At 44.6% G+C, this 60,948-nt stretch overlaps 1 protein-coding gene across 1 annotated transcript; it reads left to right on the top strand.

Annotated features, from left to right (window-relative positions):
* Positions 1 to 6,993: 6,993 nt before the first annotated feature.
* CUNH3orf85 (chromosome unknown C3orf85 homolog) lies at positions 6,994 to 24,633 on the top strand. Its single transcript, XM_088442157.1, has 4 exons — positions 6,994 to 7,068; positions 7,557 to 7,690; positions 10,691 to 10,776; positions 24,420 to 24,633. Exons 1-4 carry the CDS (start codon positions 7,014 to 7,016, stop codon positions 24,496 to 24,498), a joined length of 354 nt encoding a protein of 117 aa, XP_088298283.1. The 5' UTR covers positions 6,994 to 7,013; the 3' UTR covers positions 24,499 to 24,633.
* Positions 24,634 to 60,948: the final 36,315 nt, after the last annotated feature.

Raw genomic sequence — 60,948 nt, 5'->3', positions numbered from 1 at the left:
CATCCCCTGATCGCCTGATCCTGTAGTAAGATCAGGGGATGCGAAGTACGACCCCACGGGAGCGCGCTTTGTAGGATATCATGGCCATACCCTGTGCTATATAGCAGCCGAATCGGACCAACCATCGGATCGGCTGTTTATCACACTGTGTATCAGCCGCATAAGATTCACAACTCATCAGAGCCAGGCTTCATGCAAATTGATCATTTACTTAGATAGGGATCGTGGCCCGCCTACATTAGGTTAGTATTCCGCGCTCAACTGCAGGCCTTCCCATTACTAAACCCCTCAATCATAGACTCTGTATTACTTTCCCCCTTCACTGACTGCACCATATCCCCATCCCTCTAATTCCCAATCTATCCCTTAATACTTATTATTATATATCAGTGCCCCCCCCTTCCTCACTGACTGTCAGGGCCGTCCCCAGGTCTACTAGCACCATGTGCAATAATTTTGGGGCACCCCTCTCCTCCACCCAAATCCAGCTATTTTCATAATTGGTGCTTTTATTAACCCAAAAAGATATTCCCTAGTTTTTAATTTAACAAATTATTCCACAGAAACCAAGTAAATAGATATCGAGAAGTCAAGCCATTGTCCGCCACAGAAAAAAAAAAACACATTGTCTTCCACAGAAAAGAAAAATACACAAATAGTCTGCACAGGAAATAAAAACAGACATATACACACACAGGGCCTGATTCAGCATGGAACGCAGATTGGTATGCACCGCACTGTACGTGTGCTGCGATCATTCATGCACATAGGAATCCATTGCAGAGTGCGTGACAGGCCGTAAGCGTTTGGAGGTGGTGACAGGGTAGTGGGCGTACAAATGCAGGCTTGCCTTTCTGTTTTAATGCTTTTGCATAAATTACCCTCAGCAACGTCATACGCATCTAGAGTACTCACTGAATGCGATGAGCCTTGCAATTTCTGAGACAGGTCAGAGCTGCTGTAATTGTGCGTGATGGGCCGATGTTACCGATGTGTACGCAGGACTGTGAGGTGTTACAGATGTGAGAAAGCAGTAGTGGGTGTCTCTATGCTGGCTGAGCTGTGGCTGATGTTACAGATGTATACACAGGACTGCGAGGTATTACAGATGTGAGAAAGCAGTAGTGGGTGTCTCTATGTTGGCTAAGCGGTTACAGACATTAGCATATTTACACAGCAGCACTGCATGCGATTACAGAGCTGCGATCACAATTCGTACTGAATCAGGCCCATTGTCCGCCATAGATAAAAAAACACATACACATTGTCCGCCAAAGGAAAAATTTATTGTCTCCACAGGAAAAAAAACCAAAACATACATTAATTCATTACCCCACAGGAAAAGAAAAAAAAACCTACATACTTATTGCCCCCACAGAAAAAAAAAATACATTAATTCTTTGTCCCCCATCCCTCCCAGAAAACTGAGTGACCCCCCATGCAGGGAAAGTTGCAGGAAAAGCTCCATAGTGACCCATAGGATCAGTGACAGGTCATCCGGTACCTCACTTGCCTTCAGCTCACCAGCACGCAGCAGCAGCCTCAGTAATAAGTCACTTGCTGCATCTGTACTGTGTGCGCGGGCTGGACAGCGTGTGGTAGTGTGACCTATGACGACATGCTGCCGCCTATAGATCACGGGTAGCCCGCGTCTGATCCACACAGAAGAGCCCAGGGCTGCCCAGGCAAGGAATTTGTATAATGGGAGGCTCAGACATGATGCCTGCAATGCGGTCACGAATTCTGGAGGACATGGAGGACTGAGCGTAGCAGTGGTCTACCAGATATGTCCCAGTAGCCGCACTGCGCACCTGTTCGACCGCTGCACAAGAACTACTCTCGAGCTGGCCATGCTGATTGTAGCAAGCAGTGGCACCCATCCCATAATACTTATTGTTACACCCACGGCCATTAGTGATCACTTTATATATCAATGTGTGTGTGTGTCCCTCACTGATTGTAGCACGCAACGGTCACTAATGGCCCCTGGGTGTAAAAATAAGTATTAAAGGATGGTTACTACTGCCTGACACCTCCCCCCATATAAAAGCAGGCCCTCATCTCTATACAATCAGTGGCACCCAGCCAGGGCCGGATTAAGGCTTGCGGAGTCCCCCGCGCAACTAAATTCTGGGGGCCCCTAACAATAAAATTTCCACGGCCCCCGCAGCCACTTTTATGCCCCTTACCTAGGGAGAGAGAAGGAAAAAGGAGGAAGAGAGCGGGGAAAGGGTAAAAGAGAGAGGGGGAGAGAGACAAAGAGAGGAATTAGAGAGAGAGACAAAAGGAGAGAGACAGAGAGCGAGACTGCGAGCAAACACACACACTACCTGCTTGGCTTGCTTGCTTCATCATGTTCCTGACAGGGGCGGTCATGTCACGGCATTAGGCCCTGCCCACTACCCGTACACCCGCGAATCGCGGCATTATCAGTCCCGGCTCCTCTCTCCGTGCATATGACGTCATACGCTCGTGCGTCATGAGGTCACATGCACAACGAAGCACAGGGACTAACTTGCACCCCAGAGCCGGCACCACGCAGGCTGTCAGTGCAGCAGCCAGAGTCTCTTTAGCCAGCCAGCGCGACGCGTCTGTTCACACTTTTCATTTGAGATCTGCCAGAAATGCCCTGCATACAGCCCTGGCCACGAGCCCCCTGTTACCCGCTGGTCCCTAGGTGAGTGCCTGTATTGCCTAGTGGGAAATCCGCCTCTGCTTGGGAGGCACTGGCTAGTATCATAGCCAGATTTACAGATACATATATGAACTCGAGGGTCAGGGCCAGATTAAGGCTTGTGGGGGCCCTAGGGCAACTAAATTGTGGGGGCCTCCACCAAGCTACACTGAGCCTACCCCTACCCCCCAAATTATTTGCCTTCTGTTAAACACACACACATATATATATATATATATATATATATGCAGCAAACTTGCAAACATATTTTATATATAACATACACACTAACACACATATACAGTATACACACACATGAACACATACAAACACACTAACACATATACATTTACATACACAGTATACACATTAACACATACATACACATATATACACACTAGCACACAGTATACACACACTAACACATACTGCATATACAATAACACATATATACACACTAACACATACATACACATAAAAACAGTACATATGCACACTTACATGCAGGAGCTGCTGGTTGCTCATGAGGGCGGTCACCTTACATAATTAGGCCCCTGTGATTCACAGGTAATATGGGGGCAGGGCTTGCTGTATTGGCTCTGCCCCCACTTTGATAGGTGCACAAGAAGTGGGGGCCCCTCTGTGTGTGGGGGCCCTGGGATGACTACGTTAATCCGGCCCTGCCGAGGGTTCATGTGGGCATTATACAAAGATGCAGCAATATATAGGGCTGGAAATTTGGTGTGTTTTGATGTACGGGAAAGGTAGACAGGGGAGGCAGTGCCTCACCTGCCATACACTTTCTTCTCCAGAGTTTTGACTATAACAATGATAGAATAATACAAAGAAGATATTTATAATATTTTGTTTTACATTTTTCTATTTTTATAGTAAATACCATGGACTATACTGAAGTATGACAGGAAAGGCTCTGCCTCACCTGCCTCACCTGACCACACATCACTGTTAAATGGACCAGTTAGCATGACCGTGAAAATGCTTGGCAATGGCTGTTACTGCCTGTGAGCCAAAGAGGGGAAATGGACGTGGCATTTACTGACACTGCTGTGATTACAAGTCTATTTTTGAATTGCCTTATAACCATAAATGGGAATAATTGACTTAACCAGAAATAAAGTGACCAGATGGAAGATCCTTAGGATATACTGTATATACTAGCATGTGTAGTCCTGAGTAATATACATATCTATATGCTCTCTATTTAAGGCTAACATGCTTTGAAATTTTTAATATTTTCCTTTAGAAGTCTTTGATGGACTATTTTATCATGTGTTTCCTGTAACTATTTGTTTTTATTCAAATTATTGCTGAAATGTTTCACCTTGGTATTATGTAATTAATGTAAAATTCTTGTGCAAGCCATTATTTCGTCTAGGTGGCCAGTGTCACATATACCTCATTTGGGAACCACCTGGAGAGAAACACTGTCTATATTTACTTACGTACCATACCATCATGAAAGATCCCCGAGGTGCCCTAGTGAAACAAAGTTATACATACAGTATATATTCAATTTCCCTTTGATATATATGTTAAAATGATAATTACAACCCTGATAAAGCTGGAAGGTGAAATCCAGAGCAAGTGTATTCCTTGTAACATTAGTCTGATATGTTAAGAGAAATGCTAAACTTTAAGTCAAGGGCTGTGTACTAGGTCCTTTTGAACTTATTTTTGCAAGTGCGATTTACCCTTGTCAGTGGTACCAACATTTTCCATATTATCCTGGAATATCTCTGAGAGGCAGTGACCACTGACGTATGTGTAATTTATAAGTGTGATCTGGGGAGAATGGGTGTCTAGGAACTTGTGATCATAAAAAGAAATTGGTAAAGTTCCTAACTACTGTCTTTTAGGCTGCCACTCATACAGTATATCAGAAGAGGCCACTGTTGTGTAAACCTTCAAATCTAGGACAATGAAAGAATAAAATATCCAAGTAGGCTCCTCAATAGTGTCCCATGTAAATAATCTTATAATGTCTGCAATTCATAAATGTTCAACTTGAAATCGAAGATGGTCCTCGTTGTGTCAAGGGGAGAAACAAATATTAAAACAATTGCATATGGATACCCTCTCACACAGGTGTAATAGGACGATGATATGAGAAAAAGAAAGGTGAGTGGCACCCAGCTAAAACATATACAGACATCATGATGGGTAATAAAGGGGGGACAATTCCCATTTGTGAATATGCTTACATTTTGCCTTGAAAAAGATGCGTCCCCCATTTAAACTTGCCGACTATGTGGCAACTGGCCCTGCACTTCCACGGATTGAGATTTTTGGGATCCACAGTTACGCTGACCCGGGCTTCATCTAAACTAACAATCTACTTTCTGCTAGGAAGTGCATCCAGCTGTTTGTTTACTTTGTTTTTATATAAGTCATACCGTTTAGATCTAATAAATGTTTTATATGATACACTATGACATTTTTTTCTTTATTCCATTACATGGTATACTGCACTCATGCCCTCATGTGGGAGTTTCTATGGATAAAACATTATTTCATATCTCAATGGTAATTGTCCCCACCTTGCGCAGTAACTATATGTTTTCTATGGACAAAGCTACTGAGAATAAAGATACCTCTACACGCATTGTAACAAGTAAAGTTGGGGTAAGCATATTTACAAAGGGAAGGTGCCTATTAGATACTCTTTACTCATCTTTCCATTTAGTAACCTGTTGGGTTCTATTCAGCACTACATTATCTATTCAACACCTGGGTGATATATTATCCTGGGAGATTACATTGTATCTTTTTTTGTCTTGTTTGCATAACTATCCGTAAAGGAGTGGATTGAATAAAAAGTCCGGAATAAAGAATACTATGGGGGTCATTCAGACCCGCTCGCGAGCAGCAGTACGCTCGCAAGTGGGTCGATGTTCCCCACTGCGCATGCGCACGATGGAGGGAGCTACGTCGTGCGCATGCGCGAGACCCGGCGAGCGACGGGCTTTCCATCGCTCGGGGTCTCGCACCAAAAGGGGGCGTGCTGTCGATGTTGATTGACAGCACGCCCCCTTTGGTGGGCGTGCCTGCCAGACGGAGGCGTTCCCATGGGAACGCCTACCATCTGAAGCCGGCCCCACTGACATCACTAGTGATGTCAGTGGGAGGGATTTTGGCTCTGATAGAGCCAAAATAACTCCAGGGCTTGTGGCTGGGAAACCCGACCGCAGGGTTTCCCTCGCAAGTCCGATGGTCGCGATGGTCAAGACCATCGCGACCATCTTTTTGGATGCTCGTATATGCTGTGGGTGGTGACCCACAGCTATACGAGCGTCCAGGAGGACGCTCCATTTTAATGGAGGAGGGCCCTGATTCAGAGCGAGCGCTCTGGTCAGAGCGTCCGGCTCTGAATCAGGCCCTATATATGCAGTTATGCAAATTAATTTAATGTAAGCATATTCACAAAGGGGAATTGCCCTCATTTATTACCTGTCATACTCCCTGTATATATATTTCGGCTGGGTTCCACTCTCCTTTTTTCTTCATTCCATCATCCTAACACACCTGGGTGTGATGATATCCACCTGAATTACACTATATATACTTTTTTTTTATCCCCTTGACACAGCAAGGGTCATTTTCAATTTAAAGTTGAACATTTATGGATTGCAGGCTAGATCAGACTATTTGCATGGGACACTATTGACGCACCAACTTGGATATTTCATTCTTTCGTTGTCTAGGAACTAGTAATCATGCACTAATTTTCTCTACCTGCTGTCTTTTCTTGGCTTTATCTTTTAAGATACATTAAATACATTTTAACAATGACAATTCCTTATTTCTGCACACTGACTAATGCAAATCACTAAGATTGTCATTATTTGTTATTGGTAATACTGTACATATTTAAAACAATGGATATGGATTCAATAAAAATGTTGATTTTTACTGTATGACCTTTAGGATTAGCATAGTACTTTCATGGTACTAAATTATTCACACATTCGTTTTTCTTTTATTAATAATAAATAATAATAATTAATACATTATTGCTGTGCATACAATGACACTGAAAAAGAAGAACACTTGTTTTGCAATAGACACTGAATGCTTCTGATTATCCAGCGTGGCATCCATGTAATCTCTGGTGTAAAGTGCAAGCGAGGCTTGGCAGCTTCAATGCAGATAATCTAGACCCATGTTAATCAGTATATAAACATAAATGTGCAGGCTCAAAGGTCACAGAAAGTAAGTTAAGGACAGAAAGTAAGAAAGAACCATAACCATAGGACTTCACTTTATTTATTGCATATTTTTAAACCATCAAATCTGTAGAATTATCAGCAAAATAACTTCAATGACAATGAGGCATTCAGTGATTATTGTTGTTTATCTTTTTCTCTTAATACAAGGTAAGACAAGAAATGTTTTTCTTTATATATTGCTTGGTATTTTAGTTATTCCCTGAGGAAATACACAGTAACACTTAATCCTGACAATGTAGAAAAAAAAAACGTTAGCTACACAACATGCTATTAATAAAAAAATATTATTTAAAATGATTGCATATTTATTTATTTATTTATATATAAACACATCAGTTGATTCTAAAATTGATAATTACACACAATTCAAGCGCAATTAAAATACATACAGGTTATTCATATCTACCGTGTGTAATATTTAAGTTCATTATGCAAAATAGTATATTATACAATGGAAAATATGAATATAAATCTATAAAAAATAAAGAATAAATATCTTAGCCCACTAAGAGATGAGATAGCCTTAAACTGTAATTTTTTTACCTCTTGTGTTGTTACAGGAAGTGATATATATATATATATATATATATATATTTCAAAATAAAAACCTAATTGTGCATGTTTCATTGATTTAGGTATTCTGGGGGCTCCATTTTTTTCAGAGGAAGCTACAAACCAATTTTTAAGGCTTAAAAGACAGGCATTCTCCAAACATTTTTGGGAACCAGATCCCTCAGAGGGTTCTTGGGGATCTACAGTTGCACAAGAGGTAACATTTGCTAAATATATATTTTATTTTTACTTGTTGGGATCTATTTATTTCTGTATCCTCCTGAAATTTATGAAACAAAGCATTTGATACGTATGTATTTTCTTTATTTTTATAATATATATTTTATATAAAATTATATATTAAAATGACATGTAGCAGTGCTTAAAGTGGTACTAGAGACATAGTGGAACTCTTCCCCCCATCGTCGGCACTATCTTAATAAAGGGACAGCGTGCGCCATAGACGAATGCCACAAAAAAGGGGCGTGATCTTAAAAAGTGGTCACACAATAGTATCCCGAATTCAAATTACGCCACACAGTAGCACAATCTTATTCACATTACACTGCACATGGTGCTCCTGATTCACATTACACCACATAGCAGTGTCCCTCACTCATGTTATGACACACAGTAGTGCCCCTTTTATGCAATGCCCACATTAGTGCCCTTTATACACAATGCCTACAGTAGTAATGCCCCTAATACACAATGCCCACAGTAGTAGTGCCCCTTATACAATACCCACAGCAGTAGTGCCCCTTATGCAGTGCCCCCAGTAGTGGTGCCCCTTATGCAGTGCCCACAGTGGTAGTGTCCCTTATGCAGAACCTGCAGTAGTGGTGCCCCTTATGCAGCACCCCTAGGAGTAGTGCCCCTTATGCAGTGCCCCTAGAAGTGGTACCCCTTATGCAGTGCTCTCAGTGGTAATGCCCCCATTAGTAGTGTCCCCAGTGGTAATGCCAACATTAGTAGTGCCCCCAGTAGTAATGCCACCTAGTGCCCCCAGCAGTAATGCCCCCTGTAGTAGTGCCCCCTTTTGTAATGCACCCAGTAGAAGTGCCCCTTACGCCCGCAAAAAACAGTAACACAATACTTACCTTATGCCCCTTTCCTTCGTCTGCTGCTGTCCGACTGGCCACTCCTCGGAACTATGGGAGAGACGTCATGATGTCATGACATTTCTCCCATAGTGCACACTGCGGGAGTCGGAAGCTGGAGCTCAGGGGTGGAACTCCAGCCTTCGGCTGCTGCTTACGGAAGGAGCCAGGTGCCCGCTAGTAACAACATCTCAGTGGGCGCCCGGCAACTCCCTGCAGTGCAGGGCTGACATGCCTGATTAGGTGGTTGGAGGAGGCGGAACTAGTTCCGTCTACAAATAGAACTGACGGAACGCAGTTCTGCCCCCTTCCGGCCCACTTTAACCCCTGTGTAGTAGGAGTATAAATTTATAATCATTCACATTTTAATGAGTTTTAAGCTATATGGAATCATTCTTATGACTCCCATTACCTGTTGAAAATTAAAAAGGTTATCCACACAAATAGTTAAAAAGGTATTTGAGAATCATTGCTATCACCTTCTTTGCAGCCTTCAAAAAATGTATTCATATTCAAGTGAAGTCATATGTATTTCAGATAGGTGAATAACACGGGCCACACGTAGCAATCATGTCTCTTATTCCAAGAGCAAAGCTAAAGCATCACTGTCCAAGTTGTCTATGTACGTGGAAACCTATGTGGATGACCAAATTGGATGAAATCACGTTATAGCATCCTTGGGGCCTTTTCGTGCAGCAGCAGGATGACCACAAACAATTTCAGATAATGCACATTTTCCAACACATTTAGCATTATTAATAGGATCATTATTGGGCATTGTGACATTAATCACTGTGGGCAATAATGGCTCATTTGCTCTATATCAAAGTTGCAGATTTTTGTACAGTAAGTAGCCCGATGTGTTCTGTGAACAAAAACCAGAGAGTCTACACTTAGTACAACATATAGCCACATTGACTGGGGTGGCAAGCCTAATTGAATCAACCTGTTAATATTGAAAGCAGGTAGTGTACGTATTAATCCTTAGTTTTCCTAATGAACAGTGATTAAATCTAAACTCACCTATTATTAAGTAAGGGTGTCAGAGCTCTTTGTACAGAAATTATTGATAGCAGTTTATCTATTTATTAGTATCATCATCAGTGTACATTTTAAAGAAATGCAATAATTACAATATATAGCGTATCATTTTACATCACATATTCAATTAGATGCGAAAAGTCCAGTACTTTTCGCATGCCAGACTTTTTGCCGACATCGCTGGTTTTTCATGCGAAAAGGTATCGCACGCGCCCCCGCTTATCCCCATATTCAATTAGTAATCGGCGAAAACGGGAACCGGCAAATTCAGACCTGACGAAAAGTGCTGTCAGATTTGGGGAAATCAGCCTGACACCCCCCAAAAGATGTACTGACATTGGGGAACACTATATAGATACCCCCGAATAGGTCTGCTGAAGGTATTTGGGGTACTTAAATGCTCTCAATAGCTGCTAATTAGCGTCTTTGCAGAAGTGGTGAAGAAAAGCATTTAGCAGGTTTTTTTGCAGAAAATAATTAGTCCCAGCAAATTTGGGGTATACGAAAATGGGTGCTAGCATATTTTAAAGTTGCTAAAGTGAATTTTTAAAAAATTTAAAAAATCCACCTGGCGCAACCACCTGCAAACTTAAAAACACCTGGGACATATTTGGGGACCCCCCTGGAGTCTATTTCGCTAGTTTTTAACTTTGTCCCCCAACTTTGGACTTTTTTGTCCCAAACGAAAGTACTTTTTGGGGTGATCTAAAGTATTTTTTAAACTTTTTGCCGCAGTTTTCCGAAGTTTGCACCCCAAAACGCCAATTCTGCATTAATTTTCCACACCTATTCATAGGCGAAACTTTTTCGGCGGTTCCGTTGCAAAGAGTTTCTGCACCGGCGAATAGTCTCCGGAATTGAATACAGAGGAAACTATGCGCTAGGCGAAATTACATCACTCCCGATACTTTATCGCCAAAAACGGCTTTTCGCACCTAATTGAGCATGGCCCACAGTGTTTGTGACAAGAGTTACTATTTTGTCCCAAAAAACAGGATTTATTATTGTGTTCCATTCTTTGTTTGGTCTTTTGGTTGTTTTTTTTTTTTTTTTAAATTCTTATTTTATTTTATAAGGCAAGTGAGACATGGAGGTCATTGATTAACTCTGCAAAATATTACCTGGAGCCAGCTCGTTCATCATACTATCCTTCTGCAATTGGGTAAGTTTAGTTGCCACTTTCTATAAGTCCCTCTACTTCCTTTTTCTCCCAATAATTGCTCTTTTGCTATTAATATATATATATATATATATATATATATATATATATATATATATATATATATATACATACATATATCTACAGTCAGGTCCATAAATATTGGGACATTGACAGAATTTTCAGATTTTGGCCTCTATTCACCACCACAATGGTTTTGAAATGTAACAAACAAGATGTGCTTTAACTGCAGACTTTCAGATTTAATTTGAGGGTAATTACATCCAAATCGGGTGAACGGTGTAGGAATTACAACAGTTTCAATATGTGCCTCCCACTTTTTAAGGGACCAAAAGTAATGGGACTATCAACTCAAAAGCTATTTCATGGACAGGTGTGAGCTATTCCCTCGTTATTTCATTATCAATTAAGCAGATAAAAGATCTGGAGTTGATTCTAGGTGTGACATTTGCATTTGGAATCAGTTGCTATCAACTCTCAATATGAGATCCAAAGAGCTGTCACTATCAGTGAAGCAAGCCATCATTAGGCTGAAAAATCAAAACAAACCCATCAGAGAGATAGCAAAAACATTAGGTGTGGCCAAATCAACTGTTTGGAACATTCTTAAAAAGAAAGAACACACGGGAGAGCTCAGCAACACCAAAAGACCCGGAAGACCACGGAAAACAACTGTGGTGGATGACAGAAGAATTATTTCCCTGGTGAAGAAAAACCCCTTCACAACAGTTGGCCAAATGGTTTTTAGAACCAGAACAGGCTTTATAAAGCCCGGGGCTGGTTATGCTTTTGGGGAGGGGTGCACGTTTTTTTTTGTTAAATTACATTTTTTTTTACATAAGTACACACAGAAACATGTACATATCTCATGGATATGTGAATGTTTCTGTGTTAATCTGACCTGCTCAGGATATACTCGCTAGCCTGAAGCAGGTCTATTATTCTGGGACTTTTGGTAATCTTTTTTTTGCGAGTCTGAAACAGACACTCTATTACATTGGGCGAGTTGATTGTTTTCAATGTGAAAACATCTGGATGCGAGTTTGAGAATGGGGAGTTTTAGTAACTCTGAGAAATGCGAGTTTTAGTGAACAGACACCCTATTACATTGGAGAGTTGTGAAAAATTGCGAGTTTAGCACCAAACTCGCAATTTACCAAGACAGACACCCTATTACATTTAGCCCTATAAATTGTTGTATACTATTTTGTGCTATATGGTGCATTGTAAGCATATCTCCCAATCAGTGACGGAACTAGTGAGTGATTGGCCCAGATGGAAAAAACTTAAGCTGGGTACACACTAAACGGCGTGTGTACCCAGTGATACGAGTGATGACCCCCCCCGTCCTCCCATCGACAGACCGACATATTGTACACATTAGACGATCCAGTGCCCGACCGCCCTATATGTTGGCCCCTGCCGCTTCCAGCAGCATGGGGTCGTCAGCCGCATCATCAGGTTGAGCTACATGTAGGGGCATCCTGATCATGCAACTGACGACCTCTTGGGGGCGCGCACTGCCCGACATAGTGGCTACACACTGCTCGATTTGAACGATTTGTCGTTCTGATCTGTGATAATCGGGGAAATCGTTCAAAATATTGCTAAGTGTGTACCCAGCTTTACAGTCGTTTGGTAAATACATTCCAATGATAAAGAAAGCTATTCTAGCTGAAACCTCCATATGCTTTTACTAAGTACAGTACATATGTGCACTATACCTGAAGATATAAGTTTTATACTGATCGTCAGAGGCAAATGCAAGGGGGGTTTCTGTCTGCCTGGAAACCCCCCTCCCCAGCCCACACCATGACCACAATAGAAATAGTAATATAATAGAATTTTACTAGTGCTGCAGGTTCTTCTCAGTATCATAAATGAAATAATTAGCACCACCTGTGGATCTTTTAACATGTATCAGCCAGTGACAAATAACCTGTGGACCAACTAGGAGATCTGGAAAACATGCACTGTTAGGGATGCACTGCTATAGAGCCCAATATGTAGATATATGTCCAGGGCAGTGCTAGGTTCTTCTGCTGCTCCTCCAGGCTCCTGGACTTGCTCCAATAGTCTGGGATTGTGCCCACATCTAAAATAAAAACACTCAGCTCTGGCAGGATGGCCCTACTGCCGCATATAATTGCTTACTGTGATAGCTGGTCCTGTATATGCTGGGATTATGATACACAATACACTTTGTATGACGCATACTAAAGCTGGTTAAGTACTATTTCTGCTCTTTTCATGGTCTGGCCACACTCACTCTAAAATCAAGCATTTGCAAATCCCCTTCTAGAAATCCTGTGTTTGCCACTGATCGTATATCTCTATTCCCCCTGTTCCTGGATGATTTGCATAATGTTTTGTATTGTGCTCCCCCTATCACACCTGTATGTTTGAAAGGGGTGATAAAGAACATAACACAGGACATGGTATGTCATGTGTTGAGTGTTACAGTATATCCCCATCCTAAACAGTGTGTCCTGTATTGTGCTCTTCCACTCTCCTGTAGCATGCACCCACCCAATTTGTGTTGCCCCCCCCCCATCTGTATAGTTTATATTGTGGTCCCTCCTCCTGGAGTCTCCATCCTATCCAGTGGATCTTACCTCCTTTTGCCCTATTGTGCTCCTCCAGTCCCCTGCATCTGCTCCAGCCTGCTGACACTCTGTAGTGCTCGTTCCTCCAGTCTTCTTGCTTTGTTCGGCAGCATAACAATTCTTTAGAATGTAAGCTTCCATGAGCAGGGCCCTCTTTACTCAGGTGTTTCTCCTTCCCTTACTAATACTATAATTTACTCCTAACTCCCCACAACTGCACCTAACACTTGGAAAGTTGTGATTATGGGCTCTATTTACTACAATCCGCATATTGAATGCGGATTGTAGTGTGATATTACCGAGTGAATTCGCATTGCGAATTCAGGCAATATCACAGGGATTTACAGAGCTTGTGATAAAGCTCTGTCCCTGCGGATCCCATCCGCACTGTAGTCGCGGTATTTTCGGAAAAAATACCGCGACTAAGGGCCTGCGCATGCGCCGACCCACCGTCGCTGCTACCCCCACCGACACTAAGCCCTGCCCCCCACGATCACGGACCCTCACGCCCCCCCCCTCCCTCCCGCGCCCCCCCCTCCCTTCATTACACTTACCTGCATCTTCCTGGCCTCCGGTGATCTTCTCCGGGCTTCCCGATCAGGTGATCTCCCATACTGCACTGGGGCCCGATCACCTGATGACCGGGCAGCAGTGCACTGTGGGAGACCAGCTGACCAGAGAGGAGCCATCACCGGAGGCCCAATCACCGGTCCCTGGAGTCAGGTAAGGAAAAAAAATATTTCATTTTTTTTTTTCTTTTTTTTACAGCAATCAGCTTGCGGTCTGTTTAGACCACACAGCTGATTACTGGTACTGGCTCCCGCCTCTGCGTTCCCCGTTAGAGCAGAGTGGGAGCCCGGTAACCGGGGGAGACCCTGGATAACGCCACCTCCAGGTGGCGTTATTATCACAGGGCTTCCCCCGGTATTTTTTTACAATTTATTTTTAGTAACTATGGATGGATCACATTTTCTATTACAATTATGGGAAATGCGATCTGCTTTACTAAAAATTAGGGGTGTGCACCGGCCACTTTTCGTGTTTTGTGTTTTGGTTTTTGATCTGGATCTTTCTTCGTGTTTTGGATCTGGATTGGTTTTGCCAAAACCACCCTTCCGTGTTTTGGGTTCTGGGTTTTGTGTTTTGGATCTGTATTTTATTAAAAAAAAGCATAAAAACAGCTAAAATCACAGAATTTGTGGGTTTTTCTGCTCCTATGCTATTATTAACCTCAATAACCTTAATTTCCACTCATTTCCAGTCTATTCTGAACACCTCACACTTCACAATAGTGTTTTTATATCAAAAAGGTTGCACCGAGGTAGCTGGATGACTATGCTAAGAGATACGAGTGGGCGGCACAAACACGTGGTCCATCTAGGAGTGACACTGCAGTGGCAGACAGGATGGCAGTTTGAAAAACTAGGCCCCAAACAGTACATAATTCAAAGAAAAAAAAGAGGTGCAAGATGGAATTGTCCTTGGGCCCTCCCACCCACCCTTATGTTGTATAAACAGGACATGCACACTTTAACAAACCAAACATTTCAGCGCCAGGGTCTGCCACACGACTGTGGCTGAAATGATTGGTTCGTTTGGGCCCCCACAAAACAAGCTGGCAATTAATCTGTCCCTGCACAAACTGGCTCTACGGAGGCAAGATGTCGTCCTCATCCTCCTCATCCACCGATTCCTCACCCTCTTCAGTGTTGTGTACATCCTCATCCTCACAGAGTATTAATTCGTCCCCGCTGGAATCCAAAACCACAGGTCCCTCTGTACGTTCAGGAGGCTGGTCTCCCTGGAAGAGTTGATAATTCATTTTATGAACATCATCTTCTCCACATTTTGTGGAAGCAACCTCCTACGCCTTTCGCTGACAAGGTTCCCGGCTGCACTAAACACTCTTTCGGAGTACACACTGGAGGGGGGGCAACTCAGGTAAAATAGAGCCAGTTTGTACAGTGACCTCCAAATTTCTTCTTTTTCCTGCCAGCACAGGTACGGACTGTCTGACATGCCTACTTGGATGTTGTCACCGATGTAATCCTTTAACAGACAGACACACGCTTGTCACTGCTGCTTTAAGGATGCAGGTGCAGCTACAGCCCACACATTTCACAAAGACAGAAAAAAAAAAGAATTTTTTTATTGTTTGTGGAGCGCACTTTGAGGGTTACACCACCCTTTAACAGACAGACGCACGCTTGTCGCTGCTGCTTTAAGGATGCATGTGCGGCTACATCCCACACATTTTACAAAGACAGAAAAAAAAAGAAGAATATTTTTATTGTTTGTGTAGCACACTTTGAGGGTGTCACCACCCTTTAACAGACAGACGCACGCTTGTCGCTGCTGCTTTAAGGATGCAGGTGCGGCTACAGCCCACACATTTCACAAAGACAGAAAAAAAAGAAGAATATTTTTATTGTTTGTGGAGCGCACTTTGAGGGTTACACCACCCTTTAACAGACAGACGCACGCTTGTCGCTGCTGCTTTGAGGATGCAGGTGGAATCTAGACGGGATTTGGAACCGGGGACACACTACCTCCATCAATTGTCTAAATCCCACTGCACTAATGGCGGATACCGGACGCACGTCTAACACCAACATATCAGTCAAGGCCTCAGTTATACGTTTTGCTTCAGGATGACTGCTGTCGTACTTCATCCTCATCGCTAGGGACTGTTGGAGGGTCAATTGTTTAGTAAAAGTAGTGGTGTTCCTACTTCCTCTCTGGGATGATGAACAACTCCCAGCAGCAGCAATAGGACTAGGAGGAAGTGGTTCTTGATCTTTCCCTATTTTATTTTTATCGGAGAAAGTTTGGTCCTCCATTTATGTTATATTGATATATACATGCGGCTAAGGCGCACACAAACACAGAAAATATTTTTTTATTTTTGCTGGAGAGTAGTGCACTTGTGGGTTACACCACCCTTTAAGAAATGAGCCAGCCGGCTCTTTACTTTGGGGGTTACAGCACCCTTTAACGGTCAAGCCAGCCGGCCCTTTACTTATGACACAGGCGCACACTTGGCGCTGCTCTTTTGTTGATGCACGTGCGGCTACTGCGCACACAATTCACAAACACAGAAAATATTTTTTTATTTGGTGTGGACTGGAGTGTACTTTGGGGGTTACAGCACCCTTTAACGGTCAAGCCAGCCGGCCCTTTACTTATGACACAGGCGCAGGCTTGGCACTACTTTGTTGATGCACGTGCGGCTACTGCGCACACAATTCACAAACACAGAAAATATTTTTTTATTTGGTTTGGAGTGTACTTTGGGGGTTACAGCACCCTTTAACGGTCAAGCCAGCCGGCCCTTTACTTATGACACAGGCGCAGGCTTGGCACTACTTTGTTGATGCACGTGCGGCTACTGCGCACACAATTCACAAACACAGAAAATATTTTTTTATTTGGTTTGGAGTGTACTTTGGGGGTTACAGCACCCTTTAACGGTCAAGCCAGCCGGCCCTTTACTTATGACACAGGCGCACGCTTGGCACTACTTTGTTGATGCACGTGCGGCTACTGCGCACACAATTCACAAACACAGAAAAAAATAATTTTTTTAGCACTTGGAGGGAGCACCCCTGATGGACAGAGCACCCCCTGGACAACACTACAGCACCCCTTTAGGACTGGGACACTGCACAGGACTTTGGAGTGGACACAGCCCCAATGGAGAACTGACTGCACAACACAGTCCAGCCAGCCCCTATGGACTTTGAAGTAGTGGACACAGCCCCATTTATAACAGCAGCACAGCACAACACAGCCAGCCCCTATGGACTTTGAAGTAGTGGACACAGCCCCTATGGACAACAGCAGCACAGCGCAGCACAGCACAGCACAACACTACTCTGCACTACACTACACAGCCCAGCCAGCCCTAACTCCCACCCTCCCTCTTCACTGTCCACAGCCGAGTGAGAAAATGGCGCCGACGCGGGTACCTTATATAGGATCCAAAACCTGCGAGACCCGGAAGGTGGGATGATGACTTTTGCCTCGATTTCAGATCTGAGTCAGGCAGGAAAAGTCGAGCCTGACTCGGATCTGCCTCGGATCGGGGGGGCTCGGGGGGGTTCGGATTTCAGAAATCCGAACCCGCACACCCCTACTAAAAATAAGTGATAATTAGGGGTTGGAGTAGAATTTTACTAATTCTACTCCAATTGTCCTGTAATAACTACAGGTGAAACTAAAATAATGTGAAAAGGGTGTGAAAACACCCTTTTTCACTTTATTTTAGTAAAAATAATGTTAATAAATAGAGCCCTATGTGTTAACTGGTTAAAGCTTGTCAAAACCAATTACTATACTGTTCATGAACTTAGATTTACCTACAAAATGAAACTGTGAAAGTTGTCCATAAGCTATTCTTATACTTCATCCTGTATTCTTTAAGATAATGGTTACATGTAACACGTGGCCATTTTTATTCTTTCAATATTTTTAATTAGTCACCAATATACGACCCTAAATACCCAATATGCCTATTGACAAATCTCAACATTACATCTCTGAAAGCTAGAAATATAGGGGTCTTACAATGTATTTGAGCTAAAATGGGCAAGCAACAATTGCAGTCATAATATGTGCTCTCAATGAGTTAAACCCAAAAAATATATTTGACAGATAATTTCAGAAATAGCTTTAGTCATTAAAAGGAAGCCCAGTATTTTAAATACTTCATATGCCATTTTAATTATTTGCCTTGTTGGAAAATCTAAATTATTTACGAGAGTTATCAGTTCCTATGAGCTAAGTGCATAAAATATGTAGATGCTATTTAATTTTCCTTCAGAACTTCCACATGCAGTTTCACTTTGATTCAAAGTATATGCCTTACTCAGTAATGATAAATAAGGAATTTAAATATACAATTAATTAAAAAGAAATTTTTTAAAAAATATTGTCACAAAAACATGTCTGTATTTACTTTATTTCATTTAAAACAATGACAGTAATTATCTAATTATTATTCATGTGTATATGACTCTTTTAAGTCAAGTAGGTTTTTTGGTCAATAACATTATTACATTATTTATATGGCGTCACAAGGGTTCATTAGCACCAAATATAGCAATAAAATGTATGTCAAATTGCACAGATATAAACAAGTTACAACAGTTACAGTGCCCAAATTACATGATTATCTAGAATACAAAGGGGGGAGGGCTCTGCTCATGAAAGCTTACAGTCTAGTCAAATTACATGTTGAAAATTATGTTCAAATAGCAAAATATATACACTCTGCAATGTAAACTGTATTGGTAAACAGTATATAGTAAGCAACTGCAACAGTGAAATTTAATTATTCGTTTGTGGAATGTAAATATAACTCCCATCTATGGTTGCAATCCATATTCTAATGAACTCTGTAACAGATGCTCATTTTGAATATAAATGAAGAGAATTGATAATAAATTGCAGAATAAAAATGCTCAATTTCATTCAGAAAGCTGCCATGTAGTGTGACATGATAGACATTTTTGAATACACCCATAATACGTGATAGAATTACATTATCACAAAAAAGTTATTGAATGGTAATTTTAATCTACGAAATAAATTAATAAATGTTTATTACCAGCTGAGCCCAGTGTTATGTACTAGGAAGGGTTAATATTAGGGCATCTCCCTGTTTATCAAATGTGGCTAACTAGTTCTGAAGATATCTTATAAACAGTGGAGCCAGAAATATACATATATTAAGCGTATAAAGCTGCTATGTGCAGACTAGTATTACATGTTGCTAATGCAGAAATGTCTTTGATTACACGTGCCACAATGCTGGATCCTTGCTGTTATTTGCTTGAATGCACAATAATTTGTCATGCTATCCCATTACTCACAGAGCACAATTAGAGATGAAAAGCTTATCTTGTCAGAAGAGATGGGTGTGGGATGCTGGCGGTCAGAATCTCGAAGCCAGCATCCCAACAGGGTTAGGATACCGACAACTGTTGTTAGGTATCCTAACCCTCACCCTCACCCTACCCTAACACTCCCCACCACCAGTGCTTGAACCTAACCTCCCCCCCACTGACCCTACTTAACCGCCCTCTCCCCGCACCCTAAACCTAACCCTCCCCCCTTAGTGTATAACCCTCCTCCTAGGGATTCCAGTAGCCGAGATGCCGGCACTGGGATTCTGACAGGTGACGGGATTTCGACGTCCTCATTCAGACCGCCAGAATCCCCACGGTTGGGATATTGACCACATCCCTGTCAGAATTTGATGCAATTAATCAGTGGGAAAGTTATTAAACGGTAGTTTATGAAAACCACTGAAAAAATGAACGTTTGGAAACCATTTGTATTAGAAATCGCTGCACCCATTTATCAATAGTAAAGAATAGAAACTACAGTTTTCAAACTGGCAAAAATCTGCCAAAAACTCCCAACAAACAAAAGAGGTGATTGTGACAGATGAGATGGCTGAAATCTCATCTGTACTTGAGCCATCTGGCCAATCAAGAAGACTCCCAATATACTTTTAGTCATGGAAAAAATGTATTCTTGAAGGAGTAACATCTCCTCAATGCGAGCAGTGGAATCCTGGGTGCCCACTGCGAGGGAGACAGGACAGTCTTGGTAGAGGAGGACCAGTCACTGGGGTGAGTATGGGAGCGGGGTGGGGGTCGGTGGAATAAAGCGTTGTGGAGGGAAAGCTGTTGGTTGGGATGTACAAGGGCAGAGCCATGGTGGGGTGGGGCCAGATAGATAGGGGACAGAGACTGAGGTGGAAGGAAGTAAATGTTCATGCATGATTAGCTTTGTATCATTTGAAATTTTTCTGCTTTAAAAGATGTTTAGGAATTCTTTGACCTCACTCATAATATTGTATTTTGTTTTACAATAAACCAGTGGATCTCAAACTTGGTCTTCAGGACCCCACACAGGTCACGTTTTCCAAGTCACCCAGCAGGTGCACAGGTGTATTCATAACTTACTGACACACTGTAATAGATTCACAGGTGGAACTAATTATTTAACTTGTGATTCTGTGAGGAGAATAACTATCAGATATGTGTACATATGGACATTTTGGTCTGATGTGGGACCCTCATTATGCATATCTATATGAAGTGGAATGAAATTGATTTCTACATGACTGCTATATATTTGTGATCATGCTTCAACTCCCTACCTGATTTGAACATAGGAATACTTAAATCTTGTGTTCCTTGATGGTGGACAAGGATGGAGTGAAATGCAACCATATCCATAAGATTCTCAAATACCATCTGACATGTCAAGTATTTGTTCTGGAGGGACAGGAGAAGATTTTTGTAGCCAAGGGTCTGATTCATGTAGCATGCAAACCCAATGGTTTGCATATTACTCCGATTGTGAGAGACCTGTGCATGCACAGGATTAGTACTGCACATGTGCAGGTCTCCCTCTGCGAGATTGCTGGCAGTTCCTCAAAGCCGCAGCTTGAGTGACATGCTGTGGTGTTTGGGGGTAGCGACTAGGACCATTCTACAAAATCGAGGCGTTGCCCCCATTTTGTAGGCGTGGCCAGGGCAGGATCTGTGCATTCTACCGCAGACTTCCTGGCCTTGTATACGAAGCTGCGAGGGACAATCTGAGTAACCTCAGATTGCCGATGATCTCGCATCCCGCCACTCATCACATGCATGCCGGCATCAACAACGCCGGTATGCATGAAGATTTGCAAGTAAAATCACAAAGGACAGCTTTCCAGATAAGAGCTATCCTATTCGGGATTATGATCCAGAAGTCCCTCTACGCATACGTCATATGATGCATGTGCCATGGGGGGTGCTGGGAGAGATCCAATTAGATCCCTTCCAGTTAGGAATTTGAAAAGAAGCCCATAGGCCTCTATTGGGCAACGCCATTTGAAGATAGCATTGCCCACTGGGTCCAAGTTGTGGAAAGTTTTGCTCTCCGAAACTTGGTGCATATAAGAAATCCGGTCTAACCTCCAAATTATTGATGATAGTGCATCCCACCCAAGGTCACACTCTCTTCCACAACAAGCTTCAGGGCTTGAAACAAAATACCTTATCACTGAAAGACACTGTCATCCATTGGCATCCTAAATAAAACATACGATGCATTCCGCCACTCTTCGCATGCATGCCTTGTTAGTTACGACGGTATGCATGAAGAAAATCACAAAGGACACCTCTGTTGGTAAGAGCTGACCTTTGTGAGTGAGGAACTTCTGGGTCTGTGACCTAGAAGTCTCTGGTGTCCTTGTGCAGATTCGCAGAAGGACACGCACGCCATGAGGGGTGCTGGAAGGGATCCAATTGGATCCCTCTCACATCTCTTTGCAATTAGAAGCCCAAAGACTTCTACAGGATAACAAAGCCACAGAATGCATCGTGTCCGGGCTTTGGTGCATATGAGAAATGGGGTTTTCTGGCTTCTCTTTCTCTGCAGCATCCCGCCCCTTATCTGGCTCTGCTGCATCCCGCCCCTTATATGGCTCTGCTGCATCCCGCCTCTTATCTGGCTCTGCTGCATCTCTCCCCTTATCTGGCTCTTCTGCATTCCGCCCCTTATCTGTCTCTTCTGCATCCCGCCCCTTATCTTGCTCTGCTGCATCCCGCCCCTTATCTGGCTCTGCTGCATCTCTCCCCTTATCTGGCTCTTCTGCATTCCACCCCTTATCTGTCTCTTCTGCATCCCGCCCCTTATCTGGCTCTGCTGCATCCCGCCCCTTATCTGGCTCTTCTGCATCCCGCCCCTTATCTGGCTCTGCTGCATCCCGCCCCTTATCTGGCTCTGCTGCAACCCGCCCCTTATCTGGCTCTTCTGCATTCCGCCCCTTATCTGGCTCTGCTGCATCCCGCCCCTTATCTTGCTCTGCTGCATCCCGCCCCTTATCTGGCTCTTCTGCATTCCGCCCCTTATCTGGCTCTTCTGCATCCCGCCCCTTATCTGGCTCTGCTGCATCCCGCCCCTTATCTGGCTCTGCTGCATCTCTCCCCTTATCTGGCTCTTCTGCATTCCGCCCCTTATCTGTCTCTTCTGCATCCCGCCCCTTATCTGGCTCTGCTGCATCCCGCCCCTTATCTGGCTCTGCTGCATCCCGCCCCTTATCTGGCTCTGCTGCATCCCACCCCTTATCTGGCTCTTCTGCATCCCGCCCCTTATCTGGCTCTGCTGCATCCCGCCCCTTATCTTGCTCTGCTGCATCCCGCCCCTTATCTGGCTCTTCTGCATTCCTCCCCTTATCTGGCTCTTCTGCATCCCGCCCCTTATCTGGCTCTTCTGCATCCCGCCCCTTATCTGGCTCTTCTGCATCCCGCCCCTTATCTGGCTCTTCTGCATTCCACCCCTTATCTGGCTCTTCTGCATCCCGCCCCTTATCTGGCTCTGCTGCATCCCACCCCTTATCTGGCTCTTCTGCATCCCGCCCCTTATCTGGCTCTTCTGCATCCCCCCCCTTATCTGGCTCTGCTGCATCCCGCCCCTTATCTGGCTCTTCTGCATTCCACCCCTTATCTGGCTCTTCTGCATCCCGACCCTTATCTGGCTCTGCGGCATCCCGCCCCTTATCTGGCTCTTCTGCATTCCACCCCTTATCTGGCTCTTCTGCATCCCGCCCCTTATCTGGCTCTTCTGCATCCCGCCCCTTTTCTGGCTCTTCTGCATCCCGCCCCTTATCTGGCTCTGCTGCATCCCGCCCCTTATCTGTCTCTTCTGCATTCCGCCCCTTATCTGGCTCCGCTGCATCCCGCCCCTTATCTGGCTCTTCTGCATTCCGCCCCTTATCTGGCTCTGCTGCATCCCGCCCCTTATCTGGCTCTTCTGCATCCTGCCCCTTATCTGGCTCTGCTGCATCCCGCCCCTTATCTGGCTCTGCTGCATCCCACCCCTTATCTGGCTCTGCTGCATCCCGCCCCTTATCTGGCTCTGCTGCATCCCGCCCCTTATCTGGCTCTTCTGCATCCCGCCCCTTATCTGGCTCTTCTGCATCCTGCCCCTTATCTGGCTCTGCTGCATCCCGCCCCTTATCTGGCTCTGCTGCATCCCGCCCCTTATCTGGCTCTTCTGCATCCCGCCCCTTATCTGGCTCTGCTGCATCCCGCCCCTTATCTGGCTCTTCTGCATCCCGCCCCTTATCTGGCTCTTCTGCATCCCGCCCCTTATCTGGCTCTTCTGCATTCCGCCCCTTATCTGGCTCTGCTGCATCCCGCCCCTTATCTGGCTCTTCTGCATCCCGCCCCTTATCTGGCTCTGCTGCATCCCGCCCCTTATCTGGCTTTTCTGCATTCCGCCCCTTATCTGGCTCTCATGCATCCCGCCCCTTATCTGGCTCTCATGCATCCCGCCCCTTATCTGGCTCTTCTGCATCCCGCCCCTTATCTGGCTCTGCTGCATCCCGCCCCTTATCTGGCTCTTCTGCGGCATCCCGCCCCTTATCTGCTCTGCTGCATCCCGCCCCTTATCTTGCTCTGCTGCATCCCGCCCCTTATCTGGCTCTTCTGCATTCCGCCCCTTATCTGGTTCTGCTGCATCCCGCCCCTTGTCTGGCTCTGCTGCATCCCGCCCCTTATCTGGCTCTGCTGCATCCCGCCCCTTATCTGGCTCTTCTGCATTCCGCCCCTTATCTGGCTCTTCTGCATCCTGCCCCTTATCTGGCTCTTCTGCATCCTGCCCCTTATCTGGCTCTTCTGCATTCCACCCCTTATCTGGCTCTGCTGCATCCCGCCCCTTATCTGGCTCTGCTGCATCCCGCCCCTTATCTGGCTCTTCTGCATTCCGCCCCTTATCTGGCTCTTCTGCATCCTGCCCCTTATCTGGCTCTTCTGCATCCTGCCCCTTATCTGCTCTGCTGCATCCCGCCCCTTAAAGCCATTTTGTGCTTTACAGGAGAACATTCTAGAAAGACTACATGTAATAAAGGTATACAACTTACTGTATAAATATAAGAACAGAAAAGTGCACTTTTAAACGACTTTGTTTCTGTAATTAATAAAGCCATCTAAATTCTACATTGTACTTTGTCTGTAGGAACCAACTGAGAGTTTACATCAGTGTGCTCTGGCCTTGGGAATCCAACGAACTGGATGAAGCATACACACAAAATTAAAGTATATGTATATGTAATTAATTGTTCATTATGTTTAATTGAGCAGTTCTTAGTGTGGTAAGTTATAATAAACAATATTATTGTGATATAATTAGTACAAATGTATGTAATGCATAATAATTGATTTATATATACTGCACACTGCCCTGTTTCAGTACCTGGGAGTATTCAGCCACCACCTTCCCTTCCTTATCCTTTCAACACTTATGGGCCTATTTATCAAATAATATTTGTGGGATATTCTCTGAACACAGCCATTTTCAGAGGATACCAGCAAATATTAAGTGCTCCCAGATGTACTATGGACTGGAGGAATAGCGATGATAGCTGCTGCGGTCCCTACATTTTCAACAGCAGCCACTGTCAGATTTACCAAGCTCCGGAATGCAAAGTATTCTGGAGCTTGGCCCGGTAGGATAACGCCATCTCCAGATGGCATTGTCCTATAGTAGCCTATGAGCTACTAACTTACTTATTTTATTGTAGTCTTCGGCTCCCTCTCCATCTCCACCAGGTGACACATGCAACGTTATACCATCACACTGCTTCCAGCTCTTCATCAGGAGAAGCCTTATCAGAGCCTGTCTCCTGGCAAGAGAACAATGGTAAATTCACTTTGCGAGTTTATCCAAAATATATTTATCATGAAAAATGCAAATTGTGATAAATATGCCCCTTATTCTCAGTTTCGCTAACAATCATGTTCTCTTCCCTCTCTTATACTACTTTTATACATAAATTCTGGGTCTGACCCGGAGGATGGAACAGGGAATTTAGCCGGCGCCGACCCAGGATATTCCCGAGTCGGCGGCGTTCACACCGGAGCTGGGTCTGCAGAGACCCGGCTTTTCCGGAGTTGAAGCGGACACTTGGAGATGATGTAATCTCCAAGCACCACTGAAGCCGGCCAATCAGGCGGCATGCGGCATAATCTAGGTCATCGTGACTCGGATCGCGCCGTTTACACTGCATGCTTTCACAGGTTATTCCCATGTAAAACCCTGCAAGTTACCTGGGTTGGATTGCTGAGTCACTCCACCCGGGAATCCAACCCAGTCCCCTTTTACACCAAGAAGCTACTCGGGTTAACCCTGCAGTAACCCAGGTTTTAGCTCTGGTGTAAAAGGGGTATATACTTATCTATAGTTAAGCCTCCCTTTAGCAGAACAGATTTGTGTGTTTTATAGATGATTACTGGGTGCAGGAGATGGTGATTACCTGGGAACAGATCTTACCTTAAAAGGGAACACTGTACACATTGGGGCTAATTAAAAGTAAGTCAAACGAGTGCGATTTCGCAGTTTGGTAAAACTATGTTGTACTGTAGTGGGGAAGACAGATTTAGCTAAATTCTTAATTGTTGTGTGGAAATAAACCTGCCTGTTATTGTGTACTACATGCAAAAGAGGGCAGAATTTGTCCTAAATGCAAAAGAAAACTGCAATTGCACCGCTTGTATGGCAACATGGTTTCTCCAGTTGCAATTTTGCCCCCTTTGGACATGGTGCAGAGCTGGAAATAAATGGATGTATGTTGCTCCAAATAAATGTGCGTGGAAATAATGGGTATGTTTGCTGGTATGCAGAGCTGTGCGCAGCTGAAGATGGACCTGACCCTAACTGCACAACTGGTTTGCTCATAGTAATCAGCAGCAGCAGTGCGAAAACATACAAGATACATTCTACAAACAAGCGTACTTTCACCTCTGCATAATCCCTTTTAACTGCATTTGCTCCTAGCTTTTAATGAGGTTCATTAATGAGAAATACTTAGCATCAGCACTGAGCTTTCAGAAAATTTTGAGTTTGCATGAAGAATTTTGAAGAATGTTTGACGTTTGGGGTGGTTTGTTATGTTATGGCCTTTAGAAGACAGAACACATTTAAATTGCTAGTTCTATTCGATACTCATTCATCAAATGCATTATACAGTATGTATGGTAAATAAAAAAGGAAGAAAATGACACTTGAGTTTTTATGGACCTACTGTATGAAGATTTTTCCTTCACAATTTGTGGCGAAGTATAAAAAAATTTTACCTACTGCAAGTGGCCTTAAATCCTTAAAAATGTGACATTGTTCTTATATTATTGAAATTATGTTAACCCTATACAGAAATGGATAAAATTAAAAAGCCTCACATGTGTGTTTTTACAGTTTGTTTAAAAAATTCTTTTGACACTTTTAGTTTTACATGTACACGTATAGGATCTATTATTCACAGTGTGTGATTAAGGTTTTCTAGAGACCAGTGGCGTAACTAGGGCATTTGGAGTCCATGCCAAATTTAAAAATTGAGCCCCCCCCCCTATCTGCTCACGGCAGAAAATGGGCATGGTCACAAGGGGCGTGGTCACTTCAAAATGGGGCATGTCAACATGACACATGTACCCCTTTCCAGTCACTCTGAACATTCATTTCCATTCAATGCACCTTTACCCTATACAGTCCCCTTATGGAGGCCCCTTATAGTGGTCCCTCTTATGCAGGCTAATGCAGGCCCCCAGCAGTGCCCCTTATACAGTACCCCTAATATGCAATGATCCCAGTAGAGGTCCCTCTTATGCAGGCCCCCCATAGTGCCCCTTGTACAGTACCCCCAGTATGCAATGTCCCCAGTAGTGGTGGCTCTTATGCAGGCCCCCAGTAGTGCCCCTTGTACAGTACCCCCAGTAGTGGTCCCCCTTATGCACGCCCCCTGTAGTACCCCCCATCCAGTTCCCCTTTAGTGGTCCCCCCTATCCAGTGCCCCCTGTAGTGGTCCTCCCCTTTTTTGGGAGATCCTCACCTCCCCTAAGATCCCTGGCTTGGCCTGACTGACTTGGGGTGAGAATAGTTTGGCCATGGAGACCTGGTAATAGGGTCTCCTGGCTGTGGTATTACAGCCCGGTCAGTTTGGGTCCAGTGCTGGTTTTAAATATAGAGGGACTCCTACGTAATTTTCCCCCCATATGCTTAAAACCAGCACTGGCCCTGCAGCCAGGTGCTGGTTCTTAAATTATGGTGGAACCCTACTTGTTTTGTTCCCCGCAATTTTAGGAACCAGGACTGGCTGACCAGTCCAGGGCTGGTTATGTGTTTTGGAGGTGACCCTACGTAATTTTTATTTTACATTAACACTTTACATAAAGACACATGCATAAACATACACAAATCACACTGATCTGTTTCTGCCAAACTCTCAGTAGGTGGACCCCTACACAATTTTTCCCCCATATATTTAAAACCAGCACTAGCCCTGCAGCCAGGTGCTGGTTTCTAAATTACGGTGGATCCCTACTCATTTTGTTCCCCGTAATTTTTGGAAGTAGGACCGGCTGACCAGACCAGCCCTGGTTATGGCTTTTTTTTTGGGGGGGAGGGGGGGGGCTACATCATTTTTAATAGAAATTAACCATTCTTTTACAGGTCTAACACACAAGCAGCCTTCACATATCTCACTGATATGTGCAGGCTGCCAGCTTGGGAGCAGCAATTATATGGTTGTTTTCAACTTTTAATTGATTTAATTCAGTGTAAGAGATTTCATACCAGCATATTTTCAAAGCATAGTTGGAAGCTTTTAATTTGTTATCCTTTAAAAATGTTATGAGGTGTCCAGTTTACTGTGGAAAAATGTTTTTAATATCCAAAATATGATAACAAGATTTAATGTCGTTGTCCCCAAAAAACTGAAGCAAAGGGGTAGATCTGACTAAAAAGAGCTTTTACGTGATTGCAAATGATGTGGATACAGAAGGCAGTTATCACTGATCAGTACCCTCCCATATGGTCATCTTTTCACATATATAAAATAGTGACAGTGTGTGAAGGCAGTGATAAATTATAATGTAGTGTCCTAATCACACTAAGAACAGGATTGTTTATGATCATTGATTATTATGTCATTTTTATTTTATAGACTTTAGGGTACAGACTGGAAAAAAGGGGTGGAGGGATGATACTACCTGTGTAAGACAGTTTCTCAACTTATGCAAACAAATAAGTAAAATACAGTTGTTAAGCTTACATGTTGCCTAATATAGTTTACAGGCTTGTATATGTGGTAGGACAGGAGTGTTAGATGTTCAGGTAAATACTATCTCCACCTGCAGTCATCATGTAGACAATAACTACAGTATATAGACAGTCATTAAGTCGACATCACAAACTTGAATTGTACCATTACAACATTGTTAAAATGTCAACATGCAACATGTCAACACCTCGTCGGCATGGCTAAAATGTCAACATATGACACATCTATATAGTCATAATGTCAAGAATAGAAATCTTAGGGACATGGTCAGGATTGGAATAGCGTTAGGGTTAAAGTTACGGTGAGTTGTCAACATTTGAAAATATCAATGTTATGATGCTCTGAACATGTTCTAAGACGACATTGTGTATGTCAACATTATGAACATGTCAACATGCAATCTGTCAATATGGAGTACCTGTCTACATTCTGGAGTATACATCATGATTGTTGATGTTATGCATACCAACCCCCTCCTGTCAGCTGTTGGACCCTGCCTAGGTTTTCTTGCTCTCTCTCTCTGTCTCTCTCAGCTTCCCCCTCTTTTTCTCTTCCTCCCTCTCCCCCTCTTGCTCCATTTCTGTTTCCCTATACTTCTCTCTTCCCACCTCTGTCTCTTTCTTTAAAACCCTTCTCCCCATTTCCACTTTTTCTATCCCCCTCTTTCTTTCTGTCTCGCTACACTGTTTCTCTCTTTCTTAACCCCTCCCCTGTCTTACTTTATCCCTACTCACGCTCTCCTGCCCCTTTTTGTCTGAGTCTGTGTTTCTGTCCTTCCCCTCTTCTCTCTGCTCTCTCTTGTTTTTTTAGATGTCAGTACCTTTAGCTAGGGGAAATGTTTGCTTACAGAAAATAATGTCTAAGTGTGAATTACAAATATGCCACAATCCATTGTATTGATAGTGTTATAATGGGTGGGTTGTAAGAGAAAAATTTGTTAAAAAAAAGTTTGGTCGTAACAAATAAATTGCTGGTTTAAACTAACATAAATGAATAAGTTGTACCCATCAAAGTACGTACATATATATACCCAGTGTGTGACATCTTGAATGTGAATAGTTTGTATGTGAATATGAGGTGAAATTCTAAGAAACCGTAAAACATACATTTTGGAATGGTAGTTTGTAGGCCGGGTACATACTAGATCGATATAGGCACGATTTGTTAAATTGGAATGACAAATCATGTTTATATCGTGTAGTGTGTATACACAATTGCATGCTCCTGTGCGACATATAAAATATCCTCTGGTTGGCCATGCTGCGTGGCCAATCAAAAGATATTGTGTATGAGGTGGTACAGTTTAATGAAGAATGAAAAGAGCAATTGTTTCGTTGTTCACTAAATTGCAGTGTGTACGGCAATCATGGATGATCCGGGACAAAGAGAATTCGTTCCGATTGTCGTCCCGATTTACCTTATTTTAATGTAACTGTATTAGTTCATACCAACTGTCATTTACTGTCAAATAATGTCATAATTATGAATGGACATTACACTACATTTTTCAGCAGCAAATTATTCAGAATGAGTATGATCCAAATCCCGACAGCGGCAGCCCGACAGGGGTGAAAATCCCGATCATCAAAAGGTAAGTATTCACTAATCTAATTCTACCCCCTAACCCTAACCCTCCCTTAGGGGTGCCTAACCCTAACCTCCCACCAAGTTCCTAACCCTAATCCCTCCCCTAAGTGCCTAGACCTAACCCCCCCCTTCCCCGCAGCCTAAACCTAAGTCCCCCCGGGGTCCCTAACCCTAATTCCCCCTTCCCCTAGCCTAAACCTAACCTCCCAGGGGGTGCCTAACCCTAAGTCCCCCCCGGGAGCCCCTAACCTAACCTTCCCCCCACCCGCGGCTGTCTGCGCCAGGCGCCCAACTTACCTTCGATTGGTAAACCGTGTGTCGGGCTCCTGGCATAGGTCTAATGACAGGCGTCTGGATTTCGATGCCTATCAATAGTGCCTTGCCGGGATTAGACAGTCGGGAAGCCTGGTGGTCGGGATTATGTCTGCTTCCCAATGACCCTACTGTACTAGTGAGTTTTTGGACTGTGGCAGGAAATTCACAGAAGCACAGAGATAGTGCCTTGGTCATAATCTACCCCATGGCCAATGTGCTAATGAACACACACTTCACCTACTCTGATTGGCCTGAAAGCAGTGCTCGAAGTGTGCTGGTATGTAACGGTATGACATACCGGCACTTCAAGCACAGAACATTTTTTTTTTTAAGTACGATTCATGCCTGCAGAGCTGAAATTGGAGGCGTGGCTTGAGTCTCACTCGAGCACACCCCGGAGCTCTGCTGTGCTGCTGCCCGGCCGCCGTCTCCCACTCCCCTGACTGCCTCAGTGACAAGACCCTCACCCTGTCGCCGCATTCAAGTGCGAAACTACCGAAAGTGTACTCTGCAATGGGTCCCGTGGGGAGTAAGTGGCCTGCTGTGCCCCCCCACCCGCTGGTCCTTGACTCCCGCTGCTCCTGTACGTGTAATCAGCGCAGTCCGGTAATCTATGAGGAGCTGAGACGGCTCTGCCTCCTGGTGAGTGTTAATCCTTTACTGCAGCAAGCGGTGAATCACTCGCTGCTGCTGCCACTTTGTAGTCTGTGTCCCGTAGCGCCAGACTAGCCCCGTAACCCACCGGTACATGTGTGGGGGACATCAGGCAGATCAAGTTGGTGACTGACTGCTGATTCTATACTGGCGCTGCAGAGAGCAACAGCGCCCCCGCCGCTGCATTGTCATCAGGGTCCTGGGAAGCCTACCTGACCACATCCCCTGGCTGCACATCATACAGTGCAGTAAGCTGGCTCTGGACACTGGTGACCTCCCAAAACCAAAGTTGTGAGCTATTATCCGATAACATCCCATTCCTCCCCTACTTTCTCATCCAACTCTGTTGTTTCCCCATTGTTTTTGTTTGTCACACACACTGCAGTATTGTCACCCTCTCTCCTCACCTTCTGTCTCTCCCTGTCTGTCACTTTCTGTTCATCTGCCTTTCCCAGTCACCATTTGCCTCTCCCTATCACCCTCTGCTCATCACCCTCTGACTTTCACCGTTACCCTCTGTTCATCACATTCTGCCACTGGCCATTAACCTCTGCCCATCACCCTCTGCTCTTCACCCTGTGCCTCTCTCATAACCCTCTGCTCAACACCTTCTTCTCATCACCCTCTACCTTTTGCCGTTACCCTCTTACTATCAAACTCTGCCTCTCCCCATCACCCTCTGCGTGTCACCCAATGCCTCTGCCTGTCAACCTCTGCCAGTGACCCATCTGTGGAGCATCAGAAAAGTGCTGAAATCAGATACTGCTCAGTTTAAAGGGGGCAACATATTATTAATTGATTAAAAGAAGCATAGATTATTAGTATTATTTGATTAAAGGGGGCACAGATTATTATTAGACACTGGGATGTTGTCTGGTATTCGGTTTGATTCACCGCCGGCCGAATTTTACCCCCTAACCCTAACCTTCCCCCCACCTTTTACTAACCCTAATCCCCCCTCTAAGTGCCTAAACCTAACCCCCCCTTCCCCGCCGCCTAAACCTAAGTCCCTCGGGGGGGTGCCTAACCCTAACCTCCCCCCGGGGGTGCCTAACGCCTCCTTCCCCTAGCCTCAACCTAACCTCCCGAGGGGGTGCCTAACCCTAAGTCCCCCCCGGGAGCTCTAAAACTAACCCTCCCCCGCGCGCTGCTGTCCACCCCTGCATCCCTTCGATAGGGATGTTGGGCACCAGTCTCCCGGCATCGGCAAAATGACAGGCGTCTAGATTTAGATGCCTGTCATTTAACCCTCGCCGGGATTAAGTAGTCTGGAAGCCAGCGGTCGGCATTGCATCCACCGGCTTCCTAAATGTATACCGTTGTCTGTACTATTTGGTGGTCACATGGCGCACTACCGTGTGGTATATTTAGCGTTTGGCCTAGAAGGGAGGGGCCCAGAGCATTTTTTGCACCTGGGCACTACCACTCACAACTTCCACCACTGGCCGCAGTTACTGTTTTTCGGCTGCCTGAGCCATATCTCACTCAGTCACGCTGCAGAGCCCTGTTGTATGCCACCACCTAGGTGCCTGTGTGTGACTTTACTGCCGCCCGTCCCCTGGTGACTGTGCGGCTGGCTGGAGCTCGTTCCTGCTGCTGGGGCCTCTTAATTGCTCCCATACTGCTCCCCTCCTCATCTCTACTCCTCCGGATTGATCCCTTTCCACTCCAACTTTACAAGTTAAGGTCCCTATAAACTAGATGATGTGCTCACGATGCAATATCGTGAGCGATTTCCCTTGAACTCTCCTCAGCAGCTCCCAGCCCCTCCAGGACACGATATGGTGCTAAAAAGTGTCCAATCTGACCAAAGATCTATATTGCACAAAATCTATCTATTGCACCAAATCGTGTATGAAAGTGGCAAATCTTACCTGCAGCAGGAAAGATCTGAAGATGCGATGTACGACCAGCGGGTACGTGCATCGGCATTGTGAGTGGACACTCACGATTTGAACATATTTTACACGATTTGTCGTTCCGATGCATCGAAATCGGGCGACTCGTGTAGTGTGTAGGCACCTTTAGACAGCCTCCTTCTCAGCTCTGTTATAGAAGCAACTGGTGAGTAATACCAGATTCCACAGTTATTATTCTATTATTCCTGTACCCCTGTGTCTCACACCTCCTATGTGTACCCCACCATCCCTGTGTGCCTCCACACCTTTATGTACCTCTTTTGTGTACCCATGTGACGCGTGGCCATGATCATATTTATACTGAGACATTGTTTGTATTTCAACCACTGCCACGTCTTCAAATTTTCCATACCCCCACTTCAAAATTCCCACTTCGACCACTGCCTGAAAGTATAAAACATGGCACTGATTGCTGTACACATTGCCGGTGCTCTAGTGTTGACAGTTGCATGGATCAGTAAAAAAAAGTAACCCTAGCTAGACACAGGACAGTGTATTTACTCTGAACTCACATTCAAAAAAGAGCTTCAAGATGGAGATTGTACAATTAGGATGCATTTCCACTTCAGCAGGTGGCCTCCACTCTCTTCACAAAATTACCATACTTCTTGACAACCTTGGAGACATCTGCCTCTTCTTCTGTTATGTATGTCAAAGCACATTTTTATAAGCACATATACCAATGTAATAAAAATATTGAAATGTAGACTAGTGAAACATGTAATAAAGACAGCCTTGATGCCCAATCATGAACAAGGTACAAACAAGTAGTATTTAAGAAAAAATTAATATTAATAGGTTGGACTTAAATTTTTTATTTGATTTTTGAAGGAATATATATTTAAGTGGAGTTTTAATAAAAATTTTACCAAATATTTACAAACGATAATATTCCAAATAATGATACATGCAAATAAGTTAAATTTTGAATAATGATTTAACACTTATAATACTGTCAAAAATGCAGTAATAATATTAATATATACACCATAATGCTGCAATAAAAGCAAGAAATTAAATGTTAAGGCTTCCAGTTGTATTTAATGCCAGAAACATTAATGAAATTACTTAGAATTTAAGGCGTATAAAAAGTACTATGAGTATAAAATATTAATAATTACCTTTGGGTTTCTGGAGTTATCTCCATACCAGCACATTTTGAGGTGTTATTGTAACTAAGATTCCCAATCAAGCAATTAATATTAGAGTGATGATTTCTCATAAAGACAGGTGATCAGTCATCCAATTACATTTAATGTGCATTTGAGCACATGCAACAATAATTTTATTGAGTTTGTTGTCCAACTATGGCAGATATTTATTGAGTATGGTGCTTATTATTCTACTAAGGGCACATGAAAGTTTTGCAAGTTTGCTGTGATATTACTACCAATTTTAATTGTCATAGTATTGTCAATGCAAAAGGGAGCATTTCAGCAGCCTGACTAGTTTCAGATAGAAGAGTATAACAATTAATATTGTTTTTATTTAATTTTTTTGCCAAGGTTTAATTCCTTAAATCACCATATGGCTCTTTTGCATGGCACAAAGTATATATGTTTCTTGTTATACTTCTGGTGAGCAAATAGGCACAATGACGTGTAGTTATATGTACTGCAGTGGCAAACGCAGGATATTTAAAGGAGGGTTTCCAAATAATTGATCACCGACCCAATGACAAAAACATCTAACCAGAATAAGCCTGCAACATACGGGGGGGAGATAATATTTATTAAGTGATGCCAGATGACTGCTGCATGGTGTAAGTGTGTGCAGGGGGGGGGGGAGATAATATTTATTAAGTGATGCCAGATGCATGTTGTAATTACAGTATGTGCAAAGGGGGGGAGAAAATATTTATGAAGTGATGCCAGATGACTGCCGCATGGTGTATGTATTTGCAGGAGGGGGGAGATAATATTTATTAAGTGATGCCAGATGCCTGCTGCATGGTGTATGTATTTGCAGGGGGGGAAGATAATATTTATTAAGTGATGCCAGATGACTGCCGCATGGTGTATGTATTTGCAGGGGGGGGGGAGATAATATTTATTAAGTGATGCCAGATGCCTGCTGCATGGTGTATGTATTTGCAGGGGGGGAAGATAATATTTATTAAGTGATGCCAGATGACTGCCGCATGGTGTATGTATTTGCAGGGGGGGGGGAGATAATATTTATTAAGTGATGCCAGATGACTGATGCAAGTTATAATTATGTGCAGGGGGGAGAGATAATATTTATTAAGTGATGCCAGATGACTGATGCATGGTGTATGTATTTGCAGAGGGGGGAGGGGTAGATAATATTTATTAAGTGATGCCAGATGACTGCCGCATGGTGTATGTATTTGCAGGAGGGGGGAGATAATATTTATTAAGTGATGCCAGATGGCTGCTGCATGGTGTATGTATTTGCAGGAGGGGGGAGATAATATTGATTAAGTGATGCCAGATGACTGCTGCATGGTGTATGTATTTGCAGGGGGGGGGGATAATATTTATTAAGTGATGCCAGATGACTTCCGCAAGGTGTATGTATTTGCAGGGGGGGAGATAATATTTATTAAGTGATGCCAGATGGCTGCTGCATGGTGTATGTATTTGCAGGAGGGGGGAGATAATATTGATTAAGTGATGCCAGATGACTGCTGCATGGTGTATGTATTTGCAGGGGGGGGGGATAATATTTATTAAGTGATGCCAGATGACTGCCGCATGGTGTATGTATTTGCAGGGGGGGAGATAATATTTAATAAGTGATGCCAGATGACTGCTGCATGGTGTAAGTGTGTGCAGAGGGGGGGGAGATAATATTTATAAAGTGATGCCAGATGCATGTTGTAATTACAGTATGTGCAGGGGGGGAGAAAATATTTATTAAGTGATGCCAGATGACTGCCGCATGGTGTATGTATTTGCAGGAGGGGGGAGATAATATTTATTAAGTGATGCCAGATGACTGCCGCATGGTGTATGTATTTGCAGGATGGGGATGATAATATTTATTAAGTGATGCCAGATGCCTGCTGCATGGTGTATGTATTTGCAGGGGGGGAAGATAATATTTATTAAGTGATGCCAGATGACTGCCGCATGGTGTATGTATTTGCAGGGGGGGGGAGATAATATTTATTAAGTGATGCCAGATGACTGCCGCATGGTGTATGTTTTTGCAGGAGGGGGATGATAATATTTATTAAGTGATGCCAGATGCCTGCTGCATGGTGTATGTATTTGCAGGGGGGGAAGATAATATTTATTAAGTGATGCCAGATGACTGCCGCATGGTGTATGTATTTGCAGGGGGGGGGAGATAATATTTATTAAGTGATGCCAGATGACTGATGCAAGTTATAATTATGTGCAGGGGGGAGAGATAATATTTATTAAGTGATGCCAGATGACTGATGCATGGTGTATGTATTTGCAGTGGGGGGAGGGGTAGATAATATTTATTAAGTGATGCCAGATGACTGCCGCATGGTGTATGTATTTGCAGGAGGGGGGAGATAATATTTATTAAGTGATGCCAGATGACTGCTGCATGGTGTATGTATTTGCAGGGGGGGAGATAATATTTATGAAGTGATGCCAGATGACTTCCGCATGGTGTATGTATTTGCAGGGGGGGGAGATAATATTTATTAAGTGATGCCAGATGGCTGCTGCATGGTGTATGTATTTGCAGGAGGTGGGAGATAATATTGATTAAGAGTGCCAGATGACTGCTGCATGGTGTATGTATTTGCAGGGGGGGGGGATAATATTTATTAAGTGATGCCAGATGACTGCCGCATGGTGTATGTAAATGCAGGGGGGGAGATAATATTTAATAAGTGATGCCAGATGACTGATGCATGTTATAATTATGTGCAGGGGGGGAGAGATAATATTTATTAAGTGATGCCAGATGACTGATGCATGGTGTATGTATTTGCAGTGGGGGGGGGGTAGATAATATTTATTATGTGATGCCAGATTGCTGCCGCATGGTGCAGGAGGGGGGAGATAATATTTATTAAGTGATGCCAGATGACTGCTGCATGGTGTATGTACTTGCAGGAGGGGGGAGATAATATTTATTAAGTGATGCCAGATGACTGCCGCATGGTGTATGTATTTGCAGGAGGGGGATGATAATATTTATTAAGTGATGCCAGATGCCTGCTGCATGGTGTATGTATTTGCAGTGGGGGGGGGGGGGGGTAGATAATATTTATTAAGTGATGCCAGATGGCTGCCGCATGGTGCAGGAGAGGGGAGATAATATTTATTAAGTGATGCCAGATGACTGCCGCATGGTGTATGTATTTGCAGGAGGGGGATGATAATATTTATTAAGTGATGCCAGATGCCTGCTGCATGGTGTATGTATTTGCAGGGGGGGAAGATAATATTTATTAAGTGATGCCAGATGGCTGCTGCATGGTGTATGTATTTGCAGGACGGGGGAGATAATATTTATTAAGTGATGCCAGATGACTGCTGCATGGTGTATGTACTTGCAGGAGGGGGGAGATAATATTTATTAAGTGATGCCAGATGACTGCTGCATGGTGTATGTATTTGCAGGGGGGGGAGATAATATTTATTAAGTGATGCCAGATGACTGCCGCATGGTGTATGTATTTGCAGGAGGGGGGAGATAATATTTATTAAGTGATGCCAGATGACTGCTGCATGGTGTATGTACTTGCAGGAGGGGGGAGATAATATTTATTAAGTGATGCCAGATGACTGCCGCATGGTGTATGTATTTGCAGGGGGGGGGAGATAATATTTATTAAGTGATGCCAGATGGCTGCTGCATGGTGTATGTATTTGCAGGAGGGGGGAGATAATATTTATTAAGTGATGCCAGATGGCTGCTGCATGGTGTATGTATATGCAGGAGGGGGGAGATAATATTTATTAAGTGATGCCAGATGACTGCCGCATGGTGTATGTATTTGCAGGGGGGGGAGATAATATTTATTAAGTGATGCCAGATGACTGATGCAAGTTATAATTATGTGCAGGGGGGGAGAGATAATATTTATTAAGTGATGCCAGATGACTGATGCATGGTGTATGTATTTGCAGTGGGGGGGGGGTAGATAATATTTATTAAGTGATGCCAGATGACTGCCGCATGGTGTATGTATTTGCAGGAGGGGGGGAGATAATATTTATTAAGTGATGCCAGATGACTGCTGCATGGTGTATGTATTTGCAGGGGGGGGAGATAATATTTATTAAGTGATGCCAGATGACTTCCGCCTGGTGTATGTATTTGCAGGGGGGGGGAGATAATATTTATTAAGTGATGCCAGATGACAGCCGCATGGTGTATGTATTTGCAGGGGGGAGATAATATTTAATAAGTAATGCCAGATGGCTGCTGCATGCTGTATGTATTTGCAGGAGGGGGGAGATAATATTTATTAAGTGATGCCAGATGGCTGCCGCATGGTGCAGGAGGGGGGAGATAATATTTATTAAGTGATGCCAGATGACTGATGCATGTTATAATTATGTGCAGGGGGGGAGAGATAATATTTATTAAGTGTTGCCAGATGACTGATGCATGGTGTATGTATTTGCAGTGGAGGGGGGGAGATAATATTTATTAAGTGATGCCAGATGACTTCCGCATGGTGTATGTATTTGCAGGAGGGGGGAGATAATATTTATTAAGTGATGCCAGATGACTTCCGCATGGTGTATGTATTTGCAGGGGGGGGGGAGATAATATTTATTAAGTGATGCCAGATGGCTGCCGCATGGTGCAGGAGGGGGGAGATAATATTTATTAAGTGATGCCAGATGGCTGCTGCATGGTGTATGTATTTGCAGGGGGGGGAAATAATATTTATTAAGTGATGCCAGATGACTGCCGCATAGTGTATGTATTTGCAGGGGGGGGAGATAATATTTATTAAGTGATGCCAGATGACTGCCACATAGTGTATGTATTTGCAGGGGGGGGAGATAATATTTATTAAGTGATGCCAGATGACTGATGCATGTTATAATTATGTGCAGGGGGGGAGAGATAATATTTATTAAGTGATGCCAGATGACTGATGCATGTTATAATTATGTGCAGGGGGGGAGAGATAATATTTATTAAGTGATGCCAGATGACTGATGCATGGTGTATGTATTTGCAGTGGGGGGGGGGGAGATAATATTTATTAAGTGATGCCAGATGACTTCCGCATGGTGTATGTATTTGCAGGGGGGGGGAGATAATATTTATTAAGTGATGCCAGATGGCTGCTGCATGGTGTATGTATTTGCAGGAGGGGGGAGATAATATTTATTAAGTGATGCCAGATGGCTGCTGCATGGTGTATGTATTTGCAGGAGGGGGGAGATAATATTTATTAAGTGATGCCAGATGACTGCCGCATGGTGTATGTATTTGCAGGGGGGGAGATAATATTTATTAAGTGATGCCAGATGACTGCCGCATAGTGTATGTATTTGCAGGGGGGGGAGATAATATTTATTAAGTGATGCCAGATGACTGATGCATGGTGTATGTATTTGCAGGAGGGGGGAGATAATATTTATTAAGTGATGCCAGATGACTGCCGCATGGTGTATGTATTTGCAGGGGGGGGAGATAATATTTATTAAGTGATGCCAGATGACTGATGCATGTTATCATTATGTGCAGGGGGGGAGAGATAATATTTATTAAGTGATGCCAGATGACTGATGCATGGTGTATGTATGTGCAGTGGGGGGGGGGGGGGGGTCAATAATATTTATTAAGTGATGCCAGATGGCTGCCGCATGGTGCAGGAGGGGGGAGATAATATTTATTAAGTGATGCCAGATGGCTGCCGCATGGTGTATGTATTTGCAGGAGGGGGGAGATAATATTTATTAAGTGATGCCAGATGACTGCTGCATGGTGTATGTATTTGCAGGGGGGGGATATAATATTTATTAAGTGATACCAGATGACTGCCGCATAGTGTATGTATTTGCAGGGGGGGGAGATAATATTTATTAAGTGATGCCAGATGACTGCCACATAGTGTATGTATTTGCAGGGGGGGAAGATAATATTTATTAAGTGATGCCAGATGACTGATGCAAGTTATAATTATGTGCAGGGGGGGATAGATAATATTTATTAAGTGATGCCAGATGACTGATGCATGTTATAATTATGTGCAGGGGGGGAGAGATAATATTTATTAAGTGATGCCAGATGACTGATGCATGGTGTATGTATTTGCAGTGGGGGGGGGGGGAGATAATATTTATTAAGTGATGCCAGATGGCTGCCGCATGGTGCAGGAGGGGGGGAGATAATATTTATTAAGTGATGCCAGATGGCTGCTGCATGGTGTATGTATTTGCAGGAGGGGGGAGATAATATTTATTAAGTGATGCCAGATGACTGCTGCATGGTGCATGTACTTGCAGGAGGGGGAGATAATATTTATTAAGTGATGCCAGATGACTGCCGCATGGTGTATGTATTTGCAGGGGGGGGGCATGCCCCCCTCTGCAAATACATACACCATGCAGCAGTCGTACGGCATCACGTAATAAATATTACCCCGCCCCGGCCGCAAATACATGCAGCAGTTATCTGGAATCATTTTAATAAACATTATGCTCGTCCACAGCCGCCACCCGACCCCCATCCACTGCCCCTTCCAGGCATATACATTGATACAGCACTGGTGGTCATCTGGCAAACATTATTCCCCCCGGCGGCTGCACCCCTGCCACCTACTTTGTGCTGCTCCATGCGGGACTCGTGGCCGCGCTGGCAGTGCGGCGACAGGTGCTCATTCACGTGCCCCTATGGGAACTGACTGGGAGGGGCTTGCGCATTGCAGCTCCCCCTACAGCCAGCCCAGGCAGTGTCAGACTCTGTACAAAAAAAGTTATAATATTGATCAGCTGCTTGCCGGTCACCAGCGGCGATGGAGCAACAGGCAGGGGGGGGGGTTTCTACTAGGGATGTGCGCCGGACCATTTTTGCCGGATTTGGATTTGGTTCTAATTCGTCGTCCGGCTTTGGATTTGGATTTGCCAAACTGCGGTGACTGGCTTTGGATTTTATTTACAAAAATTGACAAAAAAAAGCTAAAATCACATAAATTGTTCTTTTTTTTCTTCCTAGAGTATTATTAACCTCAATAACATTAATTTCCAGTCAATTTAGACCATATCACAGCTTATAATATTGTTTTCAACATTATTGGCCAAAGGTTGCAGTGAGCTGACTGGTTACTAAGCGACAAAGCAGCGGCACAATGACACAGACACCACAGTATAAAGCACATCTATGACACATTGCCACACAGCAGTGGCAGAAATGAAAAGTAGTGCACCCACCCAGTGGGTACGGCCAGCAGAGTCACAGTACTTGTTTACATAGTGGGCTACGGCCCAAAGAGTCACAGTGCACAATCTTATTCACATTACACCGCACATAGGGCCTGATTCACATTACACCATAAAGCAGTGTCTCTTATTTATGTTACGACACACAGTAGTGCCCCTTTTACACAATGCCCACAGTAGTGCCCCTTTTACACAATGCCCACAGTAGCGGTGTCCCTTACACAATGCCCCCAGCAGTGGTGCCCCCTATGCAGTCCCCTTAGTAGTAGGGTCCCCTATACAGTGCCCCCAGTAGTATGCCCCCCAGTAGTATGCCCCCCATTAGCATGCCACCCAGTAGTATGCCCCCCATTAGCAGGCCCCCCCAGTAGTATGCCCCCCATTAGCAGCCCCCCCAGTAGTATGCCCCCCATTAGCAGCCCCCCAGTAGTAGGCCCCCCCAGTAGTATGGCCCCCCCAGCAGTAGGCTGTCCCAGTAGCAGGCCCCCCTCAGTAGTAGGCTGCCCCAGTAGTAGCCCCCCTTTAGTATGGCCCCCCTGTTGTATGGCCCCCCAGTAGTAGTAAGCCCCCCCAGTAGTATGCCCCCACAGTAGTATGGCCCCCCAGTAGCAGGCCCCTCAGTAGTATGGCCCCCCCAGTAGCGGACCCCCCCAGTAGTATAGCCCCCCCAGTAGCAGGCCCCTCAGTAGTATGGACGCCCAGTAGCAGACCCCCCCAGTTGTATAGCCCCCCCAGTAGCAGACCCCCCAGTAGTATAGCCCCCCCAGTAGCTGGCCCCCCCAGTAGCAGACCCCCCCAGTAACAGACCCCCCCAGTAGCAGACCCCCCCCCAGTAGCGCCCCCGGCCCTTGCACAACTTTCACAAGTTAAAAAAAAAAAAAAACTTACCTGATTCCTGATTCCCCGCTCCCGCGCCGTCTGCTCTGCTGAGCCTGTCACACACTGCGGAGGGAGCCGGAAGACGGAGCTCATGTGTGAGCTCCAGCCGGCTCCCTCCGTGCAGCAGCCAATGAGAGTCTGTGTGACTCTCATTGGCTGCTGTAACAAACACACAGCTGCCGCTGGTGGCTGTGTGTTTGTATCTGTGTAGGGCAGAGCGCTATCACAGCGCTCTGCCCTGCACAATAGGAGACCTGATGTCGGATTCTCTAGTGAGAATCCGACATCAGGCGGCCGCCGTTCAGCCCCGAACGGGGATCCGAGTCAGGCGGTGAACACCCGAACAGGGTTCGGGTGGACTCGGATCCCCAATGTTCGGAGCGGTTCGGATTCCACAGAATCCGAACCGCTCATCTCTAGTTTCTACGTACTCGGAAACCCCCCCCCTGTGTGCGCAGGTGTGCTGTACAGCCAGATATGTCTAATTTCATCCACTTTATAATCTCTATATGCATAAAAGGAAACTTCCTGGGCCTGATGAGAGTTATCCATCTGCTTTACACCATACTTGCCTACTTGTGAAAAAGCATTTCAGGGAGATTGTGAAAGAGACAGCTATGAGCATGCGTTACAGTGGGCGTGTACTGCTACATCTAGGAGGCGTGTCATAACATTGACTTACATTCAAAAGTAAAAGAGCCCAAAAGCAGTTAGTAAGATCTACTTGTTCATGAAAACACACTAGTAATTCTCAGAAAATACATGTAGCCATAGGGATCATTGTGCCTTATACCCAATGCAGGGAAATGATACTAATGAACCCATTTGAATGTATATATCTCAGTTTTTTTTCTAATATAAAAGCTTCATAATGGGGGTAAGGTGCAATCAGGGAGGTTGGCAGACTCTTTAGGGAGACAGGCATATTGCTACTAGTTCAGGAAGTCTCCCTGACAATGAGGGAGAGTTGGCAAGTATGCTTTACACATTACAATAAATTAGATACTGTACTGTTTAAATTTTTTTACTTTTATACAATGGACTTAAGGTGGGCACACACCTGAAAGATATATCTGCAGATAAAGTGATCTGCAGATATATAGATGTTGGTCGTTCATACACACTGAACGGCCATCATCTCTCCGGCAGCCGCGGGTCCCGCTGGCAGGGAGGCGGGTCGGGGCCACCCCCCTCCCCGCAGCTGCCGCTTGTGTGTGTACGGGTGGTCTGCATTCATATCTGTCCATTGGCTGTGCGGCACAGCCAATGGAATACGTCTGTGAACGACGCGGTTTACAGACATATAGGCTGTACACACTGGCCGACGGCCAGCAGATATATTAGCTGATCAATTTATTGGCCAATATATTGGCCAGTGTGTACCCAGGCATTAGAACCACTCAGATGACTTTATGGCAGCTACACAAATTACAAGTCATTTGTTTAAGATCCACATCAGTAGAAACAATCAATCTACATTAGGAGATGTCTGCGGTATGGATTTTAGGTACAGGAATTTATTGAAATGATATGTTCTTTACCTTTCTAAATAACTATTGCTTCTTAACAAGGACACTGTAATAATTTAGGAATACATAATTGACTTTCACAGAGTGCTTTAATGTGTTTACAGAAAAAGCATGATTGACGGTGAAGTAAGTCTTTCCAATTAAAGAGAACTTGTCTCCAATGGGATGTTGGTATTTTTATATTGTGGTTTGTGCATTATGTATTTATATACACCCAGTGTCCTTCTATAGCTCCTATTATCAAGAGACTGCTTATGAAATAGCTACCCACACATGATAAGTCACTTGAACCAGTCTTTGCAATGCCTTCACCTATAGCAGTGATCTCAACTCGAGTCCTGAAGTACCATCAACAGGTGATGTTTTGTGAATTTCCTTAATCAAGCACAGATGATTTGATTTATTTTGCTAGTTCAGTAACTATCCTACCTATTTCCACAGACAAAATTCCAAAAACATGACCTGTTGGGGGTATTGGAGGTACTTGAGGATGGGTGATGAGAACCACTGACCTATAGCAACTCCGTTCCATACAACACTCTGGGGGTGATCCTGACGCAAAATGGCTGTATTTGAGTGATGACATGGAAGCCTGATTTACTAACTAAAGCTGGGTACACACTAAACGATGTGTGTACCCAGCGATATCGGACGCGGCAGACCTGGTGGTGGTGCCGGCATTGGTAAGTGCATACACACTTGCCTATGCAAGCAACGACAAGCGACGATGGGGGGGGCGGGGCCATGCTGCATTTGGCACCATGGCATCGCTATTGATATCCCAAGATTTTACTGCAAGTACAAACAACTGGGGATAGTCACCCAGCCAGCCCTGAATGGACACTGCTGTCAGCTCTGCACTGTGGGAACCCACAGCCAATGAGGGACAGGTTGGTCTAGAAAAATTTACATTTATTGATTATGTGGGAGCCAGTGTTATTTGTGTTTGGGGGGAGCAATGTGGTTTATATTTTGTTCTGTGTGGCCAGCAATGCGTTTTTTTGTTTTTTTTTAGTTTCTGTGGGGGCCAATGTATGTGTGTTTTATTTCTCTGGGGCCAATGTATGTGTTTTATTCCTGTGGGGGCCAATGTATGTGTGTTTTATTCCTGTGGGGGCCAATGTATGTGTGAGTTATTTCTTTGGGGCCAATGTATGTGCGTTTTATTTCTGTGGAGGCCAATGTGGTGTGTTTTATTCCTGTGGGGGCCAATGTATGTGTGAGTTATTTCTTTGGGGCCAATGTATGTGCGTTTTATTTCTGTGGAGGCCAATGTGGTGTGTTTTATTCCTGTGGAGGCCAATGGGTGTGTTTTATTCCTGTGGAGGCCAATGGGTGTGTTTTTTATGTGGGAACCAATATGTATGTTTTTTCATGTGCATGCCGCATCGCCGGATAGTGTCCCTTGGCAATTTTAAAATCTTGCGTAGTGTGCTTCGAGTTGAAAAAGGTTTAAAATCACTGGTCTAGTGTGTATGCAGCTTTATGCTAATGCAAGTCTCCATAGGATCTGTTCAACTTCAGAGGGGAAGCCGCTCTGCCTACTGTTATTTTTGTCTGCAACAGTCATCAGTAGTATCAGCACTTGCACCAGCCACATGCTACAGATGTGCCCAACTAGTTTGTTGCTCCATACGCTATGAAGCGCGCCATGCAAGGCGCGCCGCACACCACGCCATGAGTCGCGCCACACAAAGTTTCGTTATGTAGCGTAGTGTAACGCTGGAAAAAAATCAATGTGTAATACAACTTTTGCCCACCAGGTGTCACTTTTCCTAAATTACATAGAGCATGCTTCTGATTTCCAATGCATGTTCTGTATCACCGCCAGATGATTGGCTGACAGGAGCGGTGATTCACTACACTATACAGTAGTACAGCGTTTTCCACATGGAATCGGCACTGTCCCAGACTTAGACATTGTAGTGATTTCATTACTTTAGGAACTACAGTACTGTAGTAATGGGTGAAGCGTGTGGCCTAGCGGTGAAATGCCTGGTCTCACTACTTCTCCCATCTTCTTCTCCCGTGGGTTTGAGACCTTGAAAATATAGGATGTCTTTGTTTTATGTTTTTAAATCTTCACTTACAGTATTCAGTACATGTGGAGCACCTGCCCAGTGCTTCGGGAGTCAGACGCAGTGAAAGTGGGATGTCTGTATTACAGTACATACTTTAGAGAGCAAACTTGCATGACCAGCAACTGGTAGTGGGCTCTGTTTGAGAGAGAGCTCTCTGCATTACAAACTGACTGTGCGTTTAAAGTGCAAACTTGTGTCAATGTCAGCCCAGTTGGCGCTGTGGTTGTTGTCAGCCAGCTCTGAGGGGTTACAGATGGGATCTCTGGTGCATGCCCAGTGGAGGGGTTGCAATGGGATTTCTGGTGCATGCCCAGTGGAGATGCCCAGTGACAGTTACAATGACAATGGAATCTGTGGCGCATGCCCAGTGGAGCCAAGCCATACACCATGTATCGCTATGCCATGGCATATGGAAGATCATCACTGTGCATGCCCAGTTGTCTGTATTACTATGCGGTTGAATTTTCACACTTGCTACACTCTCTGCGCTGTCCCAGACTTGTACACAATAGTCATTTCATGACTTCAGAAACTGCTAGTGGGCTCTGTTTGAGAGAGAGGTCTCTGTATTACAAACTGACTGTGTGTTTAAAGCGCAAACTTGCATCAATTTCGATGCTGTCCCAGACTTGTACACTTTAGTGATTTCATGAGTTTAGTAACTGCTAGTGGGCTCTGTTGAGAGAGAGAGCTCTCTGCATTACAAAACTGACTGCGTTTAAAGCGCAAAATTGCGTCAATGTCAGCACGGTGGCCGCTGTGGCTGAGCGGCTCCACTGGGACAGCATCGACATTGATGCAAGTTTGCACTTTAAACGCACAATCAGTTTGTAATACAGAGACCTCTCTCTCAAACAGAGCCCACTCACTACCAGTTTCTGAAGTCATGAAATCACTATTGTGTCCAAGTCTGGGACAGTGCAGAGAGTGGCGCAAGAGTGCAAATTCAACCGCACAGTCAGTTTTTAACATACAGTACAGACGCATTCATAGCGGCACACTATTTGTCCTAGCAGATGGGGAATGGTGTCCTTGGCAATGGTCACCATTCATAGCCTTTTCAAGACACAAGGGCAGAGCTGACTGCTTACAGTAAATGGCTAACAGAGCGCCCTTTATTATGGTAATGCAAGTCTCTTGTTTGCTTTGGGGGAAGGGACCTGATGCATTGTGTGTGACTCCCGACCCACTGGGCATGCGCCAGAAATCCCATTGCAACCTGCATGCACCAGAGATGCAATTTATAACCCCTCGGAGCTGGCTGACAGCCACCACAGCGCCAACCGTGCTGACATTGATACAAGTTTGTGCTTTAAATGCACAGTCAGTTTGAAATGCAGAGACCTCTCTCTCATACAGAACCCACTACCAGTTACTGAACTCATGAAATCACTATAGTGTCCAAGTCTGGGACAGCATCGACATTGACGCAAGTTTGTGCTTTAAACGCAGAGTCAGTTTGTAATGTAGAGACCTCTCTCTCAAACAGAGCTCACTACCAGTGACTGAACTCATGAAATCACTAAAGTGTACAAGTATGTGACAGCATTGACATTGATGCAATTTTGCGCTCTAAATGCACAATCATTTTGTAATACAGAGACACCTCTAATTATATATATTTTAAAGGTCTCGAACCCGCAGGACAAGAAGATGGTAGAAGCAGTGAGGCTAGGCATTAGCCCCCTAGCCCACATGCCTCAACCCTATACTACAGTAGTTCCTAAAGTCATGGAATCACTACAATGTCTAAGTCCGGGACAGTGTCAACAGTACTGTACTTACATTACCGCAAGTGTGCACAGTCAACTGGGCATGCGCAGTGCTATGAGACTCAATACACCACAGCACAGCACGCTACTAGCAATGCACTACATGGCATATGGAGCAACAAACTACAGTAGCTGGGCACATCTACATATACAGTATAGAGTTTAGTAAGGGTTGGACAACAATACTGAACTACTGTAGTGAACATTTAAAAAAAATTAAATAAATAAATTATCAAGGTCTCGAACAGGCAGACAGGAAGTGTAAGCAGGGCGGTTCACCTAACCCCTTGCCCACAAGCCTGTCCTAGCAAGAATTGCATCTGTCGTGTATGTGATGTGATGGCTGCGAATTACCTACTGTACGTGTAGTGAGCCTCCTTTTACAGTAGCTCGACTTGTGTATGGAGTGGCTCCATTGTGTGTGACTCCCGACACACTGGGCATGCGCATTACTACTACAGTATATGAGCCTCCTTATGCCACAGATATGGAGCGGCTCCACTGGGCATGCGCCAGAAATCCCATTGCAACCCCTCCACTGGGCATGCACCAGAGATCCCATTTGTAACCCCTCAGAGCTGGCTGACAGCCACCACAGTGCCAACCGTGCAGACATTGACACAAGTTTGGACTTTAAATGCACAGTCAGTTTGTAATACAGAGCTCTCTCTCTCAAACAGAGCCCACTACTAGTTACCAAACTCATGAAATCACTATTGTGTACAAGTCTGGGACAGCATCGACATTGACGCAAGTTTGCGCTTTAAACACACAGTCAATTTGTATTACAGAAACTCTCTCAAACAGAGCCCACTAGCAGTTTCTGAAGTCATGAAATGACTATACAGTAGTGTCTGAGTCTGGGACAGTGCAGAGAGTGGCGCAAGTGTGAAAATTTAACCGCATACAGTAGTAATACAGACAACTGGGCATGCGCAGTGCAATGATCTTCTATATGCCATGGCATATATCGCTACATGGCATACGGCTTGCCTCCACTGGGCATGCACCACAGATCCAATTATAACCCCTCCACTGGGCATGCGCCAAAAATCTCATTGTAACCCCTCAGAGCTGACAGCCACCACAGAGCAGACATTGATGCAAGTTTGCCCTTTTAAGCGCACAATCAGTTTGTAATGCCTTACTTTTAAACAACCTTTTAAACAACAACACTACTACAGTAGTTTCACTATAGTGTCCAGAGCCGACAGTGCCAAAAAAATGTATTCTTTTCCAGGGCTCGAACTCGGGACCAGCATTGTTGCAAAGCAATCACCTAACCACTAGCCCACAAGCCAGCTATATTAAGAACCGCACATAGCAGTTTCATCCTTGTGCACTCCACCCAACCGCTGCTGTTTTTAATAATAAAAAAATTGTCTTACTTTCCAAATATTATACAGTACTAGAACATATATACACAGTACCCACCATTACAGAATAATTCATCCCATCTCAGTGAAAGCTGTGCGTGCATCTCATTAATCTACAGTATCGGTTATGCCATGATAACAACTCGGGCAACTTCACTACTGTACAGTTATGTACAGTATGTGAACTGATTTGCATCGCGTTCTAAGAGCTTACTGTATGTATGTGATATTAAAAATATTGGTTGTGCGAACATACAAATATTGTACAGTGTGTGAATGTGATATCCATCCAAATTAACACTATGGTATTCAGTACAAATTACAACAGTGGAGCACTAGCCACCCAGCGGTTAAGCGCTGTAGTACATGCCGTAGCGTATCCTTAGTTGAAGAATACCACAGTACGCCACAAGTCCAGCCATCACGTAACGTTCCATGGTGCGACTCAGAGCCCTCAATGGCGCGCCTTGAACAACAATCTAGCTGGGCACATTTGTACATGGATAAGATCCGTCAAAAACATGCTTACCATAACCATACATACGAATAGCACAGAATAATAGCTACAAGCCCGCAACACTCCTGTGACACTCCCACAAGACAAAACATGCAATCACATTGTCGCAACCCAGTTCACGCCATGAAATGCCCATTTGACAGATCCAGCAAAGATTTGCCCGATTCAGAATAGGACTGTCATGCGCAAAATTGTGTAAACTCGCATCTCGCTATTTGTGCACTTGCAAAGAGATCCATGATATATGATATATCGTAGAGTGGGGTCTATTCATATAGCAGCGAAAAAGTCTCGTTTAGCTGAAAACACGGCTTTTCACTGCTTTCAGCGATTCATAGAAGGGGCTACCGTGGAGAAGGTTCTTCCTTCTCTAGCGTCACCCACACTTAATTTATGTATCGCATCACCATACTGTACTTTTGTGTGGAGAGTGCAATTCATAAAGATTCGCCATCTGAAGAATGTGTAATCTGTACCGCAAGCCGAACAGAGCAGGAAAGTTACATACTTCCCTGCTGTCTGCCCGGCACTGGCTCTGCCCCCTTTTCCCAGCGTCCATTGCAGCACGTCTGACCTGACCTGCTGGTCTCAGACGCCGGCGCATGTGTAGTAAGAATACAGGCATATCGGGTGGAGCTTGGTGGAAGTGGGAGGATAATGGGGTGTGACAACGTGTCATTGTAGACCCATCCCTGTTATGCAATGCAGCGATTACCGAATTCAGTGCCTCAGCCTCCGAGAGATGAGACAATACAAAGTTCACCTATACCAATTTCAGTTGCCCTCGGGTCAGGCAGGTTAATTGGAAAGGGATACATTGTACAAAACATAAGACACAAAAGGCAAGGTTAAAGTAATGGCAGGTTCAGAAACAACTATTACATGCAGCACTAATTCAGAATCCAATAGCAACGTCAGAGTACAGTCAAGGTCTGCAACAACTGGGCAGTGGTAACACCCAAACAGTGTTTCAAAAGAGTAATCCAAAGATAAAGTCTGATAGGCAGGGTTGGCAGTCAAGCAGGGTTAAACACTACAGAATGATAAGTATTAGTGCATGCAGAAACTTAAACATAGCTACAGAAAAGCATGGGCCAGAGGTTCCCAAACGCGATCCTAAAGGCTCCACAACAGTTCAGGTTTTAGAGATATCCATGGTTGAGCATAGGTGGTTGAATCAAATTGACTGAGGTATTAATTAAGTCACCTGTGCTCAACCATGGCTATATCTAAAATCTGAACTGTTGGGGAACCTTGAGGATCTTGTTTGGGAACCAATGGCATAGGCTTTGGACTTATCTATCATTTTAAAAAGACCAATCAATCATAGCACTGGATGCAGAGCATGGAAGCCAGCAAGCAATCGGCAGGGATGGCATACTTGGCATACTGTACCTTAGAGACCAACCCTGCACAGACATTTTAGTCATTTTACAGCATGTGTGGTTAAAATCATCTTATAATGAATGTTATCAAAGTTGACTTTTGTGCTTGTGAACCTTTGAATGTATTACATATTTAGTCGTTGTAGTGTAAGTACTTTGTGAAATTTCTCAAATTTATTTAAAGTGATGGGTTGTGTTATGTATTGTTTTTTTTCATATTGTTATTGCCTTAATGTGACCCGAACACTTCTGCCCATTCAACCACATTTGTTCAAAGTTCACAGTCATTTAAAGTATCCGACATTGACATTCCCTTGGCAATATGACGTTAGCGTAGCATTGTTGTCATGACTGGAGGCTGGGAAACTGGTTGCCATGACAATGTAGAAGACATTGTCTAGGGTCTAGGACTGTACACCCTAATTTTAAACTTACTTAAGGTAGAGGTGCTACCATGCCGAGACTTGTAGTACCATGCAGGAAAAAGAAAATGCAGGAGCATACGCTAACACTAAGAAATAAGAATACTGATAATCACATTTTTTTTATAAACTCTACAATTAACATATTGTATAAGTGAGGTTCTTAGTACATTTAGCATAATGTTTATATGTTGCCATCAAAGCCTTGTGTATAGCTCTTCACTTGCATTGTCAATGCTGTCATCAGATACTTTATCCTGCTACAATAACTGTGCAATATGCTTTAGGCACCAATCACATTGTATTTAAGACAGCATTTGTGATAGGCATACTCCTTGAAAAAGGATTTATTCCTGACACATTGGTGTACCACATTGGTGTGCCTTTACCACTTTGTATCTTACCTACAGTATCTGTTATGCTATATTGCTTTGTTTTGTGTATGTTTCTTGATATTATGTTTGTATATATATTTGACTCTACTATGTTTTATAGTGTGTGCACATTGATGACTTTGGGTCTGATTCAGTAACGTACGCTAATACAATTGCAACTGCATTCTTTCATGGGTTGCAGTTGCTAAAGTAGGTTAATGTCTTCCAAAGCACAGCAGAGCATAGGGACGCCCTCTGCTGCCTTCTCATATCCGACCGATGACTTACAATAGCACAGACATCGGTAACAAAGATGCAGATCAGCCAGCCATGCAGCATATGCGGCAAGTCTGACCAGCCGAAAACACTACAGCTCTCATGACACACAGGGAGCTCTCATGCTGCAAAGGAGATCGCAATGGCTAATTTATGGACACCCATGAAAAGGCATTTAAACGGTCAGACACTCCTCCGTTTGCCTATCAAACCCCCGTTACCTCCCCCAAAAGGGTTTGGTACGGGCAGGGGCGCCCAGAGGGGGGGAGCAGGTACAGATTACCCGGGCCCGGGCTTCCTGAGGGGCCTGGCGGGGGCCCGGGTCTGACGCCACCCCCCCCTCCCTCACAGCAGCCCAGCACACAGCGTGTGCTGAGCTGCAGTTGGAGACTGCTCGTGGCTGCTGAGCAGCAGCCACAGCAGTCTCCTATGCCTGTGCGGGGGAGCGATCACACTGATCGCGCCCTCCCTGGCTTTGCGCCGGGCTGAGGGGGCTCAGAGTGCCCCCCTGCCCGCCGCGCAGCACCGCTTCGCGGCGCTGCAAATCTTTTTTTTTTTTTTCGGCAAGGGGGCGTGGCCACGCCTCCCGAGATTAGGCCACGCCCCCTATTACCGGGGCCCGCCTTGGCTCTTGGCGGCCCTGGGTACGGGATCCCGATGGCCAGGATGCAGGCAGTCAGGAAACTGACCGTGGCATCATGACAGTCAGAATCCCGACACAACTACATAAGTATACTAACACTAACCCCTAATCCTCCCTCCTGCAGCCTAACCTTAACCCTCACCCCCTCTGCAGCCTCACCGCCTAGTGCCTAACACCTAACTGGTTGTTGTTTATGTTTACCTTACTGTGTACAAGCCTTAAATGTTTTATTATTTTTATTATTTATTTCAGGTCTCTTTATAGACAGGTAAATGTATTATGCTCTGTTAGATTTTTTTTTACCTTAGTTTATTTATATAACTTCAATAATATTTTTACTACGTCTCATCTTGATTTAAGATTGTCTGCTTAGGAATGGACAAGAGTTTTGTATTAGATCATGACCACATGGTATTTGTCTTGATGCTAAAGAAAAGAATGCTAAATCATTGCATTGATATATGACTTCTATGCATACATGATTCAAACCCCCCAGTGATTATACAAGCTCAGAGTAGTGACAAATACAGCCATGTACGCTTGCCAAGAAAAACCTGCATGAGTTTAGATGGAGGGCAGAGCATGAAAATTACGTTGTTGCCTAAGGAGACACTTTTCACTATAGAAGCAAGTGGAGAATTCATAGTAAAATGCACACAGCCTTAGAAACTGGTACGAATCCAACAAGGAACTATTTTCTTCCTTGTGTATTTAAATAGGTAGTTTGTAGGGAGTTAAGAGATCCAACTGTGAAACAAGGTTAATCTATAGATGTTAAGGAATAGGTCCATTATACTACACAAATCACTTGTGCCAAGAAAGCTTTCCTTCCTTTGTTCATTATGCCTGTCAGACTATGATTGAGTGCAAGCACTGCTGTTCTAAATAGCTTTTCGAAATTAAAGACACAGGTTGAAATGCTTGTTAGAAATTCCTTAGCATGGTTTCTGAAGAAAATGTTAAGAAATCTAAATCACTAAAGAAAAGCTTATTAGCATGATTCACAGCTCATTTAAAATACATTGTTTACTCAAGTGACAAATGCTAGAGTTGTTTACCGTTCAGATATAGACAATATTCAGCACCAAAAAGAAAATTGTAAAATAATACACAGATCACAAATATATATTGTGAGGCCTGACATTAAAATTCCTGGACTGAACCCTAGAAGAAGGCTAATCCTGGTTTTCACCTTTAGCAATCCAATTTTCCTTACAGGGAAAGGTGCTCACTGATACCTGGCCAGTAATAGCAGGGGATTATTACACAAATGACAATTGCTGTAAGATATATTGGAGATTCCAGTCAAGAGATAGTGGCCCTCATTCAGAGCCGTACGCTCTGAGCAGAGCGCACGCTCTGCATGAGGGCCGGGCTCCTTTTTCATGGAGCGTCCTCCTGGACGCTCGTATAGCTGTGGGTCACCACCCACAGGCTATACGAGCGTGCATTTTGATGGCCGCGATGGTCGTGACCATCGCGACCATCGAATTTGCGAGCCGGAGCCTGCGGTTGAGGTTTTCAACCGCAAGCTCCGGAGTGATTTTGGCTCTATCAGAGCCAAAATCACTCCCACTGACATCACTAGTGATGTCAGTGGGCCGGCTTCTGACGGGAGGCGTTCCCGTGGGAACGCCCCCGTCAGGGAGGCACGCCCCCGGCACGCCCACCAAAGGGGGCGTGCTGTCAATCAACATTGACAGCACGCCCCCTTTGATCGGACACAACGAGCGAAGGAAAGTCCTTCGCTCGTCGTGTCTGGCGCATGCGCACGACGGAGCTCCCTCCGTCGTGCGCATGCTCAGTGCAGACCATCGACCCACTTGCGAGCGTACAGCCGCTCGCGAGTGGGTCTGAATCAGGCCCAGTGTACAGTGGACACTCCCACAGGCCAGATGCTATATCTGCTCAGACTTCAGGAAGCCTCCAAGGAATCAACAAAGTCCAATCCAGTAATCAGAGTGGACAGTGATCCTGAGAGTAGTTAGGTCCAAAGCAACATCAGGGCATGGAGCACACCAGAGAGTAATCCAAGTCCAAAGCAAAGGTCAGAACTAGAATCAAGACAATACACTGACAGCTGGTATTACACAGAAACATTTTAACTGTGCCTATAATGGGCACTGCAGTCAAGAGCGTCCTGCACTATGAAGTGCAGGGAGCCAATCAGAAAACTCTTTGCAAGTCACATTTCTTTTATAGCGTCTACACGGCCCACTCGGCTACACAGAGCCATTCATGGCAACTGAGCAGAAGGGAAAGACAGAGGAGAACTCATCTGCATTCATCGCTCATTACATATTCATATATTGAAAGTACAGCTACTTGTCTCCTCAACATTTAAACATGTATTGCCTTAATATTGATTGTTTTATAGGGGATCTTAACTTTAAATGTTTAATCTACTAATTTCCAGTCCCAATTATAAGAACTGCACATTTTTTGTTTTTGGGCTCACTTGTGTGTCTGACATTTGCATATATGTACAGAGAGAAATTTGAAAATGTTTGTTTGAGGCCTTGTGTCTTGTGATATATATATACACTACCGTTCAAAAATTTGGGGTCACCCAGACATTTTCGTGTTTTACATGAAAACTGACTATTTTGTATCAAATGAGTTGCAAAATGAATAGAACATATAGTCAAGACATTGGCAAGGTTAGAAATAATGATTTTTATTTGAAATAATAATTTTGTCCTTCAAACTTTGCAGTCATCCAAGAATGGTCCTTTTGCAGCAATTACAGCATTGCAGACCTTTGGCATTCTAGCTATTAATTTGTTGAGGTAATCTGAAGAAATTTCACCCAACGCTTCCATAAGCACTTCCCACAAGTTGGATTGGCTTGATGGGCACTTCTTGCGTACCATACGGTCAAGCTGCCCTACAACAGCTCAATGGGGTTGAGATCTGGTGACTGCGCTGGCCACTCCATTACAGACAAAATACCAGCTGCCTGCTTCTTCTCTAAATAGTTCTTGTATAATTTGTAGGTGTGCTTTGGTTCATTGTCCTGTTGGAGGAGGAAATTGGCTCCAATCAACCAATCAAGCGCTGTCCACGGGGTATGGCATGGCATTGCAAAATGGAGTGATAGCCTTCCTTATTCAAAATCCCTTTTACCTTGTACAAATCTCCCACTTTACCAGCACCAAAGCAGCCCCAGACCACCACATTACCGCCACCATGCTTGACAGATGGCGTCAGGCACTCTTCCAGCATCTTTTCACTTGTTCTGCGTGTCACAATTGTTCTTCTGTGTGATCCAAACTCCTCAAACTTTGATTTGTTTGTCCATAACACTTTTTTCCAATCTTCCTCTGTCCAATGTCTGTGTTCTTTTGCCCATATTAATATTTTCCTTTTATTGGCCAGTCTCAGATATGGCTTTTTCTTTGCCACCCTGCCTAGAAGGCCAGCATCCTGGACTCGCCACTTCACTGTAGATGTTGACACTGGCGTTTTGCGGGTACCATTTATTGAAGCTGCCAGTTGAGGACTTGTGAGGCGTCTATTTCTCAAACTAGAGACTCTAATGTACTTGTCTTCTTGCACAGTTGTGCACCGGGGCCTCCCACTTCTCTTTCTACTCTGGTTAGAGCCTGTTTGTGCTGTTCTCTGAAGGGAGTAGTACACACCATTGTAAGAAATGTTCAGTTTCTTGGCAATTTCTCGCATGGAATAGCCTTCATTTCTAAGAACAAGAATAGACTGTCGAGTTTCACATGAAAGTTCTCTTCTTCTGCCCATTTGGAGCGTATAATCGAACCCCGAAATGTGATGCTCCAGATACTCAACTAGCTCAAAGGAAGGCCAGTTTTATAGCTTCTCTAACGAGCAAACCCGTTTTCAGCTGTGCTAACATAATTGCACAAGGGTTGTCAAGGGTTTTCTAATCATCCATTAGTCTTCTAATGCACTAAGCAAACACAATGTACCATTAGAACACTGGAGTGATGGTTGCTGGAAATGGGCCCCTATACAAAGATATGCCTTTAAAAAACAGACGTTTGCAGCTAGTATAGTCATTTACCACATTAACAATGTATAGAGTGTATTTCTGATTAATTTAATGTTATCTTCATTGAAAAACACAGTGGTTTTCTTTCAAAACTAAGGAAATTTCTAAGTGACCCCAAACTTTTGAATGGTAGTGTATATATATTGAACTCACAAAGGGCGGGATGTACTAACAGTGGAGCTACTTACCGCCAGTCACCACATCCCTATGATCGCATATGTAATAACATATGCGATCAGTGCCGCAAAGAACAGCTCTTCCGATAAGAGCTGTCCTTTGCAAGCCACTTTTCGCCGTGGACTTCTGGGTTTATGACCCGGGAGTCCATTTGCGCATGCGCAGACCGATGCGGCGGCCGCGGGGCATGCTGGGAGGGATCCGTTCGGATCCCTCCTACCAGCGCGATGCGGTAGAAGCCCATAGGCTTCTATAGGGTAGTAACGCCAGCAAAATCTGGCGTTACCCTCCGCATCAGAGACCCTACGGCCAGGTGATGGTACATACGGAAAATGTGGTAAAACCCCGAGAACTGAGTTTTTACCACATTTTCCGTTTAGTACATCCCGGCCAAAGCAACCACATGTTTGTGATTATATACTACTTTGTGCTTTGGGTGCAGAAACTGCACCTGTCATGTACCCTTCAGATCAACCTAATCAACACAATACACTGTAGGGAATTTATGAGTGTGGCCATATGCTGTTTTTAGAACTGCTTTGCAATTCACTTTGAATGAAAATGCACATGGTAAAAAGATGAAAAACAGAATGTCAATGTTTAATCTTACATTCATTATTATAATGATGGAATATTGGGACAATCTTTACTGCATATTACTTTTTGTGTTTGAATTTTGGGTGAAAATGTTCCTAAAAATGTACTTCCCTGTATAAAGTGCAAGAGTCGTGCTGTTAAAAGGATAGGTGGATGCGTGATTTCCAGCACCTCCAATGTTGTGTAAAAAATAGCACCTTTTACAGGGACAAAAAGCTCTTCCCTACCATCTCATTAAGTAGTTGCTGAAACTAATTTCTGCATGTGGTGCACTGAAACATGCTGGATATTCAAGTTTGAGCGGTGGCCATGAAAGTATCTGTGCTATTTTAGCCTAACAGCCCATACAGGTGTGCATTGACATTATCAAAGATTGTCTAGTGTAATAGATGGTAATGTGTGCAGCCAAATATCATGGTGATTTCCGCCTGCACATGCCGTGGAATTGAATTCCCCCCTTAGGGAAGAATACCCAATCCATCCAGCTTCTGCTAACAGAAGATGTAATTAACGCGCAACTAAAGACACAACTTTATGGGGTAAATTTACTAAGATGGGAGTTCTATTAGGAAGTGATGTTGCCCATAGCAACCAATCGGATTCCAGGTATTATCTTCTAGAAGATGCTAGATAAATGAGAAGTAGAATCTGATTGGTTGCTATAGGCAACATCACTTCTTAAATTGAACTCCCATCTTAATAAATTTACCCCTATGTGAGAAATACGGGATCGGTATAAATGACCGCAGGACGAGAGGCCGGAGGTCGAATCCCGATGCCGGCAGGCCGAACAGTGTCGATTTTGATGAAGGTGAGTAAACTACCTAACCCACCACTCTCCCCCCCTAACCCTCCTTTAGGGGTGCCTAACCCTAACCTCCCCCCTTAGTGCCTAACCCCAACCTCCCCCCTGGGGTCCCTAAACCTAACCCCCCCTCCCCGCACCCTAAACCTAACCCTCCCGTGGGGGTGCCTAACCCTAACCTTCCTCAAGGAGTGCCTAACCCTAACCCCCCCTTCCCCTAGCCTAACCCTAACCCTCCCCGGGGGTGCCTAACCCTAAGTCCTCCCGGGGTGCTCTAAACCTAACCCTTGCCCACCCGCCAGGGCCGTCTCTTTCATTGGGCTTTATGGACACCTGCCCAAGGGACCGATGCTTCTGGGGGCCCGCCAACGCGACCTCCTGCAGCCATCTTTTAAAACAGAGCGGGTGTGTTCTGTGCAGGGCCGCCATCAGGGTGCGGGACTGGAGTCCCGGGCCTGGAAACAGGCTCCTACCACTACCAATAGGAGGAATGTTCCTGCTCCAACCGGAGAACCCCCCCACGCTTCTGATTCTCCTCTTCAATCGCTGATGATGACCACAATGAGGGCGGAGCCAATGCGACAAGCCCTGCCCCCATACACCCGCGAATTGCGGAATTATGGAGGGGGCAGAGCCTAATCATGCGAGGTGCATCTTGTCTTTGTGTTGTGTAAGTAATATGTATGTGTTTTAGCATGTCTTGTGTTAGTGTGTGTATGTATGTGTTAGAGTGTAATGTGTATGAATGTTCGTGTGTATAACTATAACATATATATAACTATATATATATATATATATATATATATATATATGTTAGTGTGGATGTATGTGTACGTTAGTGTGTATAAACTGTATGTATGTTTTATTGTGTATATATGTGTATGTATGTGTTAGTGTGTATATATGTGTATGTAGTGTGTATGTATGTGTTAAGGCGGGTATCCACTACTAGATATACAAATGAGAGCACGATTACGACATTGCATTTGTGCTCTCGTTTGTATATAAATCATCCCCGCACATGCTGAACCTGATGGGATCGTCAGGTTGACCGGCATGTACGGGCAATGATAGATGTCGAAAGCGACCAGCGGGCACACGCATCGCTGTTTGCTTCCGACCAAAACATGCCCGATGCATGCACGATTTGCAAGTGATTGCACGATAACGACGTTGTTATCATGCAATCGCTTGCAAATATCGCCTAGTGGATACCCCCCATTACTGTGTATGTATGTTAGTATGTATGTTTATTAGGGATGTGCGCCGGACCATTTTTGCCGGATTTGGATTTGGATTTGGTTCTAATTCGTCGTCCGGCTTTGGATTTGGATTTGGATTTGCCAAACTGCGGTGACTGGCTTTGGATTTGGATTTGGATTTGGATTTTTTTACAAAAATTGACAAAAAAAGCTAAAATCACATAAATTGGTCTTTTTTTTCTTCCTAGAGTATTATTAACCTCAATAACATTAATTTCCAGTCAATTTAGACCATATCACAGCTTATAATATTGTTTTCAACATTATTGGCCAAAGGTTGCAGTGAGCTGACTGGTTACTAAGCGACAAAGCAGCGGCACAACGACACAGACACCACAGTATAAAGCACATCTATGACACATTGCCACACAGCAGTGGCAGAAATGAAAAGTAGTGCACCCACCCAGTGGGGTACGGCCAGCAGAGTCACAGTACTTGTTTACAAAGTGGGCTACGGCCCTAGGAGTCACAGTGCACAATCTTATTAGCATTACACCGCACATAGGGCCTGATTCACATTACACCATAAAGTAGTGTCTCTTATTTATGTTACGACACACAGTAGTGCCCCTTTTACACAATGCCCACAGTAGTGACCCTTTTACTCAATGCCCACAGTAGCGGTGTCCCTTACACAATGTCCCCCAGCAGTGGTGCCCCCTATGCAGTCCCCTTAGTTGTAGGGTCCACTATGCAGTGCCCCCAGTAGAATGCCCCCCAGTAGTATGCCCCCCATTAGCAGGCCCCCCCCAGTAGTATGCCCCCCATTAGCAGGCCCCCCCAGTAGTATGCCCCCCATTAGCATGCCACCCAGTAGTATGCCCCCCCAGTAGTATGGCTCCCCAGTAGTAGGCTGCCCCAGTAGCAGGCCCCCCCAGTAGTAGGCTGCCCCAGTAGTAGCCCCCCCTGTAGTATGGGCCCCCCCTGTAGTATGGCCCCCCTATAGTAGGCTGCCCCAGTAGCCGCCCCCCCAGTAGTAGTAAGCCCCCCCAGTAGTATGGCCCCCCCAGTAGCAGGCCCCTCAGTAGCATGGCCCCCCCAGTAGCAGACCCCCCCAGTAGTATAGCCCCCCCAGTAGCAGGCCCCTCTGTAGTATGGCCCCCCAGTAGTATAGCCCCGCCCAGTAGCAGACCCCCCCCAGTAGTGCAGACCCCCCCAGTAGTATAGCCCCCCCCAGTAGCAGGCCCCTCTGTAGTATGGCCCCCCAATAGTGCAGATCCCCCCCAGTAGTATGGCCCCCCCAGTAGCAGACCCCCCCCAGTAGTATATCCCCCCCCAGTAGCAGGCCCCTCTGTAGTATGGCCCCCCCAGTAGTATTGCCCCCCCCAGTAGCAGACCCCCCCCAGTAGTGCAGACCCCCCCAGTAGTATAGCCCCCCCCAGTAGCAGGCCCCTCTGTAGTATGGCCCCCCCAGTAGTATAGCCCCCCCAGTAGCAGACCCCCCCAGTAGTGCAGACCCCCCCCCCAGTAGCGCCCCCG

This window comes from Taudactylus pleione, unplaced genomic scaffold (genome assembly GCF_031769625.1).
Source record: "Taudactylus pleione unplaced genomic scaffold, aTauple2 ptg000305l, whole genome shotgun sequence".
NCBI classification, from domain to species: Eukaryota; Metazoa; Chordata; class Amphibia; order Anura; family Myobatrachidae; genus Taudactylus; species Taudactylus pleione.
The sequence above is the reverse complement of the archived record's forward strand: the minus strand, read 5'-3'. Positions and strand labels throughout refer to the sequence as shown.

Bases quoted from the DNA above. Each gene is read 5' to 3' on its own strand.
- CUNH3orf85 (XM_088442157.1), top strand. From the start codon at position 7,014: ATGACAATGAGGCATTCAGTGATTATTGTTGTTTATCTTTTTCTCTTA. The intron at 7,691-10,690 runs GTAACATTTGCT...TTATTTTATAAG, and splicing joins GATCTACAGTTGCACAAGAG to GCAAGTGAGACATGGAGGTC. The intron at 10,777-24,419 runs GTAAGTTTAGTT...CTTTGTCTGTAG, and splicing joins TACTATCCTTCTGCAATTGG to GAACCAACTGAGAGTTTACA.